This window comes from Lutjanus erythropterus, chromosome 19, assembly GCF_056507025.1.
Source record: "Lutjanus erythropterus isolate fLutEry1 chromosome 19, fLutEry1.hap2, whole genome shotgun sequence".
NCBI lineage: Eukaryota > Metazoa > Chordata > Actinopteri > Lutjaniformes > Lutjanidae > Lutjanus > Lutjanus erythropterus.
Window position 1 is genome coordinate 7864560 of NC_139335.1, and position 71364 is coordinate 7935923.

The 71364-nt window shown below is 40.0% G+C and overlaps 4 protein-coding genes across 5 annotated transcripts in view; all 4 read left to right on the forward strand.

Annotated features, from left to right (window-relative positions):
- The first annotated feature begins 2877 nt into the window (after nt 1-2877).
- On the forward strand, nt 2878-19113 carry itgb3a (integrin beta 3a). Its single transcript, XM_084743952.1, has 15 exons — nt 2878-3154; nt 4539-4624; nt 6130-6334; nt 7689-7941; nt 8104-8266; nt 8488-8649; nt 8800-8895; nt 9006-9095; nt 9201-9335; nt 9943-10372; nt 15786-16008; nt 16656-16756; nt 16996-17115; nt 18359-18525; nt 18633-19113. The coding sequence occupies exons 1-15, from the start codon at nt 3088-3090 to the stop codon at nt 18696-18698; spliced, it is 2364 nt and encodes a 787-aa protein (XP_084600078.1). The 5' UTR covers nt 2878-3087; the 3' UTR covers nt 18699-19113.
- Nucleotides 19114-22894: 3781 nt separating this feature from the next.
- On the forward strand, nt 22895-28989 carry mettl2a (methyltransferase 2A, methylcytidine). The gene is made up of 9 exons (XM_084744966.1): nt 22895-23084; nt 24379-24467; nt 24918-25186; nt 25317-25366; nt 25801-25861; nt 25947-26086; nt 26200-26306; nt 28242-28307; nt 28403-28989. The coding sequence occupies exons 1-9, from the start codon at nt 22933-22935 to the stop codon at nt 28564-28566; spliced, it is 1098 nt and encodes a 365-aa protein (XP_084601092.1). The 5' UTR covers nt 22895-22932; the 3' UTR covers nt 28567-28989.
- A 756-nt stretch (nt 28990-29745) lies between these two features.
- On the forward strand, nt 29746-44773 carry tlk2 (tousled-like kinase 2). 2 transcript variants are annotated; one of them, XM_084743590.1, is made up of 21 exons: nt 29746-30469; nt 31948-32030; nt 33568-33645; nt 33745-33814; nt 33902-33945; nt 34110-34208; nt 35691-35789; nt 36013-36105; nt 36305-36415; nt 36553-36689; nt 37803-37955; nt 38059-38125; nt 38245-38342; nt 38443-38524; nt 39040-39131; nt 39269-39358; nt 39517-39686; nt 40205-40343; nt 42456-42567; nt 43171-43278; nt 43508-44773. In XM_084743590.1, the coding sequence occupies exons 2-21, from the start codon at nt 31950-31952 to the stop codon at nt 43679-43681; spliced, it is 2097 nt and encodes a 698-aa protein (XP_084599716.1). In that variant the 5' UTR covers nt 29746-30469; nt 31948-31949; the 3' UTR covers nt 43682-44773. The 2 variants fall into 2 exon arrangements, with proteins under 2 accessions (XP_084599716.1, XP_084599717.1); XM_084743591.1 differs by lacking the exon at nt 34110-34208.
- Nucleotides 44774-49111: 4338 nt separating this feature from the next.
- Nucleotides 49112-71364, forward strand: part of mrc2 (mannose receptor, C-type 2) — a 38758-nt gene continuing 16505 nt past the window's right edge. Inside the window, exons 1-9 of the mRNA XM_084743824.1 lie at nt 49112-49415; nt 59570-59977; nt 63950-64123; nt 64288-64452; nt 65556-65669; nt 66777-66920; nt 67033-67224; nt 69582-69736; nt 69899-70003. Of these exons, the coding sequence (XP_084599950.1) occupies nt 49289-49415; nt 59570-59977; nt 63950-64123; nt 64288-64452; nt 65556-65669; nt 66777-66920; nt 67033-67224; nt 69582-69736; nt 69899-70003 (1584 nt within the window). The 5' untranslated portion in view covers nt 49112-49288. The remainder of the gene's footprint in view (nt 49416-59569; nt 59978-63949; nt 64124-64287; nt 64453-65555; nt 65670-66776; nt 66921-67032; nt 67225-69581; nt 69737-69898; nt 70004-71364) is intronic.

The following is a 71364-nucleotide window of genomic DNA, read 5'->3' on the forward strand; positions in this document are numbered from 1 at the left end:
GGGGTGCTGAGAGCCTAGAGAATTATACCTGGAACCATCTGTGAAAGGTTTCACCTAGAACCCCCTAAAATAGGTTTGACAGACAACCCTTACTTGCTGTAATGGTTCTACCCTCTCAGGGGGGGGTTCTATCCAGACCTTATCCACCTCCCCATGCGCTCTTTCCATCGCTCATGTGTCCTCAGTTGTATTTCTGTGTATTTATCTATTTATTCTTAGTTTCTCCACACATAATGCTGTCCCCTGAGAGAAAAATGTAAGCTGCAGATCCAGCTGGGTTCAGACAGATCAGATAGCAAAGCATCACAACACAAATACATATTGTCCCTCGTCAGCGACTGCGGGACACATTTCATAAGCCAGCCAACCCTTCACCTGAGAAAATCTCATATCCCCCTACTTGACCCTCCCACTCGCCAGTTAACCCAGCGAAGCAGGAAAGGGTAAGCCGTTTGTGGTTAAACAAACACTGATTTCGTCTGAGCGCGATAGCGTTTTTGATATTGGCTCCCCGCGCCAGCATTCAAAGACTCAGTGAAAGGCTTAAAGGGCTCTGGATAGATCTGTAACACAGGTCAGGACCCTTCCATCCCCCTTTCTTCCTCTAGCTCCCCTCTTCGTTTCTTGTTCAGTCTTAATTGGCTGCCATCTGACCCAGTCTCTGGCTTTTTACTGAGGACAACCAGCGCTGTGCTCTTCCCAAAATACCATTCATCTGTGGGGGTGGTCGCCACAGAAGGCTCAGGCGCCAATAGATCCAAATCAGTCAATAGTGGAGATGGGGTTTGATTGCCCACAGTGTATTACCTGCACCATCCACCCACACTGAGAGCTTAATGCCAGCAGAACAGTTGACTATTATAGCTTTTCTACTTATTTCTCTATTTCTGTCATTTCTTCTAGCTGCAATTCTTGGACACGGGTGGCAGTAACTTAGCAACCAGCCGGAGAATAAGAGCAGGGCACAGGGATAAAGATTCAATAAATGGACAAGTGCAGAGATAAGAAGCATTGTCTGCTTCTACAAGCCCCTCCACACACACGCACACACACACACGCGACCACCGCATGCCTCCCAAAGTTCATTTCTGTAGAGCAATCTTAGCTTTTGTCCCATTTTCTGCCTCATTTTCTTTTTATTTCTTTTTTTTTTTTGCTCTTGTTTTAGAGGATGGCAGATTCCCGTATGCTCCATCATTCAGGGGAATGGGAAGAGGTTTTCTGTGGCAGGCACTTATCAGATTCATGAATTTAGTGAGGAAGATTTTATGTCGCTAGAGAATGCATATTACACAGCAATAGCTTGTGGCAAAGTCAGTCCTTTCAGAACCCCAGAAAATCAAGAGGTGACTGCCGATCACAATCACCTATATGGACTCAATTAGACCTGTAGATCCTTTTATATATTATACTTTCCCACTAGGGGTCCTTCTTCCACAACTCCACAACTTGTTGGTCACTTCAAGTCTTTGAGGTGATTCATTCATTCTGAGCCCAGAGATACTCAGGATTTCATGGCAGGTTTTCCAGTTTTGCTTTACATTACACGCACATTCAGCGCACTTTATGCATTATCTGTTATGCAGCGCTCTTTTACATGCAAATCATTTTATGTTAAACAGGATGTTAATTCACTTTAAACTTTTTTTTATTCTTGGTGACATGATGTCATCAACCGATCATAAACCACAACACATTCACTTCTATACTAATTCTAACCACGTTAGAGTTTTTAATTGGCTCACACTTATAAATGACTGTTAATGTTAATGGTGACTTTTTCCCCACAGCTCACAGTGAAAAAGGAAAAGTTGTTGACAGCAAGAAAAATGTGAGAATTTGTGTGAATGCACTGCTGCAAATGATCTAATGATGATAAAGAAAAAAACATGAATAATATTTTTATTTATTAATTTATATACTATAAATAGTTCATGGTTGTGACATGATGTAAAGAACTAAAACTAATAAAATTGGGGAGAATTTCTCCGTCTCAGGACATCTTCATTTCAAAACATTTTACCTGGCTTCCCTTTTTCCCAGAAGGAAGAAAATAAAGAGGGTAAGATCCTTCTTTATTTTCTTCCCTCTGTTTGCATATCCCTACAAAAATACATATCATTAAAACTCTTTTTACAAATTAACGGCTTATTATGCACCCTCCTCTGTATTTCACCATTATGTAGCAAAGCCATTTATAACAATTTATTTACTTCTTCTTTTGTCAGATGACTTACGTGAAGTCATATGTGAGTGAATGAGCATGGAGTGACACAAGTTACGTAAGTCACGTGACTTTCGTGTTGCGAGTTGCTTCAGCGGCCCGAGTTCCATCACGTGACTTTCATAGTTGTGGTAACCCCACACATGGTATTATCCTAAACCTAACCAAGCAGATTTAGTGCCTAAAACCTAACCAAATATGTCACTTTCACTGTGTTAATCGCATGTTAATAACAACTTTCTGACGGCGTCAGATACAGCAGCCATAGGGCGTCTTCTGCTGTCAGACACCGAGGGACATTATTCGTTATGTGCCAAATTGGGGCGAAAACCTATCTAATTTTTTTTTTAGATAGCTCCCCCTGGTGTTGGAGATAGAACCAGTGTGACAACTTTCCCATGTGACAAAATACCCTGCTCTCCCCTACCTTAATTCCTTGTAAACCAATACCACACAGTTGTAGTGTTGTGAGTAAAAAAACACTGTTGGCATGTTTTAGGATACAGAGTGCTTTGTTCATTTTTTTTTTTTTTTTTTTTTTTTGCCTAACTTACTCTCCATCTCATTGTCAGCTTTTATGAGTTAAAGAAAGACTTAAAAAATGTCCTCTTAATCAAAAACGAAGTAAGGTTTCGCACCCCTACTGATGAAATGTTATCAGAAACTAGTGCCAACATGCCGTGACTGTTGCTGTGCCTGGTATATGACTGGATGGAGAGTTTGGTGCGTGAGGTAAAGCTGTGTGACCCAACATGCGTTTAGTCAAGTCAAGAATGAGGAAAGGCGTTCAAGTTTCGAAGTGAACAAGTCCGCAGGGAACACAGGCGACTCGTTTCTAAAGTCCGCTCCGTTACTCTACAGTCATGGGAACTTTTCTGGACCGTCTGCTGCTCCCGTTTCTCCTTCTGTCGTCGGCGTCAAACGTTTTCGGTAAGATCATTTTTTATTTCATTATTGAGCGACTTTATAAAGTTTCACCTGCGTGTAAGGAGAGCTGGGGGTGTTTCCCCGCGACTTGTTAGGGGGATCTTTTTAAGGTACCAAAAACTTTTTATGTGTTGATGTTCACAGTTATTCAATATATTATTGTTATCAAACTGGACATAAAGATTTACTGTTGGTTGTATCTGTGCTGCTCCGTTGGAGCGTTCGCCTTCTTTCCTTATAAGGGAGTAAAAATAGTTGGGATGTGTTTCCCATGAAACGAGATGAGCTGGGGTCTTCCACAGGAAAAACTTACTTTTATTATCTTGAAATAACAGGAAATATAAGTGCTATCTGGTTTGAATTGTCCTCAATTCCTTAAGAAGCGAAAAATATAAAAGAAAACACCATAACAAACGTTTCTACACCATTAGAATTATTTGGAGTAGCTCAACAAAATCATTTACTGTGAGCTGTTTTTAATTTGAAAGTTGATATGATTTCAGGTACACTAAATTCTAACAAGTTTACTTGAGAAATAGTAAAACTGATTACCTTGGGAAATTAAGTTAAAAAAAAGTAAGTGTATCAAGTTGTGCATTAGTCCCACCAACCTAATAGGAAAAACAAGTTAATATTATAGATTGAAACAAGCATGAGGGCAAAAAGTACTGCAAACTTGGTGTCAGCAAGTCAAATTAAAAGACTACAGTGGTTGAATCAAATTAAGCTAAATCTGTTTCTTCATATATATATATATATATATATATATATATATATATATATATATATATATATATGTATATATGTATATATATATATATATATATATATATATATATATATATATATATATATATGTCAGATTGCTACTTTTACCCAAATTTAACACTTTACAGAGGCAAGTTCAAGTTGGTGTCTGTGCTTCTGTGTGTAACTCCAGGGAGCCACACCCATAGATAATGCCAGATAACAGAAAAGGGTTTGAAATCAGTACAGGCGTTGAATTATGAGGGGCGTAAATCACAAGTTTCATTCATTTTTTTAGACAATAGAATATCTGATAATATCACAGTCTGCCACAATACACTTTTGATTCAATAAGCCTTTGATCGATCCAGAAGGCTTAATGAATATTGATTAGGTCATTATGGCAAAATAAATGTAATAACAGACACAAATACATTCAGTCACATTTATGTCAATTTACAAAAAACAACTAAATTATGATTAGATAATTTTATGACTGAACTTTTCCAGACATATTGTGACACAGACATGACATGGGAATTTCAAAATAAAGGCATATCTTAAAGATGACAGTAATACTTTTTCCTCAGTAAGGAAATATATTTTGTCTTTTACATTTCTGTCTGTGGTATTATGACAGGTTCCAACATCTGCACATCACAAGGAGTAACCACTTGTCAGCAGTGCCTGGCTGTCCACCCGAGCTGTGCCTGGTGCTCTCAGGAGGTAAAAACACCAACACATACACACACAAAGTCTAGTCTAGTCCTTCTTCCCATTCATTACCCAGTGCAGCAAGTTACAACAGAAACCTCATTTCCCAACAGCATTCTTCTTGTTTTCATCTTCTGATGGCTGTTCTTCAACATGCTTAGACACTGTAACCTCTGAAGACAAAAACTGTATCCTCTGAAGATAATGACTAGATAAAAAGAGTGCATTCAGCTATATTAAACTGTATTGAAGCATCTACAGTAATACCATCACAACTGCCAGATACAGCTGAGATTTGCTAAATTTTCAATATTTGTTTGTACAGTGTAAGTTTTCTTATTTAGATGGATGCGACCTTTTTAATAAAGTGTTTTGTGTAGTATAGTCTCAGTTGTCTTTATGCTATTGTAAACGAGTGTCCTGGGTTCACCTAACTGTATAAATGTAATAAGGAAACAACAAAGTTCAAACTTTTCCATTTAGAAGTTATAAGGACAAAAGACAAGAGCCCTTCATTGGGCAGTTGATGAACTGATATAACAGTGTCATGCTTGTTTGTTTGTTTGTTTCTGTTAAAATGATCTGTGTGCATTTCATGTAGAGGCTGTTGATTCACTGTTATGCTCTAATCTCCAGTAAAACTTGATCACACACACAAACACAAAAAACAAGTTACACTCGATGTTGCCTGTTCATATGTCGGATCCTGCATGTTCTTGTGGCGGTTGTGGTTATTTTTCACAAAGTTTATATTTTGGCATAGAGCTGATTAGATCGAATTCCAACAAGTAATCACTACCATGTTCAGTTTCTCAGGTTTCTCACAAACCAATTTTCATGAAAATTTTCATTAAATGAGTTACAGTCAATTTTATAATAACGTCCGTCTCAGTGGACTTTGAACCCTCCAATATGGCGACCGCACAGATAAATAGCGGAGATGACGACGAAGCTAATAAAACAGCCATTTATTCACCTCACATTGTGCTTAATTTTAGTGGATGATAATGTATCAGTTATGGAATTAAAGATTTATCAAAACTTTTTTTATGGATGCCAGTTTTTGATCCACAGCAAAGGTCAGACTGGGTAAACCTTGTTTTTAGCCTAGCAGTTGTTGATGACTTGCAACCCCTATCAGACAGTACGGACCAGAACAGTCATCAAAATGAATTTCTCGAAAATTGTGAGTTACTGGAAGCACAAGAAGTTGGTTTTCATTCAGTCATATATGTGCACAAAAAATATTATGTTGATGGTTCCAGTAGTATATGAGATTAGCTGTAGCTGTAGTAGCTGTAGTAGTTCCAGCCACGTTGGTGACTCACACATGCATGAACACATCCTATTGCATGTTCATAAAAGGAGAATGGGCGTTGGCCTCAGGGCTCCTGTACTTTAGCAATACAGCTTCATCTCATAAATGCAAACCCCAAAAGCTTTTTCTTTAATTGATTTGTTATATGTAATGGCAGTTTATTAACTGGCCTAACATATTATATTTGTGGTTGCTTCAGGAGTTTGGGAAGGGGGGATCCAGCCTGTCCCGCTGCGACCTGAGGCAGAATCTGCTGGATGAGGGGTGCAGTGCTGCAGCTCTGGAGTTTCCCACCAGTTCCCTGACTATTAAGGAGAACACACCACTCAGCGATAAGGCCTCTGGGACGGCTCATGATGTCACTCAGATAAAGCCTCAGAAAGTCCATGTGACATTACGACCAGGTACACTTACACCCAAGCAGGCATCACGAACAACAATGTAAGACCAGATGCTAACAATCATACAAGACCAGACATACGTGTTGGTACACTTAAAGGGAAATTTTGGCATTTTTCATGTGGCCATGCAGTCAGTGTTGATGGTAAATGTTGTCAGTTGAAGTAATAAATTCTTCATTGTATGCTCTTTGGCCAAGAAAACTGAGCTTTCCTGCTCACAGAGCTGTGCATTAGTGCCTACGTGTACCAGGATGTATTGACGAGTTTGTGACTTCCATGCTTGTGCTGCTGTGTTATCAGCATACCTTATAGCTATTACTTTGTTGGCCCAAACATTAGCATTAGATGACAATATACTCACCTTACTATCCCTGGCCATCCAGAAGAGAAGACTAGAAAATCCAAGCTGAAATAGCCTGTAGTTTTTCTGGATGCAGGAACAACAACAGAAGAACTCAGATTTTAATAGTCAATATACTGTGGCATGCACTGAGGAATTTATTGTCTCAATTGTCTACTCACTAGGAGCTGTTATACGCAATCGTACTTTGCTTGATTTTCATGAAGACATTTCACTTCTCATCTGAGGGGTTTCTTCAGTTCTTCCGAGAAAGCCTTCTCTTCTTTTGGCGAAGCCTCTTGGACGAGAGGTGAAGCATCTTTAAGAACCTCGAGCAAAGTCCAGTTGCCTACAAAAACTTCAGGCAGCCTAATGAAACACATGTGATGCTATGTTGCTATGGTGACATATTGTTTACAACAAATGGAATAAAACACATTAAGTAAAATTATTTCATGTGTACTATTTTATGTTGCTATACAATGCTGCTTTCTTTAAATATTTTATTGCAAACTTAAACTTAATGTTAAATTCCCTGCAAAACGTAAGGTCATTAATTTATTTCCAACACAAATAGAAAAAGGAGAACTGCACTTTGTGTATCTCGTCTTCATGTTTGGATATATCAACCTTTCTTGTAACATCTTGGTATAATTTTAAACTCTGGTCATATGATGTTGCAGAAAAAATATTAGCTTCTTGTTGTCCAGATGAGCCATGTTTTTTCCTTGTGTGAGGGAGCTCCTACCATCTACCGCTACCGTCAACAGTATTCTCTGCCAGTCATACCTAGTATTACTGTCCTTCTCTTATCCACTAAAACGATATTTGGTTTGTTGTCTACTGTCTGCTTGAATCTATGAGAGTGCAACATAAGAGACCAGACACAAAGGACCAATACTATAATTGCGCATGCACTTTTTCACTTGAAAGACAGAAACAGTTGGGGACAGTTGATTTAACTCAATCCACCGTGCACTTCTCCATCTCTGTGGCCCTCTTCTCTTTCTCTCCCAGGTGATGCCAAGCGGTTCACTGTGTCTGTGAGACAGGTGGAGGATTACCCAGTGGACCTCTACTATCTGATGGACCTTTCCTTTTCAATGAAGGATGACTTGGCTCGCCTTCGTACCTTGGGCAATGAGCTTGCCGTGACCATGGGCCGTACCACAAGCAACCTACGCATGGGGTTTGGAGCCTTTGTGGACAAGACCACGTCCCCTTACATGTACACTTATCCTCCAGAGGCAGTGGAAAACCCTTGCTACGGGTGGGTGAAGAGGTTGTTGTTGGCGTTGTGTTTGAGGAGAAGGAGCTGAGGTGGAGATTTTCGAACATTTTAGAGGGTAGTTCATTTGTGTTTAAAAACTTAAAATTACATTTCTCCTTCACTGATTTCCTGTTCTCCATTCGCCTATTCAATATATTACAGAATTGGCGAAAAATGCCAGGCTCAATTTGGGTTCAAGCACGTGCTGTCGCTGACGGAGAAGGTAGCTCGCTTCACTGAGGAGGTGGAGAAACAGCAGGTGTCTAGAAATAGAGATGCTCCAGAGGGTGGATTTGATGCTGTCATGCAGGCTGTGGTGTGCAAGGTACATAAATGTAATCACATACAGATATACACACACACGCTCACTGATTTGTATAGACATTATTTCTGTTGTTGAATGGGAACAACTGTAACATGACTCAGTTTCCCTCCAGGGATCAATAAAGTCTTTCTGATTCTGATTTGCAAAACTGAGTGCAATCATACGTACATATGAGTCTTTCCTTTACTCACCATATTTATTTCTGTGTCCATCATCATTAGGACAAGATTGGCTGGCGTTCGGATGCCTCACACCTTTTGGTATTCACGACTGATGCCAAAACTCACATCGCTCTGGATGGACGAATAGCTGGAATCGTCCAGCCTAATGATGGAAAATGTCACCTTGATAATGACAACATTTACAACAAATCTACTGTCCTGGTAAGACATAAATTGAACTAAAATAAGTAATTCACTTTGGATTTGAAATGTCAATCAAGAGAGACTTCTGTCTTGAACAAATACATTGATCTTTGGTCTTTGTGATTGAACCGCTTTCACTGAAAACTATTTGCTTCCTGTGTTTTCCAGGACTATCCCTCCTTGGCACTCATGACGGACAAAATGTCTGAAAACAACATCAATTTAATTTTTGCTGTGACCAGCTATGTAGTGCCGCTCTACAGGGTAAACAAACTGCACTGCTCGTGCCACAGCATGAATTCGCTGAAGTTACTGATGTAAAAAAAACCCCAAACAACTGGGTCATCATCTTGCTCTCTTGTCTGTTTTGCCAGGAGTACAGTCAGCTCATTCCAGGCACAACCGTGGGAACGCTGTCCGATGACTCTGGGAATGTTATTCAGCTCATTGAGGAAGCTTATAAGGTAAGGGACTTCAAGTGGAGCATGTAGATTGATGCAGTCTATTTCATCTGTAAAACAACAAGTGTAACAGTTTAACTGTTTAATCTTTCTGTTTCTGTTGAGCAGAAAATCCGCTCTAAAGTGGAGCTGGAGCTTCTGGATGTCCCAGAAGAGTTGAATCTGTCCTTCAATGCTACCTGCCTAAATGGAGAGGTCATCCCCGGACTAAAGTCCTGCTCTGGCCTCAAAGTTGGAGACACAGTAAGTATCAGTTGAGATGCTGACATGCACGTCTGGAGACTTGTTACAGAATAATTTCAGAAGAAGTGCTTGTTTTATCCTTAACTTAAATCCTATTTTCCTATAATAGAATAAATTAAATAAAGTCCTGGCAGTGTCCTACCCAGACAGTCCACATATCTTAGTTATCGTAACTGGAAGTGTATACTCGATTCTTCAATTGTCCTGTCATGCCTATATCTGTGTTTAAAAGAGACTGCCTGCATCCTTGCTAAGGCTGTCTCACTTCTCTTGCCACTGGCTAAACTAGCGTTCAATAAGGGGCAAAAAAAAGACAGGCAATCAAATTTTGCTTCGATGAGTCAGAGACATTAATCATTTCATGGAGGAGAGGAAACCACAACTTTCTGGGGAGTTTTCTTCCCAATTATTGACTCATGTTTAAGATTTGAACAGATGCAGAACATCAATAAAATTCTAAATTTATCGTCTTGGCAGTCGACATATACCCATTAATTAGTCAGGTAAATTGAAAGCGTTACCAGATGATTTTCGAAGCTTTTACTTAGGTGTTCATGTTGTTCCACATCTTCATCCCTGGTTTCTAAATGCTCTTCTTCCTCTTCAGGTGTCATTCAGCATAGAGGCTGAGCTGCGCGCCTGCCCCAAAGAGAAGAGCCGCACTTTTACCATCAAACCTCGGGGTTTTAAGGATTCACTGGAGGTCACTGTGGATTTTGCCTGCAGTTGCGACTGCGAGGCAAAGGCTGAAGCCAACAGCTCCCTCTGTAGCAACAGCAACGGGACCTACGAGTGCGGCGTGTGTCAGTGTCACCAGGGTCGTCTGGGTCCACGATGCGAGTGTTCAGTGGAGGACTACAGTCCATCCGATGATGTCAACTGTATCCCGAAGCCAGGGAGCCCACTCTGCAGCGGGAGAGGCGACTGCTTGTGCGGACAGTGCTCCTGCCACACAAATGAGTTCGGTCAGGTGTGGGGCAAATACTGCGAATGTGACGACTTCAACTGCCTGCGCTTCAAAGGGGCGCTGTGTTCTAGTGAGTATATATACATCTTTCTGTCATGATCACTGTTAGATCGCTCTGCCAGAACATTTCGCTTAAAAAAGCATGTGGATCTGACAGCAACAAGACACAAAACAGGTTTCTAAAGACTGTGAGCACCACAAACTAAACATCACTTTACTCAATAGAATCAAGTTGTGGCAGGAATCTCAAAACCTCGGCACATAAAATCAAAACTATCTGCATGACTGGGTTTTTACCCATCTGTGATGCAACCCTTGACTTTATGAGAATGTTAGCAGGAAAGATGAAGTTGCTCTTCCCTTCCTTTTCCCTGCACTGATCTGATCTCACTTTGCTGGGCTGAGTTGGAACATACTCTGGATGTTTCCAGCAATTCTTGGTCTGTAAACACACCTTAGTCAGTTTACATAGTGTTCTGATCCTTAGCTTGACAAATCAAGAATCCAAGGTCTTTTCAAAAGCCAATGTGCAGTTTTATAATGGCAGCCTTGGCTTGCTTGTAAAGGGCATGTAAATAATTACTTAATTTAGCTGCTTAACATAAACAGTAATGCTTATAAATGACTTGTCCTCTGTTAGGCCTGTAAACTCGGTGTGAGTACCGAGTTTTATTGTTGTTCTTACCACTCACAGCAGTGCAGCGTGATGCACTATCACTCCCTACTACAAGTCTGCACAGCTCAGTGAACAGTTACTCAATCACAGTGATAAAACTTTAATGGGCTTTGTCATTGGGTAATTTCATGTGACAGCAGTTTGGCTGGGTGAAGACAAATGAGGGGAGCAGAGCAAATAGAAGAATAGGAAACTACTCTTTTATCCTCATATACATTAAGCAAATCAAATGTTAGAAATGCATACCAGCTCTTACATGGGAATAAGATGTTAACATGTTTAACATGTTCTGCTTTTTAAAAAGGCAACTCCACCAATATGGGGAACTACTCAGCCTTTGAATGTTTTTTGTGGCTCTTCTGTGGTGGAGTAAAGATGTGTGAGTGATATCATCAGGGCATCTCCTCTTAGGCTGGGAGATTAATAATGTTTAGCAGAAACCCTGTGTTATAAACAAGGCTCATGGAGTTTGAAAGTCATTTGGTGTGATTAAAAAATTTGCAAGTTACATGATGAGAATTATGTATCATACATTATTATTAAGGAAGCACTTTTAGCAGACTGTAATTTTAAGTCCACAGTCCCATAGTTTTACCATCCAAAACATAGATGTGTGAGAAAATCTAGACACGGCGTTGCTGCTCAGTCTTCCTTCCAGTTTTTCCCAGTGGCCACTCGCTGCAGCTGAGAAATTCCAATGCAGCCCTAAAAGCATTTTCCCCCATAAGCCATCATCATGAAAGAGATGACTGTAGAGCTGTTGACAGGAAACCTCAAACTGAAAAGGTCAATTATGACTTTCTATTATGAATTTTATCATTATGAATGGATGTTTTATATTTGTAAGACTTTCCTAGAGCTGAGAAATTTAAACGTTTGTGATGTCATCATAATGTAAAGTCTATGGGCAGAGGGGGAAGTCACAGGCGGGGCTAGTGGGAGAAACTTTACTGCACATATTCAATGGGCTGCGTACTTCGGAAGTAAACGCAGAAGCTATAAAACTTTATTGGCTGCTCTGTAGTTTACTCCATCCTGCATATTTGATGGCCATCCTAGGAGGCCATGGCCAATATGCCATGGAATAGGCGTGGCCTATTGTAAAAAAGGCACATAAATTTTAGATAGCTTTACAGACTTGCACAATGTTTTTGGAAAGGTTGGTCATGAGCTGAAGACAGCTGATTAACTGTTCATGGCAAATGGTGAAAAGCTGGTGCATAACGAAAAAAGCGCAGAACTTGTAAAATGGATTCACGCAACACAGCACGAAATTCACGACATGAAATTTGCCATTTATCGTAGACTCTTATTGAACTCTTGTTGAACTTGAGTCTTTGATCACAGCAGTTTCTTCTTTCATTAGTGACCTATGACCCACATTAACCACACCCACTTCCTTAACTCATGAATCTTGTCTTGTAGACTGTTGTCGGAGGCATCATTGTCTCAGCAGAGACTTCCTGTTTCAGTGGTGCAAATTAGTCCCACTCCTATATGTTAGCCACGCCCATTTCATAACTCATTAACTGTTTGTGTTAGGCTCTTGTTGGAGTCATCATTGACTAAGCAAGAGTAATTTTTCACAGGAGAAGGTTAGTTGCACATGCCCCTTTTCATAACTCATGAACTGTTTGTCATGGAGCCTTGTAGCAGATATCAGTGGACCTGACAAAATGTTTTTCACTGGTGTGACTTATTCCCATGTTTTATACTTTAGCCCCTGAGGTCAATTGGTCATTTGTGTGAGTGTGTGAACACATGCACACCGGTTGCAGCTATTGCAAATTCACGCTTGTTGTATGCGCCAGGCGGGGAATTCTGTTGCACTGAATAGGTGCCACGTTTGCATTTGGTATCCTGTGTTTAAAACATCCATGATCCAAAACTCTGGACCAGTTTTGGGTGCGTCATGACCTAAACAGAAGATGGAGGGTCATGTCCATGTTGGCAAACTGAAGTTTCCCTGAAATACATAATAAAATATTTATATCAACAAGGAGGAGTCTGGAGTCATTCTCAGGGGAGGTTGTTTTTCTGAGAAATAGGTACTAAGTCTTTCAGAGATGACACCCAGGGCTTGGCCATTCACACACCCACGCACCTACACACACACACACACAGAGCCAAAACTGATGTAAGACAGTCCACAGAGCTCAATTTGGGATCGCTAAGTTGCTGTCTCTCAACAGAGTCATGACGCTATTGTCTTTAAAGAATGAGCGTCCCTCGGCCCCAGCTCAATTGGAGCTACCGCGACCCGGGGCTCCAAAAAAGCTCCATCTCTGTGATATTCCCTGTGGCTGTGTATTTCTTCGGCTGCTGCGGGGCTGTGGGACCAGTGCAGGGCCAGAGAGCAGGAGTCAGCAAGCACAGCCCCAGGGCCCGTAAATACGAGGGAAGAGAGAACAGGAAAGTTTGCATTCCTCTGCTGGCAATTAGCCCAACGTTTTTTTTCTTCCCAGTACGTCTCTACCCCTGCTTGAATCTGTTCCCTCTCTTATTCTAAGAGTGTAATGTTTTGTGTTACTGTTCTGTCTTTTCCCCTGGTTTTGTCCCTTTATCACAGAGGCCATGTAAACCTTCTGTAAAGCCCAGACATGTGATTAATGGGCAGGATTACTGTGCAGTCTCACAGAAAGAGTAGGATGATGTAAACCTTACAGCCCCCTTTCATGTGTGAATCAACTTTTGCATTGCCAAGCCTTTAAGCATTAACCAGTGACAACGTCTGATCCCATCACAGACAATCCTAAAGTGAAGCAGTAGCTGTCAGGGTGTAGACCGGAGAATTGTTTCCTCAAGTTTACAACAGCGGATGATTTGTTTTGAGCAGTGGAATTAGGGGACCTTGGACCCTCTGTGATATTTCATGATCAGTCACTCCCCCAGTCTGACCCAGCTGGGCTGTGACTCACTCACTTTGCTCTTAGTCATCCACTGCCAAATCCTGTTTGCTTTTCCTGCTAAGAGTGCTGGAGTCTCTGGGGCACTGCCTTTGTTTTCGAGGTAGCTTAAAGTGCTGATGTGGGGTGTCTCGCTGTAATCCAGGGAGAAAAGCTCGCCTCCAGATTCTGTCAGCAAATGGTTGCATCACAGTAACATTGTTCCTAGAATGACCTGGCTTTTGTGCTTTCTACCCCTCAGTAGAGTCTGAGGAAGTGTTTGTGTGTGCCTGCCTGTAAGGAGACAGGGAATCATTAGTGTGTAATTTCCCAATAGAAATTTCCTGCCTTTGTCAGAGTAGGGATGATTAAGAGATATGCGTAATGTCCCTTGCTCAGTAAGATTAGATTGAAAAACAATTAGTAATGTGGTACTAGCTTTGTCCTAAATAGGAGATATAAATTATGTGAAGACACACAGAGCCGCACATAAAGCTTACTACTACTCATTATTAAAAGTATGTCATTAAAGTACTACTTGAAATACCATAAATTTATGGCCACCACTGTCAGATGTTAATCAGTTCTGTAAAATTCAGGCTAGTGATTTGTATTTTAATAAACCAATCAAACAACAAATGGAGCACCATTCTCATTTTAGATTTATTCTTAAAAGCAGCAAATAACAAGTACACAAATAACACATTAGTAATACAGTACACCTAATACTAGTAATTACATGGTTGGAGAATCCACAAATGTGCCCACTTGCTCAAGCATGCATACAGGTTCATTTGGGAATTGTGTAATTTGAATTTCGTAATGTTGTTTCCCTCACCCCACCCATGTTACTATGGATTCTGGAAAACATATCTGAACTCGAAGAGTGTGCTCAGTAGATTGCAGATCCCCACCAGGCCACAGATAGTAAAGCACCTACTCTGGGATGCAACCAACAGAGATTTGCAAAGTTCCACCAACATCAGCATGACTTCCACATACATTGTCCTGAGCCAAAACAAGATTTCGAACTGGAGCAGTTTGCCTGCAGCCAAAAATGTGTTTATTAAGGTCACCGTGACGTTGACCTCCCACCACCACAATCTAGTGGTGTTCTTCCTTGAGTCCAAGTGGATGCTTTAACCTAGTTTGAAGAAATTCCCTCCTAGCATTCCTGAGATTATCTCCTTTACAAGAATGATCTCCTTTACAAGAGCACAAAGCAGATGTGCCGGTGGTGCAGTTGGCATTGCTCTCTTACACTAGTGCAGTTGTCTTTTTTGCTACATCTGCAAGATAGCAAATGAACTTGTGCGTGGTCTGTGCAGCCATGGGCTGGAGGTGTAAAAATGGCCAGGCACATTTGCTATCTTGTTGTGTATCTTGCATGGTGCATTGGGGTTGAAACCACTTGTGCCTTAGACCAGCAAAAACCTGGTCAAAGTGCAAAGTCTGCAGCACAGTAGGTCAGTCTGCACAACTGCAGCTGATGGCAACTAGTGTGTTTGGCCGAAGCGCACACACACGTCTTTGTAATCACAAAACACCTTTATTTATGTTCAGATTAGCATAAAATAGAGCCACTGCTGTCAATGGTGTGGAGGCATGAAAAACTTATCATTATTCATTACTAGGAATCACAGAGGTTCTTCAGCATACAGTCATGAATGAACACGAAAAAATAGGCTGATTGGTCCTGTAGTATTAAAGATTAGGTCTGGACAAGATGTAGGTCCATTGGACACACACACACACACACACACACACACACACACACACACACACACAAACACAAGGCATGAATAACTAGTATGAATTAAGATGTAATATATGAATTCTACAAATCAGATGTGAATGTAAAGAATGTATATGTTGAAAGACTATGAAAGCATTAACCACCTCGTCCTTTTTGATTGTTTCAGATCATGGGAAGTGTAGCTGTGGTATTTGCCAGTGCGAAGCAGGCTGGGAAGGAGAAAACTGTAACTGCACCACACGCAAAGACACCTGCATGTCCAGCATCGGCCTGCTGTGCAGTGGCCGGGGTAACTGCGAGTGTGGCGTTTGTCAGTGCACTCAACCTGGTGCCTATGGAGCTACCTGTGAAAAATGCCCAACCTGTCCTGATTCCTGCACTATAAAACAGTAAGTTCCTTACTTCGTGTTTGAGCTAACTAATGAGAGGGAATGGACAAAATAACTAGATCTGGAGCCAGTGTTCAGTTTGTCCATTCTGGGCTTCTGTAGAGACATGGCGGAGCAACATGGTGGACTCCATGGAAGAGGACCCAGATCCCCTGTAGATATAAATGTCATATTCTCAAGTCTCTTAATGGAACAGTTCTTATCTTCAGGTGTTTATACTCTAATGAAAATAAACACATGAGTATAATATTCCATTTCTGCCATATATTGCCAGTTAATCCCCCACAATCTTAGACACTGGACCTTTATCACCTGACCAAACTGAAGTGAAGAACTGACTTGCTCAGAATCTGCAGGGAGTTTGAGATTAACTTGTTGGCTGGTTGCACTCTGCAATGCAAACATTATTCCATCATAGTATTCTAACATTCTAGGACGATAACAAACTGCTCCCCCACACATTTTGAACAAACTTGGGCGTGGTTTCATGCACAGCTGAGAAAGGTCAAACTTATCTCACAGCATAAAAGACACCAGATAACAACACTTCCCTTCGCTTGATTTCAAATTGAGTCATGCACTGCTACTAAAGAACAACAATAATGCACACGTGTGTACTGTATAAAGGTATGGGACTCTGCTTGCAGGCAGTGCGTTGAGTGTCAGCACTTCAAGAGAGGACAGTACATCAAAGACAACAGCTGCAACAGAATCTGCAAAGATGAAATCAGAGTGGTGGAAGAACTGGGTGAGAACTCTCCCATCTTTAGCCTCCTCACTACACACTGTGATCTTAACCTGTTGTGGCAATGCTTACTGTTGTTTTCCTGCTGTAGCTGAAGTAGCTGAAGCCTTGACACATGCATTGTGATACAAAAATATTATGCGCTGATAAATATTACACATTTTTAAAGATAATATATATCATAAAATCACATTTATGCCCTGTTTCTTCTTACTGTTTTCACTATCATCTTTATTCCACAGTTTTCCATGATAAGAATGCAGTGAATTGCTCTTACAAAGATGAGGATGACTGCGTGGAGCACTTCCAGTATTACGAAGATGAAAGTGGCAAATCCATTCTGTTTGTGATAGAAAAGCCAGGTACTGTAAGAGTTGGTGTGCATGCATGAAATGTTTAAACTGAGAACTTAACTTAGTGTGATAATGTAAGTACATTATTTGGTCATCCTGTGTCTGACAGGCTACAGCAACAGGGAAACAGACTGTGCATGCAAAGATGTGTTATTTTGAAAGGAACATTTCAGCCACCAGTCACCCACAGCTACACTCTGCCTCACCACAGAAACCCACATACGTAGTGATGTAACAGATCACTGCGCAAATGAGTGTCTGGCACTGGACCTCAGTGGTTGCTTAACAGAGGTGGTAAAAGTACACACATTATGTACTAAAGTAGAGGTAAAAAAAAAAGACTGGTAAAAGTAGAAGTACTGATTTAACTTCTTTATTCAAGTAAAAATAAAAAGATCAGGCTCTGAGATGTACTCAGAGTATACAAGTAAAAAGTAACCCTCCTAAGGACATATCTACTGGCTGTTTGTGTGGAAAGCTAACTGAACCTCACATTTTCTCCACACCTCAGTCTCGCTCTCTTGTTTGTTTTATCTTCTTACGTAGCTTTTGTCTTGTTACTTTTTTCCATAATTTTCGTCTTGTGCTGTTGTTTTTGTCTTGTTACCTCTTTTCCATCATTTTTGTGTTATGTAGTTTTTTTCTTTTTACTTTTTGTTACAATTTTTGTCTTGTTGTGTCTTTTATGTCATTTTTGTCTTGTCACCTCTTTTCCATAATTTACATCTTCTCACATCTGTTTACGTCATTTTCATCTTGTTACATAATATTCTTCTTGTTACATCTTTTATGTAATTTTCATCTTCATTACTTCTGTTGTGCGTGATATCCACTGATGGATGCTCCAAGGAATCATATTTTCTGTGTTATTGTTCCGTCCGTTGGGGTTTAAATCAGTCTTGGTGTTGGAAAGTGGCGCTCAATGATGAAAAATAAAAATCAGTCAATAATTCCCATCAAATGTATTAAAACTAAAGTAACAAGCTTGTTTTGAAAATGTAAGGAGAAGAAATTACAGGTATTTGTATCAAAATGTAGGGAGTAAAAGTTGTCAGAAACATAAATACTCAAGTATAGTACAGATATCTGAAAACTCTGCTTGAGTACAGAGTATTTGTACTACTTCCCATCTCTGCTGATTAATTTTATGTGTGTGCTACACCGCTCAACAAACATTGTGGAAATGAACCTTGCAAATGAGCTCTCTCTCTCTTTCTCCCTCCCATCTTGTCTCTTGTCTCTCGTCTCTCAGTGTGTCCTGAGGGCGCAGACATCTTGGTGGTGCTCTTGGCGGTGGCCGGAGCCATTCTGCTGCTGGGCCTTGCCGGCCTGCTCATCTGGAAGCTGCTGGTCACCATCCACGACCGCAGAGAGTTCGCCAAGTTTGAGGAGGAGAGAGCCAAAGCCAAATGGGATACGGTGAGAGATAATTCTAATTAAAAAATGAACCCTAGACATTAACAACTTTTCATTCATTCAGGGATCAGTGTGAATTAAATAGCATCACCTGTGTTTTCATTTTCCAGGCTAACAACCCTCTGTACAAAGGAGCCACCTCCACCTTCACCAATGTAGCGTACCGAGGCAACTAACGACTAGATGCAATGAGAAAAACTCAGGGGTTAACGACGGAGATGGAATGTAGTAGCAGAGAAATGGATGAGAAGAAGATCCTTTACACTGTCACGTGACCAGCTGCTGTAGCTGAAAAGTAGTTACTGCTAAACAACATGATGTAATAATTGTACATATTGTAAAAACAATGAAAAGTGTTAATGTAAGTCACAGACGGCTGCTTGATATAAGGCATCCTGTTTTTACAATAACATGTCTCTAGGGTTTTCTAAGTTCTGTACAGTACAGGCCATCGGATATGAGTTCATGAACATAAACAACTACTGTATATTGTCAGTTTACAGTGAAGAAAACTGCTGCTGAAAGTCTGTCTTTTTAGGTTAGATTCTTTAGTATCACTGTGTAGTCGTGTTCACATTTTAAAACAGAAATGGACCTAATGGTAATGGACATTTTTAGGCTCCCTGCATTGTCTTCCACCATGATGCATTATTTACACCGAAATGATGTCATTTGCACTTTCAGAGTGCAGCTGCAGCCAATACGGAAGTTCCCTTCCCACAAAATTGAAAAGAACCATTGCAAATGAATACAGCAAAGTTTATCAGTATACCTAAAAATGATTGATTTTTATTTTTTTTGTTATATTAAAGCTACTACAAGGAGTTTTAACTGGTTATGAGTCTTAATTTAAAACCGGTGCCTGTATTTGACCTACAAAAGTTAACGAGACCATCCATTTATTGTTCGTGCCTGCCTTCAGATAAAAGAAGCCTGTTTACATTTTCCTAAGCAAAGTAAGTAGTACCTCAGCCAGTTAAAGAGGAGCAGGGTGATATTTTTATTTAGATAATTTTGTTTTTGATGCTATATTTTATGGTTTTGGCAGTGGAAACACTACCACTTTTGTCCACAGGGGCTTCCAAAATCAACAAAACATGAAAGATTCTTGTAGTAGCTTTAACAGAGACAATGTGGGACAAGTTATAATTCAGACAGAAAATAAAATATTACAGCATACAAAGCTGAAAGTACTTTCCATTTAAAACACAACACCATACAAAAAATTAAATGGAATACTGTTGCGTAGATTATTGATAAATTATTGAAACACGTCTGAGGACTTTTCAGTTAGCTTTTTTCTAATACAAAAGTGTTTGTAGTAATATGAATGCTGAATGCAGCTCTCTATGGAGTTACAGTTAACTGTTAAAAGGAATAAAACCTTAACCACAGCCTCCAGGCTGACTTGGTTTACAGTGATGTTTGTGGTCTATATTGTTTTCTATAAATAAAACGTGTTTCTTTCTCTGCATCATCAGCTGTTTTTGTTTTTTTGGGGGGGGGGGCTTTGTAAATTTGTAGAAAATGTGATCTGAACTGCCATTGCTGAATTGTAAATTGTTTGATTTATTACAGTTTTCTACTGACCCTGCACTGTGTCACACTGAAATGCCCTGTTCAGATTTGATTGCACATTAATTAATATTGGCTGTAATGCTCTGTAATTGGTACTAACATACGAACTTGCTCTTGCTGTTTTGTAATGTTTTTTAAATGGGAGAAGAGGGTACAATGTGAGGTGTGTTTTATTTGTGCAGCTCTGATCCTCTCTCAGGACACAACCTGCACATGTTTTGTTTTTTTTGCACAGTTTTTAAAGATGCCTGGGGATTCGCTCTAGTTTGTTACACAGAGGAAATGCAAAAATAAAGACACATGAAACCCCACCAACTGTTCTGTGATGTTTGATATTTCAGTTACATTAAAGCTGATTTTAGAAGAGTAAAAAAGCCTAAAAGAAAAGTTATTTGAGATTCATATTTCAGGTCCATAAGTTGTGTAAAATATCTTAAATGGAAAACTGTGTGACACTGCCTGGCATTGCATTTTGGCTGGACATTGTAATAAATATCACTGATGCCCTGTGTGACATTTTTAATTTATATTTTCTTTGATTCACAAACTTCCCGTTTGTATCATCGTAAAGAAGCAACCAAACTCTTACATTCAGTTTAAACAAGTTTACCATGGTGTGGTGTGGGTTTACTAAGAAAATGTCAGTGTGCAGGATTTCCTTTAACGACATTCTGCTAACTTGTCAAGTCATACAATATTTCCTGTTGCATGTGATGGTGATGGTGATTAATCTGATAGGGACTTCTGTTAAAAAAAACAAAAAAACAAAACACGCACTTCCATATACGACATATCTCACACCCCAGCCTAACAGGTGTAAATAGTTTTTATATAATACTACTGTGATCTAATGTTTGATCATTGGTGTGTAGCAGCCTTCTGCAGATCATAATCCTAGAGAGTCATTGTTCTAAATAGTGAGTCTATATGCAGAACCAGGAGGGAGTCTTAGCCTAGTTCAGATGTTGACTTCCTCCTGACTTTAAACTCATCACAACAACCAGGTCGACTAATAATTGTTCATCAGTCTCAACTGCAAGTCTGTTCATGTGCAAATTGTGCACGTCTGTGCAAATTAAAAAAAATCTTACTTCCTGTCAATGAAGATCAACACAGTGCACAAAGCATGAAGTGTATATCAATAAGTCTCCACTTCTCAGCTAAACATATAAGTTTGTGAAGTAGTTGCTGTGGGCCAAAGACTTCCAGAGTGCAAGAGAACGGCTCCTGTTCTAGTTCCACACTAATACATCAGCCTTGCATTTGCAAATCAAATATATGGGAACAAAAATCAATCCATAAATGCAGAATGACATGTTCCAATGTCAATTTCAAATTTAATATTTAACATCTCTGCACAAGTTACATGTAAGAAACTGCTGTTTGTTTGTTAGGACTGGTAAATATGTTAGTGTATATAGACTTCATGAGTTCATTGTTGACCTGTGCAGAAACATCCTCCTCAAACATTTGGCCAGACTGACACCAGTGGATCATTGCAAAGATAATCTAGGCATATGTCTCCCTCTAGTGTATGAACACTCTACTGAACAAACGCTGCAGCTCATTTGTCAAGATGCAGCCTGAAGCAGGCAGTCCAACAGTGGTTCTAAACCTGAGGGGTCACAAGATCATTTCTGGGGGTCCCCAGATGGTTGGGGACAACAAAAAAAATTGTGTAAATCCATATGGAATAAGAGTAAAGGAAGCAGCTGATGCCCCACCCTTACCACCCCCGCTGATTTTGACATTTTCTCCTCTGCCACTTTCCTGTCCATATTGTTTTTGGACACCAGTGTCTTTTCTTGAGATTCAGAATTTTTGTTGTGCAACATCAAGTGAAGTACTGGTGGGTTCAATTTCTAGCCTGTTATGATCTGCTGGAAAACTGGGATATGTATGACTATACTGGCAAACGAATAAGACAAGAAACTCAACATATTTTGTTCCACGTTGTTCATGTATTGTTAATTTGACTAGCAGACTCAGTGACCTAAGACATGTTACAAGCCTAACAAGCATTATAGCCTAATGTATGTAACATTATGTTAACAAACATAACTCCCGTTCTCCAAACAAGTCCAGCGACTGTGATTAGTCCAGGGCTGAGTGTGTATAAATCTCTGACTTAGAAGTTTGTATAAATATTGCTGATTTGTGTCCATTAATAAATTATTTTGTGAAATAAACAGGGTTTTTTTTATTTGGGCCGATTTCAAATAAGATCAACATCATTCATCCATTTCAAATAAAATCAGCCATGACCATTAAGTTGAAGTCATTATTTCACTGAAAAAATATTATTTGATGGCTTTGCTGCTCTGGCATTTGACCTTCAAGCCCTTTCCTTGTTCCTCCCAGGACCACAGTTCCCCTGTATTTCTCCTTATTTCTGACAAATTTTCTCACCTTTTTTTCCTTTTCATTATCACAACCTGTATGATGCATCATATATAATATGAATGACGATGAATATAAGTTCATGCCAGAAATTTACGAAAGATCACACTAAAGGGAAAAAAACCCCTGTATTTTTCCGTCAGAATTAAAATAAAAGTCATCAGACTTAAAATGCTGTTGCAGTGTACTCATTATTGTATTATTTTCATTCCTTAGAAGTCACCAGAATGCAGGAAACAAAGTCTCTGAAACTTAATATTTTGACATCGAAATCCTCCCTATCTTTGATACATAACCATCCTCTCATCTTCTAAATGCCAAAGAGGGTTTAAAGTTTTCTAACAGGAAAAAAGATGTTATTACCTTCAATGTCAAAGTGTCCGATAGTCCCTGAACGCAGCACGGCTCTTCTTCCGTCGCGTCATTCCGAACATGGCGGCGCCCCATGCCGCGGCCGTGGTGGAGGGAGGCAGCGGTGAAACAGGGCTGATTCTGTCAGATTCAGCCACCGGAGACGTGAAGAGACCTCAGTTCGGGACTCGTTTCCTCACAGACCCGCGGCAGGTCTTCCAGCACAACGCCTGGTCGGTAACTTCTTCCGGAAATCCAGACTTGAGAGGGCAGACAGATGTTGGTGTGCATCTCTGTCAGGGCAGAGTCTCCTGTCTGGGACATTATCATTACTTACATGATGACCAGTATATTATTTGAATGGATGGTCGTTTGCGGAATTGATTGTTGCTAATAATGAGCTAAAATAAATTTAATTAGTAGCAGTAACCTGAGACTGATTGATTGCAGGTTTTTGTTTTGACATGGAGTTTATCAAAGGAGAAGTCTCAGTATTTTCATGCAGGATGTTTCAGGATATTTTTTTGGCCTGTTAAATGTAAAATGTTTTGAATTCTTGGACATATAATACCATCTGCTCATGAAACCTGGGATTCAGTAATATTAAAAATTAATTTCTAGTAATATTACTCCTTTAATTTGTCTAAATTAATAATGTACCTGAGGTGTCTTTCTGTTTTCCATCAAAGGTTTTTGGTTATTTGTTTTTTTTTTATATTGTTTGTTTGTTGTGGCAGTTTTTCCTTGTCCAGATTGAGGGTCTAAAGATGACCAGTGTGCTTTGCAGATTGGAAAGACATCTCGGCACATTTGTGATTCGTAATTCTGCACATATACATCATGAAATTAGATTTTACTGAAATATTTTTCAATATTGTTTGAAAACTGCATTTGTTCGTGCAGTTAATTAGATAAAGACTCTACTGATATAAATAAAATGGACAACACAACGCCTCTTCCTCAAACTGTACGAAAATTGGGCCGATCATCCCGATACGAGTGCTGCCATCTTGGGCTTCAGTCCGGCTCATGGCCTATTTATTAAGGAGGAAGGTGTGAGATGTATGACCTATACTGCAGCCAGCCACCAGAGGGCGAGCAAGATGTTTTGGCTTCACTTTTGGGAAGCTCTCATGTTGTCCATATCTATATATATCTCAATGGTTTGCACTCTTGTGGATATTAACATCTAAGATGTGATATGTATCACCATCCTGAGTTTCATTTTGTCTCAGCCCTATCTGAATATCACATGAAATGTAAGATTTAGAGAGATCTATTGGGAAAATATGGCAGAATGGAATGTAATATTCAGAAATATGCTTTTGTTAGTTAACAGGGGTTCTTCTACATGGTTGGAACGGGAGAATGTGGTGAGGGGTAGTCAGTTGGCTGCAATCGGTGACTTCACCTCTAGATGCCACTAAATCCCACCCACTGGACGACTGGATGTTTATGCATGTCAGGATTGTCAAGTGTTTATGTTCTGCTCTTCATCACATCACTTGACAATTCTGTTGTCAACAGGGACAATGTGGAGTGGACGGAAGAACAAGAAGCGTCTGCTAAGAAGAAGGTCTTAGAGAACAGTCAGCCGCTGCCTTCAGAGAAACAAGGTGCGTTGTTGTTGTTGTCAAGAATCATATACACACTAACATCACAGTATGACTGGCATCAAGGATCAGAACACAGAACTCAGTCTAATCAGGACAGTCTCTGCCAATGTTGTGTATGCATTCATTTAGTTTTATGTGATTTAATAGGTGTGAAAAGATACAGAAATTGGCCTTGTCGTTGTTGATGAATGTTTATATTTGTGGTGGGCACAAACTGGCTCATAAACTTGTGGCCATAATTAATTTTTGACAGTAGTTTTTAATAATTGGCCTCAAGCAAACACTAAAATGACATGGGATGACTTCCTCTTTAGTCAAATTGACCGTAACCAATTTTATGTTTCTTATGTATAGTGTTGTCTTATTAAACTTTTCTGTGGTGATTCGTAACTGTGGTTAGATCACGTTTTCAACTCTGGTTTAACTGAATTACCTTTTTTTTTTTTACAGAGGAATACGACACCCGGGCAAATGAGTACTGGAACGATTTTTACACCATTCATGAGAATCGTTTCTTCAAGGACCGTCACTGGCTCTTCACAGAGTTCCCAGAGTTGGCCCCACAGTGCAGCCTGAACCATGAGTCACATCCCGAGGTCTCTGGGACAGACGATGGTCAGCAGGATAGTCTGGATGAACAACAAAGAAGGAAAGTTGCAGCTCTGTCTCACACTGATGGAGACATCCCTGGCTCCTCTGCCACATATCGCATTCTGGAGGTGAGACATTCATTTTAAAGCAAGTTAGCTAAACTTTAAAGGATAAATCTTTACTGTAGTTTACTTTAGGTGCGAGTGCAAATTGGAGTAAACAAAATAAACGCTATATAAACTCTTGCTTATCTGACAGGTTGGCTGTGGTGTGGGAAATACAGTTTTTCCAATATTGAAGACCAACAAGTAAGTGCAGTCAAAGTATTTACATGTAATTTAGAGCTGCAACCATTATTGTTTATCGCCAACTATTAACTAATCGATCAAATAGATTGAGTAATTTTTTAAGAAATAAAAGTCAAATTTCTCTGTTTCCAGCTTCTTAAATGTGAATATGTTCTGTTTTCTTTACTCCTTTATGACAGTAAATTTAATATGTGGGTTGTGGGCAAAACAAGACATTTGAGGACATCATCTTTTTGGAAAACACTGACTGACATTTTTCACCTTTTTATTGACCTAACAAATAATTCTTCAAGAAAATGATTGACAGATTATTTCACAATAAAAATAATCATTAGTTGCAGCCCTCATGTCATTTCAAGCTGTGTTCGACTGTTATTGTTCTCTGCTTTTGTCTTCCGGAGAGCATTTAATAACCGCAGCCTTGCATTTTGCAGCGACCCGGGACTCTTTGTTTACTGCTGTGATTTCTCCAGCACTGCTGTGGAGTTAGTCAAGGTGAGATGATGATGTGGTGATAGATGTGTTCATCTCGAGGGCTGTGGGCTAACTTGATGAATTAACATTGCCTCCTTGTCATCAGACTAATCCAGAATATGACCCTGGGCGCTGCTTCGCCTTTGTTCATGACTTGAGTGATGTGGAAGCCAATTACCCCGTCCCCGATGGAACCCTTGATGTTATAGTGCTAATCTTTGTGTTATCAGCTTTGCATCCCAACAAGTAAGAGCGTCTCTCTCTCTGTTTCTTCTTCTTCTTCTTTTTTCTTTGGTTTTCACTCAGTGTGTGAGTCATGAATATAGCACTGTTTGTCTTAAAGTTTCACCCTGTCTCAGGATGCAGGCATCCATCAGTAGATTAGCACGGCTGCTGAAGCCCGGAGGAGTTATGCTGCTGAGGGACTATGGACGCTACGATATGGCACAGCTTCGCTTCAAGAAAGGTTAGTCAGTGAGGCTTCAGTCCAAACAGCTGTTCTGACTGTCCAGCTTTGGAAAGTCCATTATTCATGGCCTGTTCCTAGTGTTGATCCTTGAATTTGTTTCACTTACGTCTGCCTTAAGTATTCTGCTCTGTCATATGTTAAAGAATATTAAAAACCCAGTTCCAAAAAAGTTGAGATTTTGTCTAAAACATAAATAAAAATAGAGTGCAGTGATTTGCAAAAACCTTTAACTATATTCAATTGAATACAGTACACATGTTCAAATTAATGTTCAAACTGATTAACTTCATTGTTTTGTGTAAATATACACTCATTCTGAATTTGATGCCTGCAACATCTTCCAAAAGAAAGCTGGGACAGGGACATGTTGACCACTGTGATATGTCTCCTTTTCTTATAACAATGCTTAGTAAGTGTTTGTCACCAGTTTTGAAAGTGAAATTCTTTCTTTCTTATTCTTGCTTGAAATGGTGCTCAACAGTCTGGGGTCTCTTTTGTCATATTTTCCTATTTTGTGCTTCATAATGCACCACACATTTTCAACGGGAGACAGGTCTGGACTGCAGGTCAGTCTAACGTGCAAAATGTGTCTTGTCATTGTCTTGCTGAAATAAGCAGGGGTGTCTTTGAGAAAGACAACGTCTGGATGGCACCATATGTTGCTCCAAAGTCAGGCATTAACACACCTCCATACAATCACAGATGCTGGCTTTTGAACTGCATGCCGGTAACAATCTGGATCGTCCTTTTCCTCTTTAGCCCAGAAGTCATGTCGCTCATGATTTCCAAAAACAATCTGAAATGTGGACTTGTCAGACCACAGCACGCTTTACCATTTTGCATCAGTCCATGTCAGATGAGCTCTTGCTCAGACAAGTTCACAGTGTTTCTGGATGTTTTGGAAAAATGGCTTTTGCTTTGCTCAACTTGCATTTGTAGCTGCAGCAGCAAATTGTATTTACTGACAATGGTTTTCCAAAGTGGTTCTTAGCCCATGTAGAATCCTTTATACATTTATGTGGGGTTTTAATGCAGTTTTTAATGGTGTGCTGCCTGACAGCTCAAAGGTCACAGCATTCAGTATTGGTTTTTGACCCTTGTCCTTTTGACTGAACTAACCTGTTTACCTTTTGAATGTTCCAAACAGGTGAGTATTTTGAGCATTCCACCCTAACTTTTCCGTTCTCTTATTGCCTCTGTCCCAACTTTTTGAGATGTGTTGCAGGGATCAAATTCAGAATCGGTGCATATTCACAAAAAACAATAAAGTTTATCAACTTGAAAATTAAATACATTTTCTTTGTACTGCATTCAGTTATATACAAGTTGTAAAAGATTTGCAGATCATTTTATTCTGTGTTTATTTATATTTTATGACGCCTCAACTTTTTGGAATTGGGGTCATATAACCCATACTGAGCGGACCAGTGTGTAGGATTCAGTGGCATCTAGCGGTGAGTTTGTATGTTGCAAACACCTCACGTCATCTTCCCCTTTCAAGAGTGTAAGATAACCTAAAGTGGCCACAACCTACAGTGGTTTGCTCCTTCTGGGCTACTGTAGAAACATGGCAGTGCAACATGGCAGCCTCAGTGGACGAGGACCTGCACCCTCTGTAGATATAAACATCTCATTCTAAGTTAACAAAAACATGACAATTCTTATTATCAGGTGATTATACACTAATGAAAACATAATTATTAATATTATATTAAATATCTGTCATATTCTGCCAATAAATCTCTGTACATTTTACCCACTGGACCTTTTTCAGATAGTCACATTAAGTCCAACTACACAAGACCTGTCAGACTTAGGGTCTACTTTATTTCTAATGCAGATCAAAAAGGCAGTACATTAATGAAAAGTGTTTTTTAAGTTTGTGATTTGTTGTAGAGTAATATGCATGTTGTATTTATTTACTTCTTTTAGGAAGGTGTCTGTCTGAAAACTTTTATGTCCGAGGTGATGGAACAAGAGTATATTTCTTTACTCAAGGTAAAAATAAAAACTTATTAGAAAGTAAAGATTTGTTGGGATTATCGTGTTCTTTAATTATAATGAAAATATTTTGGTGCTTCTTTTTATTTCAGATGAGCTCCATGAGATGTTCACTGAGGCGGGGCTTGAGAAAGTGCAGAACATGGTGGACAGACGGCTACAAGTGAATAGAGGCAAACAGCTCACCATGTACAGGGTGTGGATCCAGTGCAAGTACCGCAAGGCTCCACTTCAGCCATGTGAGACGCAGAGCTGAGACACGGGAAGACAACCCGTCTGGCTTGACCTTCAACCACGACTGAAACTGGGAGCTCAAATCCAGGCGGTGCTGGCTTTTTTTTCCGAGGATGTATGGAACTGAGAAGCTCTATTGTGATTGTGATAAAGGGGACGCAACTGGATAGTTAGGCTGTAAAGCCCCTCTACTATCTCAGCTGCCATGATGTTGATGGACTTGTTTTATGACTAGTGTCCCTGATGTTGTTACAGTCCTCGCAACTAGAGCGACAGTTTTGATGAGTTCAGTAATCTGAGAAAGGGCTGGTTGTCACTGTGTAAATGTTTCTATTCTGCCAGATGCTGTTTTTAATGAGCTGATGTTTTGAAATTAATGGCATGATTTTTAATATAACTTCATGACATTTTTCTACATGCAAAATGAATAAAAATCTAAACTGTACTCCTGTTATTTACTTTGTTTTTTCAAAGCTGCATTCAAAACTGTAAAAAAAAAAAAAAGGAATCACTTACATCATGATACTGATCCTCATAAGGTTGTAAAAATTAAGGTGACTTTGAGAGCTTCAACGGTTAATTGATTGACTATTAAACAAATCGCCAGCTATTTTGTTCATTGATTGACTTCTGTTTTCAGCTTCTCAAATCTAAATATTTTCTGGTTTATTTACTCTGTTCTGACAGTAAACTGAATATTTTTGGATAGTTGACAAAAGGCATTAGAGGACATCAGCTTGGGCTTTGGGAAACTGAAGCTGAAACTCAACATTTTTCACCATTTTCTGACATGTTATGGACTATTAGATTAATAATATTAGTAATCAACAGATAAACTGATAATGAAAATAATTGTTAGTTGCAGCTCTTGATATGCAAGTGCTCATTAGGACTCTTTTTTTCTGACATTTTTGTCTGGTATTGAAAGAGATACTGAGTATCACTTTTTGATACTAGTATTGTATCCAAGTTTAATATTCTGGTATTGTGACAACCCTAGGTCCTTATACTACTTGTTTTCCATTACAATCTCCTTAATGAGCAAACCCTCATTTATGCTTGAATGGTTACTTTGGAAAAAACATAATTAATTTGGTGATTGATTGACATTATATAAGTACAGTATGTGGGTGTGAACATTATGGTAATGGCCACTTTCTGATAAGTGATCATTTTGGTGGTTGCGTGGGTGGGCGCTGTTAAATTGTATTGTGTACAGAGGGGATTTGCCATTGGTCCAGACAAGAGATTTGGGGCAGGCGTGGACTGAACGAAGGTGAAAATACTTGAACAATCTCACGAGAAAATATGAGATTTTACTGATTATTGTTTACATTGCAAAAACATGAGAACCGAACCGAATCGATCCGGATTCAACTGAAACGCTTGCAACAGCACGACTTCCGAAACAGATTGGTGGTGGTTTGTCCCCTGCGGCGAGGAAGGCGACTGGAGCCGAACTTTGTTTTGATCGAGCTGAAAGCCAGGACCCGAAATTCATCTCACCAGCGGGGGCAGAAAAAGATAGGGGTAACTAACGCTAGCTTAAAGGCAGACAGCGTTTAGTTAAACCTGGTGGAAAAACGCAGAATCTCGAGGGTCGCCATTGTGTGGAGCGAGATACCCGACACAGGCACGGTGTGGTCCTTGGAGAGATGGATGTGATGGGGATCCCCGCCTAAGGAGTACAGCGAGGCGGGTTTGGGATACCCGGAGTCGTCGAGGCCTCCGTGGGAATCCTCCGTCGTCTGCAGTGAGCCACAGCCAACGCTCCTGCGTCCTGATCGGTAACATTCAGCACGCGAGAGACGCGGCTGTTGATGCGGCCTAGCCTGGGAGGGTCTGCCGAGCACCGGGGAAACAACGGGGACGCTTTCAGGGTTAACAACAGGCCCTTCGGAGGACCGAGAAAATATTGACGTGCAGTAAGTATCCCGTTAGGTTGTCGAACAAAAGAGTAAATGTGGACGGCTGTCTAGTTTCAGTGAGTGCGGGCGTCGTGGCACCTGACAACACAGAAGAGACAAGATGCTTCTTTTTGACAGACGAGTCAACGTTAGCATGCTGGCTAACTATCGCTAGCGAGTGTTTCTCTAAAATAATCCACTACTGTGCACAGTAGTTGTGATGATCTCAGTCGCTATCTTATCAGACAACTGTGATTGAGCCAACATTAATAACATTTGCCTTATTTAGGTACGTTACTTGACTAAATCAGATGTGATGTTTCTAGCTAATGTTAACCATAAGGTTAGCTCTTGGATTGCAATGCTAACTAGCGTTAAGTGATAGCTTGTTAGCTCATTTCTCTAATCTCGACTACCATTCACTAATGGATGTCTCAAATCTTTATTTTGGTAATTACTAGGGCTGCACAGTTCATCGCAATATTATCGAAATCGTAATATGGCCATATGCAGTATCTAAATCCCAGAACCAGAACTAATTTCTTTGAAAGGGGAGAAGTGTGTGAGAAAACAGCATTACAATGAAGCCCTCTTGTACTGCAGAGAGGTCTTGACCTAAAATTCTTGTTTTCCAGATGAAAGAATACATATTTGTTTGGTATAGACCCCAACAAATAGCACACCAACAGGATATCAGGGTTATGCCTCAGTAAAAATTAAAATTGTAGTGCAAAAATGATCATTCCCACTACTTGTATCACATATTTCAATTGTAGTTTCAGTAAAAAATCATCTCAAAATTACTTTTTAACCATATCATACAGTTGTAGTCATTATGTTGTCTGAGCCAGCAAACTCCATCTTCAGTTACACAAGGATTATAATGAGTATAATGTATCCCTAAATTGACAGGAATGTTTCTGCTTACGCTTATCATTTAATGTAAGTAAGCTATAGATAACAGATATACATAGAAGTCAGTGTTGGGTGTGTAACTTAAATGTTAACCTTTGCACAAGCTAGCTGGCTGGGCACTTATTGTCTGTAGTGGCCTTTTCCATTGCTGTGAGTATACTTGGCAGTCCCTCCATTAGTGACCTTTCATAACTCCAGCGCCATGCAGCTTAGGCCTATAATGCCAGGTTGTTATCACATGATGCTATAATTTTTCTAGACAATGACTCCACACATCTGGCCTACATCTTAGATGCATACTTAATATTCCTAATTTTCAGCCATATTGTGCATTTTAGTACCGCATATGTTTATCTTGAGTACTCAAGTTGCATGGCTGTTGCTTGCTGAACACACATGACAGTGGAAAACATTATTGTCAGGCTTATTGATGACTCACAACAGGAATTTTCCACATCCATATAGCTAAAAACAGCCATGACTCATCACAACCAATGCTTTTGAAACAGTGATCCGTCACTCCCACTTGAATATACCAGACCCCACAACGCTTTCCTTAATCTGTGCTCTTGTCTCTGCAGCCATGATGGAAGAACTGCATAGCCTGGACCCCCGGCGGCAGGAGCTGTTGGAGGCTCGCTTCACTGGGGTCGGCGTGGCTAAGGTTTGTGTTACAGCAAATGCCGCTGAGGTGGAGCATGAGGGCTCTCTCCTGTCAAAGTGCTTATAATCACAGATTTCTTGATTACACATTTTTGCAAATCTCTTCCCTTCTTTGTCTCACTCCGCCTCAGTATCATTCTGCCATTTGGCCTGGACAAGCTTGGCCCCACTCCTTTTCTTTGTCTGTCTCGGGAGAAGGTTGAGCTATGTCTGTGTTTTTTGGCTGGTGTGATATGGCATCTCTCCCTGGCTCATGATGTAGTGGCTGTATATGCAAGTGGCGATGCCTGCCAAAAAGGCCACAGACAGGACCGGGGTGGTAGGGGGAGGAGGAGGAGTGAAGTCAGAGGAGGAATGCAGAAGTAGTTCTTGACCAGGTGTGAGCGGAGGCAGCATTTAGCCTTCCGCCCTCTCGCTTGCTACACGGATGGAGCTGTCTTTGTGGAAGGTGATCTTGGAACAGTTAGGGAGCGAGAGTCAGCGCCAGGAGTGGGCCCTGTGCCAGCCATAGGCAGAGCTGAGCCCAGAGCATGGCATGGCTGCTGCCGCAGAGAAAATGGCGGCTCTCGGTAAGGCATTATGCCACAGCCACCCTGTATGACAAGAGATGCAATGTGTGTAGGGGGGAGTGAGAGGAAAGTGTGTCAACAAATGGCTCTGAAGAAATATGGGTTGGTGGTCTAAAAGCCCTTCAATGTCACAGAGCAGCTTTGAGTTTTTATTCTTGACCTTGAACAGCCCTGTGGCACTGCTGCTCTCTCTGCCATCAGTGAGGTGTGTGGGTTTTTTTTTAAGGAAATTTGTTATCCTTTGAGGACAAAGGGCTATGACACCTTTAGTAATTGAACAGAGAGGGCCCACTAAAATTGTTGGAAAGTGCATTTTCTTTTGAACAAGTCTGATCAAACAACAAAGATGTCTTGGGGAGGTGAGGTGGTGGTGGTGGGGGTGCAGGGGTAGCAAAAACAAGCTGTCATTCTTAGATCAAGGAAAACATCTTTCCCTGGCTTCCTCCAGAGAGAGAAGAAAGGAACGGTTAAGACCGGTGATCAGGAGAAAAATGGATGACATTATCTAAAGGTGACAGACAGAGGGAGGAATACTTCCTCAGCAGCATGCCTAATGTTCAGCCATTTTAGGGGGGTTCAGCGAGAGAGCTCTAGTGTGCTCTGAATGACTAAGTATCTCTCCCTGATTGGACAGTGCCTGCTGAATTCTGATGTGATTCATTTGACTGACAGGCATCACCTAGGGAACCGGCAATGGGACTGATGCAGGTCTAGATTCAGTGGGAAGTTACTGGTGACGGGATTTAGCCAAACCTCTGCATTCTTACCCTTAGTTTCTCACCTATTTTACTCTGTTTTCTAACTCTCTTGTGTGCTCCTTCTTACATGTGCATGCATACACAACAAGTGCATGTGCACACATTTTGAAAATATAATTTTCCACTTGCATATCTCTCGTATCCTTTATGCATCTTTGTATTTAATTGCCCCTTGTGCTTTATTTTTATCTATTTTACCTCATTTAAACAGGGCTCGGGTCAGAACCAAAATGAGTCATCCAATCAGAGTCTATGCAGTGTGGGCTCGCTCAGTGACAAGGAGCTAGAGGTCAGTCTCTGTCACATATTAAGAGGATTTTTTTATGACAACTATCTCTCTGTCTTACTGCATTATACATGTGTATTATTTATGCTACTTTCCTAACAGACTCCTGAGAAAAAAGCAAATGACCAGAGAGTGAGAAAACGGAAAGCAGACCATTTTGACAGCAGCCAAGGTAAGACTGTCCCACTGTTGTGATCCCGTCATCATGAATCCCCACGTCGGCCTCTGTCTGAACACCCTGCCTCTCTCTCTCTTCTAGGCAAAGCAGGAGCAAGGGGACATAAAATTAGCGATTATTTTGAGGTGAGTGATTGAAAATTGTACTGAGTGTGTATCCAACAGAGCTCATGTCCTTTACAAATGCTTCAGTATTTGATAACTTTTCATACTTTCTAACCCCTTTTTTGGCCATCTTGGTCTTTCCATTGAACTACTTTCCTCTTCTTCTCTCTTTACGTGTCTGTCAGTTTGCGGGAGGTAGCGGTCCTGGTACCAGCCCTGCCAGGGGAATTCCACCAGTGGTCCGCTCTTCCCCACAACACTCCCTCTCCAACCCCCCTGTCATGGTGAGCATGTTTGCTCGATGGCCTGTCTTGTCCTTTTTTATCTTTCAGCACTCTTTACTGCCATTCTCTCCTACACGCTTGTTATTAACATCAGTAGTTTGTTTACAGGTGGTAAGAATCTGATGTGGTCTGTAAAGTTTGGACCTAACTGTGTGGTGATGCTTGGTCACAAAGTGTGTTGAAATCTACAAACCCCAGTTCCAAAAAAAGTTGAGACACACAAAGAAAAACAGAACACAATGATTTACAAATCCTTTTCGACTTGTATTCAATTGAATACAGTACAAAGACAGGATATTTAAAGTTGCTGTCAGTGAACACGGTTCATTGCTGCATCTTCAAATGCAAGTGAAGACTCTACTTTGCAAAATGAAAGATATGTATCAACATCATCCAAAAATGCTGCCCACTTCTTTGGGCCTGAGCTCATCTGAGATGGACTGATGGAAAGTGGAAAAGTAAACTGTGGTCTGATGAGTCCACAGTTCAGATTGTTTTTGGAAACCGTAGACTTTATGTCAACCATCCAGACTGTTGTAAGTGCAAAGTTAAAAAAGCCACTATCTGAGATGGTATGGGGGTGTGTTAGTGCCCGTGGCATCATGGGTAACTTGCACACCTGTCAAGGCCCCGTTGATGCAAAAAGGTTTTGGAGCAACATGTGCTGCCATCCAGACATCTTGTACAGGGATGTCCCTGCTTATTTCAGCAAGACAATGCCAACACACATTCTGCATGTGTTAGAACAACGTGGCTTCGTGATGAGAATTCAGGTACTAGAGTGATCTGTCTGCAGTCCAGACCTGTCTCCCACTGAGAGTGTGTGGTGCATTATGAAGCACAAAATATGACAACAGAGACCCCGGACTGCTGAGCATCTGAAGTTGGATATGAAGCAAGAATGGGAAAGAATTTCGCTTTCAAAACTTCAACAATTAGTGTCCTTAGTTCCCAAACGAGAAGAAAATATGATGTAGCACAGAGATAAACAGCTTCATGTACACATAGTGCAAATGACTGAAGGGTTCAGATGAACCTGTTGCACACACTTTTTGGCGTTTAACTCTTTTTTTTTTGTGAACTGGAAGCCTAATGTCTAACACTTGTGATCATCCATTTTACTGCCTACAGTTTTTGGTCCTCATTTTTGTGCAAAGTTGTTTTGTCAGGTCTCATGTTTTATCATGACTGACAGCAGCAGGTCTCACAATCTTTAATGTGATGAAACTCGCACATTAAAGGTAGAGATCAGTTGGATTTGTTTGAGCTGTTTCTTAAACGCACCAGAAAGATGGTTGATTGTTGACATGCTTTTTCGGGGTTGGTAAAGCATCCAAGCACAGCAAACCAATCAGAGAACAAGGAAATACATACAGAGGGCTGGGTCTCTGTCTCTGATTATGCTTATGAGTCTATACAGTTTTTAAGGAACCTCTCTGTATGTGTGAAATTTTGATTGGATGAATATTTTCTGCTTCACAGGTGCAGCAGGGAAGCCCCTCTTCTGTAAGCTCCAACACAGAGCACTCGTCATGTTCACTGAAGCCTACTGCTCTTCACTTGCTGCACAAAGCAACACAGGTACTTGATTTGCAACCAGGCCCGACTGGCCATTTATCTGATTGTGATCATTATATTATACATTACTCTTATTATAAGGCAGCTGCTACATAATTGGCATATAAACCAATAAATTACAAGAATCATCAGCAACTGGATAAGTTTGTTGTACTACATTTTCACTGATACAGAATGATCCACCATTAACATAAACACTGTTTTTTGTGCTCACTGTACCCTGTAGTCTGACCTTACTATAGAGAAACTAACAGCAATGGAGAACAACAAGAACTCTGACCTGGAGAAGAAGGAGGGCCGAATAGACGATTTGCTGCGGGTACTAATCTCATTACATTTCATCCCTGCTACTTTGCCTGCCACTTTCAATGGTTTTGAGAATATCATCTTCTCTATTTTTCACTCAAGGCATGTTAGTGCTGACACATTCCTTCTGTCTGTACACGTATAAACAAATTAAAGATTTGATATTTTTTTTACCTGACCTTTTTCCTACTTGTTTGTCTGTTCTGTTCCAGGCAAACTGTGATCTTAGGAGACAGATTGATGAACAGCAGAGGATGCTGGAACGATACAAGGAACGCTTAAATAAGTGTGTGACCATGTCCAAAAAGCTGCTGATTGAAAAAGTAAGACTTATTTTCAGCTATTAATTTTCTGAAGTCATTAGGGTTTTTGACGTGGGCTAGTTGCAGAAGCTCCAATTTAAGCCGCATGGAATCACCAGCACTGGTTTGATACCTGTATTTCTCTGCCCTTCCTCCAGTCCAAACAGGAGAAGATGGCGTGCCGGGACAAGAGCATGCAGGACAGGCTTCGACTGGGTCACTTCACCACAGTGAGACATGGAGCGTCTTTCACTGAGCAGTGGACGGACGGATACGCCTTCCAAAATCTTATCAAGTGAGGACTTTGATGTTTTAATTTCAAGCTTCTCCTTTCATATGTTATTAACTAGGAGTGTAAATCACTTTCACATTTCATCACAATAGGATATTATATCAGATCTCTGGACAACAATACCATATTTGCTGGTATCACAATATCATATGCCCATTTAACACATTCAGTTACATTTATGTCAACTCACAAGAAGCAACTACATTATAATTTGGCAATTTTGTGACTGAACTCTTCTAGACATTGATGACACAGACGTGCCATGGAAATTTCCAAATAAAGGTTTATCTTCGAGATGATTATATAGAGTGATATTGTGTTTGCATCAATCATATTTGATTGGATATTGAATTCTATCGACCCACATAGATTCTAGATTAGAATCGCACGAGCTAGGAAGAACAGCACATTCCACTATAGGAATGTGAATGATTAATCATAAATTACTGATTGGTGTTAAGAAGTTAACTGATTTAAATGCTTGATTTATTAGTCTGGAAATGGCAGTAATCGTACCTCAGTTTTCATCGTTTTGTCTGTCAGAGACATTTGTTGAATAAAGAATATATGTATATGTATATGAAGTCATTTGTATTATATACATATGTGTATGGTGGGTGTTAAGCCCTGTCTGTAAATGATTTAACATTTATTTATTAAGCACATATTAAAAACATTAACAAACAATATAAATAACAAGAATTTGCAAGGGAGGTCAAAGCCTGCAGGTATATAGTTAAATACTGGGGCAAATCAGTCCAAATATTTTAGATTCAAAACCTAAAGTTGGTTTTATACCATAGGTCTCACACAGATAGGAAGTAATAGAAGAAAAAGTGATACAGTCAGGAAAAAACAACAACAGAAAAAAAACCCTCCCACACAAGTAAGAAAAATATATCCACCCAAATAATCATACTAAGATCAACAAATATCTTAAAAAAAACATAAACCTTAACTGATGCAAGTTCTATGATTTTCTAAAAAAAAGCATATTTTCCATAGAAGAGTGAAAGGCAACATCTGAACCGGCCAGAAGGCGTGCAGTGGCTCGTGCACAAACTGATAAATGCATCTTGTCTATAAGTCATTGCAATGTGTGTCGTCTGTTTTCAGACAACAAGAAAGGATCAATTCCCAGCGAGAAGACATTGAAAGACAGAGGAAGCTGCTGGCCAAACGCAAGCCACCCTCCATGGCCCAGACTCCGCCTCCAAGCCTGGAGCAAAACAAACGCAAAAGCAAAACCAATGGAACAGAAAGTGAAACGTACGATGCTTTTGTTTGTTGCTCATCTTCTCTTGTATAGCAGCTGTTTTTGGCCTGCACGCAATATCAAAGTCACACTGAGGTTGTTTCTGCTTCCTTGCAGGTTATCACAGGCAGAGTACCACGAGCAAGAGGAAATCTTTAAGCTAAGACTAGGCCATCTTAAGAAGGTAATAACTGATGTATTTTTGGTCAAGTTTGACGTGACGACATGCTTGTTGCGATCTCTTATTATTTTGTTGTTTTGTTAATTGCAAAGGTCTTGATGTTATTTTGTTGTCCTTTGCAGGAGGAGGCAGAGATCCAGGCAGAGCTGGAGAGGTTGGAGCGAGTGCGAAACCTGCACATTCGCGAGCTGAAAAGGATCCACAATGAGGATAATTCTCAGTACGCTCTCCTCTTATTTGGTCCTTTCCAAGTTAGTCTTCTGATGTGAGCCTCTGCTCTGTTTAATTACACAACTTGAATTGTTTCTCACCCCATACAGATTCAAAGATCACCCTACGCTAAATGACCGATACCTGCTACTCCATTTACTTGGAAGGGGAGGTTTCAGTGAAGTTTACAAGGTGAGAAAACCTTAACCTTTCCCTGTAAGGTCAGAACTACTTTTTTATAATAGTCTATATAATAATAAAGACATTTTATTTTCACATAAACTCAAAGATATATGCAGGATTTGGTGCAGTCATGTATAAGTATCAGTTTTCTGCTGCTTAAAGAGCCTTTTATAGATTTTTAAACTTTGTGGTCATTTTTGAGGCCAGAGATGTGGCTTTACACTGTCGAAAACTACCTTACTTATACTCTAATTGCTTAAAGTGACTGCAGTGGCTCTGCTGTGCATACTTTGGAAAATATTTGAGGACATGTGTTTCATTACATTACACTCAGCTGACATCATCAACATTTCGAAGTAAATGATGGTGCCAGAATGTGAGAGTCGTTCCAAGAATCTGCTGTCATCACTGTAAAAAATGATGAATGAACACAGCTTTTTAATATGAAGCAAGAGTCTCAATGCAGCTGAAACAAAGTGATGCCAAATGCAGTTCCTAACTAACAGGAGACATTTATTTTCCAGGCCTTTGACTTAACAGAGCAAAGGTATGTTGCGGTCAAAATCCACCAGTTAAACAAGAACTGGAGGGATGAGAAGAAGGAAAATTATCACAAGTGAGTGCTGGGCAATTTTTACACAATACTGCTGTATATTTACTGTGGATGTTATGTTCATCATTCATTAACCCATCAGATTCACTGTGTGAAATATACATGTTGAAAACGAATGGTGTAAATGTTCTTTGTTTCAGACATGCATGCAGAGAATATAGAATCCATAAAGAGCTGGACCACCCACGAATAGTTAAACTCTACGACTACTTTTCGCTCGACACTGACTCGTAAGTCATTCCCTTTTAAACAAATGTGTGTGTGTGTGTGTGTGTGTTCATTATGAGCCAGATTTCAATGTGTAGAGCCTTAACTTTGTCTTGATTTGATGGACCAAATCCTGAGGTTGAGGTAAAAATTAAATGCCTCTCCGTTGTTTTTGGCGCAGGTTCTGCACAGTCCTGGAGTACTGCGAGGGCAATGACTTGGACTTCTACCTGAAGCAGCACAAGCTTATGTCAGAGAAAGAGGGCCGCTCCATCATCATGCAGATCGTTAACGCCCTCAAGTACCTCAATGAGATCAGACCGCCCATTATCCACTACGACCTTAAACCTGGTTGGTCTCCACACTACAATGACTCTGAAGAGCCTGCATGATCTTGTTTCAGATTTCAGTTCTACTTAATATTGAATTATCAGTAAAATTGTCATAGTTAACCACTTAAAATGCTTTAGCAGCTATAGTTTCGGTTTTTGATGTTGCAAATAACGATGTTGCGTGCATCTTGCGCTCCTGCAGTGTTCCTGCAGCCTGCCTGAGCTTGGAGTCTGGGGAGGAGGGGGTGGGGGGAAACAACTCACTTCAGCCATAGATTGTATATTAAATAGGATTTCAACCTATTTAAGATGGGACTGTGGTACCTTTGCACGTGCAATAGCTACGTATTGCTCCTTTCTGATTAATTTGAGCATGTTTAGTTTGCACACAGAAAAACAGACAATAATTGTTCATTCAACAGCACTGAAGCCTCCAAAGTATAATTGTCATTTTTGACTGAAAATGTGATCATAAATCTTAGCCATGCAGACATTTTTTTTTTCCATCCCTATAAATCCTTTCCTCTTTCCACTCAGGTAACATCCTCTTGGTGAACGGCACTGCCTGCGGGGAGATTAAGATCACAGACTTTGGCCTGTCGAAGATCATGGATGATGACAGCTACAACTCAGTGGACGGGATGGAGCTGACGTCACAGGGAGCAGGGACATACTGGTAAGATTTACACAGGAAGATGACACACTGCTGCAGGGGTGTCATCAACTATGATATAATAAATTTCACTGTTTATTTTTTACCGCTGAGCCTTGATCCTCAGGAAATCAGTGCTTAAATATTCCTTCGTCCCGGAGTGGTTTTTACACAAATGGTGCACAAAGAAGGAAAAGTTGTCATTTTGCAGCATGGTTGTATTTTATGCTACAAAAAGGAAAAACAAAATGTCAGAATCTAAAGTCCAATGTTTGTTTCAGAATCAGAAGCTAAAACACCTCAAGCTTGATGAAACTTTTATTGAAGCATCGTGTGTGTGAGAAAATCCATCCAGGGATAAATACAGCAAAACCTGTGATGCAGTATAATCAGATGTATTGAATAACCTAGCCCTTTTTACATGGTTTCCTTTCCTTCCTAACTGAAAGCTTTCAGCCACACGACACACTGTCAAACTAACATTTAATGTCTAAATTATCTGTCCTATATCTGTAAACACAAGTTAGTGAATGCCCTTTGAATCACTGGGAAAATGCTGTAGCTGTGACTTTTACACCAGGCACATAGGGCAGCGTTCTATATGGTTACTGTGTCTGACAGCACACTGGATCGACTCTAGTTTGCCAGAAGCAGCACTCCAGGCTAAACAGTTTCATGGCTGTCACACACAGGAGATTCACTGCTGCAGAAATGGAAGCGATGATAAACGCATGGTAGAGCAGAGTGTGGGTCATTCCGCAAGATAATGCAAGTTGCATTTATTAAGTTGTTAACAAATAGGTAGATATTAAACAGAAAAAAATATGTGGTTGTTGTCAGTGGTTACAGATGCATAATGATGTGGGACTGATAACAAATGATATCAACAAAATATCAAAGAATACTACGTACCTCAGTTTTCTCAATAGATTTCAGTGTCACAGTTTTACTCGACATACAGTTTTCAACATGTTCAGTAAGTTTTTTGGTCTCTGTCTTGATACTGATTATGCATGAGTGAAACAACACTGACTGTACTGTACTAGTTAATTCAAAGTGCGGTTGTAGCTACAAGACTAAAAGGTCTTTGTGTCATGTCTTGTTTTACTCTAAGTGGTTGCAGTATTACTCAGGTATGTCTTGGTAGGTTATATAGGTGTTCAAAGCCCCACCTTCCAGTTTGGTTGATCAGGAACTGATGCTCCACCTGCATAAAATTTAGGAGCACCAGGGGTGGGATTCTCTCGGTACCTTCCGATTCACAGGGCTACAAAGCGATGATAAAATGATTATCTATGCATTAAAATTTTAAGAGTGTAAGCCAGGGGCTGCTGGTTGGATTGTATCCATCTGCAGCTGCTCAGCCATCCTCAAAACTCAAACATGAAAGAATAGAAAAGGGGTACAATCTTCAATCTCCTGCTCCAGTTCCCCTGAAATACGGTATTCACAATACACTTCACATTTGTCTCTTAAACACATTTTTTAGGCACTAAATGCTTGCAAGTGCTGCCTTTTGAGAGGATGAAGTACATCTCCTTCACAGGATAATGCAAGCATGTGCGTGCTGTAGACTGTCTGGGTGATACATTGCCCTCACAGCTGAGTTCTACCTTTTTTTTTACTTGTCAGCATCACATTTTGATATTTATGAATCGATTCAAAATCGTCCATGCATCTAAAAATCGAGTATTTCACCCACCCGTAAAGAAAATTTCTGCTGAGGGAGATGCCTACCTGATCTGTGAGATATCTGTGAGACGTTAATTAAAAAAATGTTGAAAATATAAAATGTACCACTAAGCTTTGGCTCCACTACCCAGCAATTAGTTAGTCCAGTCGATAAATTCCTTTTAAATTCAATATTTAATTATTCAGAGAGCAAATAACAGACAGAATTAACTTCTGCCATGCTGCTGGATGTACAAATGCACTAAATTCTTACTGATGACCACCTAGTGCACAGAGTTCACTAAAATAACTGTAATGTGAATTCACATGTGGGGACAGAGCTGAGATCATGATGGAAAAAGATATTCTTATACAAATCTTAAGGCTATAAAATGCATATTGAAGCTAATCGGTATAATTTCATCTGTTGAAACCGTTTTAACATGACTCCTCTTCTCTCCGTAGGTACCTGCCTCCAGAGTGCTTTGTGGTTGGGAAGGAACCACCCAAAATCTCCAACAAGGTGGATGTGTGGTCTGTAGGAGTGATTTTCTACCAGTGTTTGTATGGCCGCAAGGTAGGAAACTCTCTGACAAAAAATGTTCTAACAAGACATTTGAGCTATTATTGAGTTTTGAAATTGTGTTTGTGTTGCATAAAAGTTATATATTAACACTTGCTAATAGAAAACAGCTGTATCATCTTTCAATATTATAAGTAAATTTGATTTTTCAACAAAGGACGATGAAGTGACATGGATGTGACATGGATGTTAGGATGGACAGTGTATTGAACACGAACACACTTTAATTCTTCTTATTCACTTTTGATTCATGTGTTGCTGTGTGTTAATAATGGGGCTGTGCATTGGCAAGAATCAGGTGGTGTGATGTGTATCATGCTACGATATATTGCCATTGTATTTAATTGTAGGGAAATCGTATAAATAACACACCACCATATGCATAAAATCTGAATTTTAGTTTACTTTTATATGCAGTCAGAACAGTGAAGCGAATCAAATCAATGTGAGGGTTTACACACACAGCACAAAATGAACCACTGCCATGCATCTTGCTTGTAAATTATTCATTAAAAAAATTACAATACGGTGTAAAAATTGTGATGCTCAATTGCACAGATAATTTCTTACACACTAACACTTCTCTTTGCTCTCTAGCCATTTGGCCACAACCAGTCCCAGCAGGACATCCTGCAGGAGAACACCATACTGAAGGCAACAGATGTGCAGTTTCCTCCTAAGCCAGTAGTCACACCTGAAGCTAAGGTACTGGACACTCCCTCCTCATTTTGTCTATCTAATGTTTGTCGATGGATTTCCCTGTACTCCCACAGTACTCTCCATGTATTATCTTGTAACTACTGTTCACACACACAGTTTATAGGAGGGGATCTTTAGATGTATGTATTTATTTTTTAAGAAAACATTGTGTAGGCTGATATCTGTGCTTAAGATTGTTATTTTAACTCTCTGCTCTCTTTCATTCTCCCTCCAGGCCTTTATAAGGCGTTGTCTAGTCTACCGTAAGGAGGACCGCATCGATGTGCACCAGCTGGCCAGTGACCCCTTCCTCATGCCCCACATCCGCAAGTCGGTGGCCTCCTCGGGCACCTCGGGCATGGCCGTGGCCTCCACATCCAGCTCCTCCAACAGCAGCGCCTCAAACTGAGCCCACGCCCCTTAACTGACTGACCGAACCATTTGAAAGAGTGGGGTGGGGGCGACGCCGTACTGTGTCCCCCCTCCCAACAGCATCCTACCTTGCCATGAAGAACCCAAGAGAAACTGGTCAGACGACGGCAAGGGGTGGATGAGAAGTCATGGACGGGCTGGGAAGGGAGGCCCTCACGTCGCCCTTCATCCCTCTCATGTCCTCCCACCCCAGCCTACCTGTCCTCCTTTTTCAAAAGGGTGGCATTGTTCTGGGGGTCAAAGCCCTGGACGACTCACACAGCAAGGGGCGCGGTTTGGCACTGTGTTGGTGAAAAGTGGGGTTCAGTGTTTGGGATTTTCTTTTCTGCTTAAAAAAGAGAAAATTAAAAGAAGTATAGAACTGCTTCAGCTTGGCCAGATGGAACGGACTGCAGAAGGCCTCATACCCATACGCACTCACACATACACCCATGCATGAGCCATTCTGGTCGGAGGTAGTCTGAGCTCCCCAAGCTCAAGCGTTTTGTTTGTTCTCATCTCCCTGAACCTTACTGAGAGAACCAGTCTGGCCTGTTTATTGTATTGAACCCTAAATATCTATGGCACTATGTCATCCCAACCCGCTGTTCTGGAATCCTCTGCCCCGCTTAAATTCCAGACCCAGATAGTTTGTGACGAGGAGGGACAGAAGCTACTAGCCCCCCCGTATCCCTTCCCTTCTCCTCGTCAAACTCCTGTGACCAAAGCTTATAACTTCCAGCTGGTGGCAGTGTTCCACCTCAGTTTTTATAATGAATGGTTTTAGAGTCGTGTTACTTGATATGGAGTGGAAGCTGGTGAGAAACGACCCCTTTTACATTTTTTTAAAAAACTTTTCAATTTAACCAGTTTTATGGAGAAAACTGTTGTGTTTTTCAAGTTGCCTTTAATTAGAACTGTTATTGTTTTGATTGACCCCCTACCATAAACACACATATTTATTTAGGTATGTTTGAATTTATTTTTGGCCAATAAAATGCAAGGGACTGGTCTACCCAGTACTGTTGGGGGGAGATTGGGCCTTAGCAGAGAGTTGCATAAACCATTAAATACTATTGGTTAAAATGTGTCTGGGCTTCTGTCTGACTGCTGGGTTTACCATCACTGCTTTCTTTGAAGAGAAAACTTCTATTTACAGCACAGCTGATGATGTATTCTTGAGCATTGCATCTGTATTTGGGTTTTGTTTTTCACTTTTCAGAGTAAAAATGGCTTTACAGACCGTAAATCGGCCTCACCTAGCAAATAATGAGTTGTATTCTCTGATAAGGGATTAAATGGAACAAACAACTCATTATTTGCTAGAAAACAAGACTATAAACTTAAACTGCAATGCCACATTGGCAGTTCTGATCTAGTAGGAGCAGACTTAACTAATTAATACAATGTTATTGTAGTACATCAGCCAAATTAGAAAAGCATCACAGCGAATGCGGTCTCTCTTTCATAACACCATTACAGGGCTGGAGTTGCCATGCTCCTGTCAGGATGTGAAGAACAACAGAGAATTAGCTTTTCCCCTACAATCAGTGTTTTAATTACCATTTAATAACTTTTTAATAACATTTTTTTTAAAGTGATTACTCGTAAAATTGTTGTATAAAGTTGTTCCAACTAGTTTTTCCACATTATTTAAAAACATTTAAGTAGTAGATAAGTTGTTCCAGATTTTCTTCAGTAGTTGTTTTAAATTTACACAAAATGTTGGGTTTACATTACACACAGTTAAGTTGATATGATTACCAGTATTATTAAGTTCACACAACTCATCAAAATAATGTAATGGCATGTTAAATATTTGACACAATCAGAAATTCTGGCATTCATTTGAAACTATATTATAGGCCACAAATTGAATATAATGTTCCAACATACACAGCCAACGTTGATTCTTCTCTGTAAAGACATGAAGTAGTTCTCACTTGACACGTTCTGTACTTGATTATGGAACTGGATACATCAGCTTTTGGCAGCCGGATCCATCCATCCATCTTCTGCCACATATCTGGGGCAGGGTTGCAGTGACATCAGCAAACTCTTGTTTGTTTATTTTACCCTTACATAATTCTTATTCATTCAACTTAGTTCAACTCTATATTTGGTCCCGCTGCACAGTTTGAGGACCACTGCCCTCTCTGGAGTGAACGTGGCATCCTTGCGGAAGAAACTCATTTTTTGGCAGCTTATATCAGTAATCTCATTTGCTTGGTCACTGCCCAAAATTCGTGACCATAGGTGAGAGCTGGAACATTGATTGACTGGTAAACCAAGTGCTTTGCTTTCCGGCTCAGCTCCCTCTTTACCAGTCTTGTATAACGCCTGCATTACTCCTGACGCTGCACCAAACTGCCTGTCGCTTCAGTTTCCCTTCACTCCAGAACAACACCCCAAGATACTTGAACTCCTTCGGCTGAGGCAGCTAATCACTCGCAACCTGGAGGAAGCAATCCACCATTTCCCAGCAGAGGACCATGGCCACAGACTTGGTATTGACTCTCATTCTGTCCTCTTCACATCCTCTTCACCCTGCAAACTGCTCCAGCGAGTGCTGAAGGTCACAGTCTGATGAAGCCAAAAGAACCATCTGCAAAGAGCAGAGAGGGAACTCTGATGTCCTCAATCAAACGCTCGAGACCCATGAAAATCACAAACAGAATTGGTGACAAGGGATGACTCTGGCGAAGCCCAACACATGCTGACAGTGTGTTTGACTTCCTGCCAGGAATATGGACACAGCTCTCACTCTAGTTAATATGAGGGCGAGTTGGCTCATAGCAGTGGCCTCTGTACCCCATAGTACCCCTGGAGACATGGTTGTAAGCCTTCTCCAAGTCCACAAAACACGTGTAGACTGGTTAAGCAAACTCCTTCGACCTCTCCAGTAACCCTGTAAAGTAATGAGCTGGTCCACTGTTCAGGATGGAATCGGCTTTGCTCCTCCTGGATCTGAGTTTCAGCTGTGTTGCAGCACCGAGAAGTGTCAGCCGAGCAGCTCCAGTCAGCTGGCTCCACAATGTCCCACTGAGATTCCACGTCTCCGACCTCCTTCAGGATGCATGACAGATTCTTCTGGAAGTGGGAGTTTGGGTTTACAAGGTTTGTCTCCCCTAGTCTGATCCAAATCACCACCAGGTGGTGATCAGTTAACAGCTCTACTTCTCTCTTCACCCACGTTGAAAAAAGCCACACAGCCGCAGATCTGATGATGCAAACACAAAGCTGACCATCAATCTTTGGCCTAAGGAGTTCTAGTACCAAGTACACTTATGAATCACCCTGTCCTCAAGCATTGTGTTTGTTTTGACCAACCCAAGACTAACACAGAAGTCCATAAACAAAGCTTAACTCAGGTTCAGATTGGACAGGATGTTCCTTTCAAATACCCTTGTCTAGATTTCTCCATCTTTGTCCCTATAGGCAATATCCTTCCCAGGACCCCACCCAGAGACTCCTAGAAGGTCGAATTCTCCAAACTGCTGCTCAGCCTATGGGCACATATGGTGATTGCTCTGGAAAACACAGTGACACTCAGCTGGGGACTCATGAGTAGCTCACCTTGGACATGCCTGCAAAAGGAGAGCGTCCAGCCCATCTCCAGGAGTTTGGTTCCAGACCCAGAGCTACACGTAGAGGTGAGCTCAAGTATACCTCCTGCACCAGCTGCACAAGCTGTGCTTCCTTCCTTGACAGAAAGCTGATGTTCCGCGTCTCTAAAAAGAATGTGCAATGTCAGCGGTCAGCATGACGGTGTCAAGTATGCTTTTTTTGTTTCACAATTTATGTATGGGATGCTTATCAAGAAAACCGGGGTGAAAAGTAACTAAGTACAAATACTTTTTTTTTACTGCACTTCATTCAGAGGGCTACTTTTTGGTTTAATACTTTATACTATACTATACTCAGAGACTATTGAATCAATACTTCCTCTTTTAACAGTCTTTTTTTTTTTTACACCTGTACTTTTACTTCAGTAAAGAATGTATGTATTTTTGCCTCGGCTGGAAAAAGCTTTAGAAACCACAATTTACATGAAACTAAATCATATCTCTGCCAAGCTCCAAGTCTCCTCTGGACTATTTAAGGAAGCCATTAAAATGAGCAATAATAAGATTACTACGAAGGCACTGACCACTACAAAGACTTTCCTGAAATATTACAGGAGTATTATGGGATTGTTAAAGTCAGAGTAATGCGCTCTACCATGTCAGGACTCATATTTTTCAGACATACCACCTCTGAGGCTTTTTGTAATACTTGGCTCAGATATGATATGAATGTAAGAGGATTTAATGTGTGTTGTTCATATTGAAAATACACTATAATATTCAAGAGGACGGGGTTTTCTGGAGGAAAAAACATGTTTACTGAAGAACATCACCAATGCTTTATAATTGTGAACTTAGGCTGAATAACACATAGGCTAAATCAGAGATTCTCTTCTTTTTTCTCAACCCTCACCTTTGTTACTTGGAATGATTTGACATAAACCATTTTGTTTTACACTTCTGCTTAGTTATGTAAAAGAACAACATCAGAGAAATGTATCAGAAATATATTAGACATGTATTAAAAATATTTGCACCATGTCAACACAGAGGCCTCATATCATGTCATATTTTGGTCACCTGTCCATTTAAATGAAGCCATACTGGAGATACTCCTCATTTTATATCCATAGTTTTCTCTTTTTTTTGTTTTTCATCAACTTTCTTGTTTTATTTGTTGCAGTAGTTGCATAAAATATGTCCATGTTATGATCTATGACTGACCACCTTGACAATGGAGTTCTAAGAATTTGTTCCTAACTACTTGAGTAGCTTAAATTAACCTGGTGAAAAATTAAAAGTAGGCTACATACAGAAGAAAACAGTTTTCAGCATTTAAAAATACTCATCAAAGGTCCCGCCTTTCACTGGACAGATAACCAACCAAATTTGAGGATAATGTGGTGGGACTTGGGGTGGCCAATCAGATTTCAGGGGTCCCAGCGCCCCTCTATTCCCTGTCTTAGAAAAGCACCTTACCCTTTTGTAAAGCAAATAAATAAATACATTTATTTTATATCATGATCATTTAAAGGAATGAATCAGACCTCCTGGCAGAGTGCCATGGACTCCTGGGGGTCCCTGGACCACTATTTGAGAACGACGGGGTTAGATACACCAAAATGTGTCCAAATCTGAAGTGTAAAATCTAATGAATTTTTTTTGTGCCAAAGAGGCTGAAGCCTTTTTCTCAGATTTATGAATAGCCTACTTTTGTGAAATAATAATTATTCTATTGTGTTGATGTTTTTTATTGGACTACTGGGGGTCCCCGGACCTCATGTTGGAAACCAAACAGTCTCTCCCTCACACACACACACACACACACACACACACACGCACACATTGTTGACGCGGCTCCATTCATTTCAGTCTCATCTGACTGAGAGGCAGACGGAGCTCTAGCGGTCAAACTCAACAAATCTGCATCATCCGTCCTCAGTAAAGTAGAGCACTGGGGCAGTTCTGCTGCTCCGGCTTCACTTTTTTTTCTCGTCTTTTTTTTTTTTGCAGCGTGTGTGTGTGTTGTAGTTGTGAGCATGCAAGGCAACGGTCGTCACCGAAACAAGGAATTAAGGAGGACATGGACGAGTCGGCAACTTATATTTTACAAATGCACTTTATATTTATTCATCTTTAGTCTGGAACTGAAGAGCAGCGTTACGGGTGAGGAAAAAAAAATCTCAACTTTTGCGTTATTTCATTCATGTAAAAGTGGAAAAAAACCGGGCGGACACTTCGCCTACTGTGCATGCTTTTGTTTTGATAACGACTTCCAGTGAGAAAAAAGCACGAGAAAGCAGCTGATGACGGATATTTTCTGCGTATTCTGGATTTGGTGCGTTGGTATGCCACGAACCAAAAGTCCGAGCAGTGAGTGGAACCAGATGTGGAGAAAAACTGGGGGGGAGGAGGAGGGAAGGGGCTGCTGGCTTACTGTCTCTATTGTGATTTCTATTGATGCATTTAGTTTATTTAAAGCTGCAAAGCAACACTCTTTTTTCCTTTCTCTTTTTGTTCTATTTTTATACCGGATGGGTTTTTTAGGCTACATTGTAAAACAGAATTGGAGAGACGCTTCATTTGGCACCCTGCGGGCAAATGTGACCTTTACATCCTGTTACAGGCTGCAATTAACACATCCAGTCCAGTCCTGAGCAGCTCCTACAACATTACATGTTGTGGGATGCCATGGAGGGTAAACCCACCTAAACTGTTTGTTACAGAGTGAATAATACAGCTCTACTTGTTTTATAACATAAGATCCAGTATTTGTTTTGGGACCACATCATCATTTTTCCAGTATTTTTGCTTTTCAACAGGAAATCTGAGTTCCCCAATTTGACTAACGTCAGTGACTTTTCTGTTCTGTTGCACAGAGGGTGATGAGATGATGAAGTAGAGTGCAACAGGAGTTAAAAGCCGCATGATCTCTCTTTTTTTGGCACATTAAAGGAAATAAAGAGCAAGATTATATACTAGGGCTGCAACTAACAATCATTTTCATCATTGATTAGTCAATTGATTATTTTATCAAGTAATCGATGTGTTGTTTGGTCTGTAAAATGTCAGAATATGGTGAAAAATAACAGTCAGTCTTCTCCAGAGTCTAAGACAACAGCCTCAAATGTTTGTTTTGTCCACAACCGAAAGATATTCAGTTTACTGTCTGAAATGAGAAAAGAAAGCAGGAAAAAAAAATCACATTTAAGAAGTTGGAATCTGAGAATTTTGACTTTTTCCCCCAAAAACTATTAAAATAGTTGGCAGTTAATTGAATAAATATATTCAATATATATATAATAAATATTACAAACATATGATGACCTGGGCAATATAGATGAAATCAAGTGTCATACTTTTTGACCAAATATCTCAATATCTATATTGCAACAATACTGAAGGGGTACGAGACATTCCAGGTTCAACTCCTGGACAAATCCCCAGACATGTTACAGCCGCCATAAACAAACAAAGTCTCCACTGGAGACCGAAACATTTAAAGGATGTCAGTTTAACCAACAAGCTTCACTCCATATAACAGTGACTACCGGTGCTTTCACAGAATATTAACACAATGAGATTTTTGATTAATAATCATCATTAATGTGGATGTAATGACTAAGTGGTAAAGGGAAATAACAGAACAGCAATAGAACAGCTAGAACAGTCTGATGCGTTCAGAAAATGACATAACTGTACTGCAGCCTTTAAAACCAGGAGAAGACAACACTTATGCCATATCTTGATATCCATAATCTAAAATGATATGGTCTCATATCACAGTATCAATATAATATTGATATATTGCCCAGCCCTAACAAGTAATGTAACTGTAGGTACTGTAAACTCTGGGTGAACTAGGCTGTCATCTCTGCTTATCAGAACACACAGCCTGCAGAAAATGACTAACCACACATATTCTGATCATTTTCAGTTAATTAATTAGATTTTTTACAAAACATGGTTTAATGTTATTAAACTCAGGACATTATAGTCCTTCCAAAGATGTTAATTTATTTCTTTTTGTTTGATTTTGAAGATTAAAACACTGAGATTATGTGGATTTACACTCCCTCGCTTCACATTATTATCCCTAAGAATATAGGCCTAATGCTAGACACACATCCTCAATAATCTGGAGCTCTTTTTGCGAGGCTTAGTTTCTTAATTTTAAAATGACTTGCACCCATCTGCCATCAAATTCCCCTGTTGCCAAAGTTGGGAATCCCTTGTCAATCATTTTGGACTGAATGGATGAGCGACAGAGGGATATAAGGGGAAAATAATCACTGTTGATTTTGCCTTATGAAAAGTTGTCTCTTTGGATTTCTTATCTGAATTGTTTTGCAATACCCAGCTACCAGAGTTTAACACTGAAAATATCTGATATCTAATCAGGAACAGATCAGCATGTCATGAACTTTCATGGCTTTAGAAATGCTTGTCCCGTGCTGTGCTGTGTGTTGTCACCACAAATAGAAATTAGAAGAAGAAGAAAAAGTGGGAGTGATGATACTAGATGTTTTAAAGGAAATTAAGATATTTTCCCTGATTAATGACTGGCAGAACTGCAACACTCCACAGTTTATTTGGGCAAGTTCTGACTAACATGGTCCCAACATGATGTGGGATTTCCTCATTATTTTCCCATTCACTGTCTATGGAGACAGCTCCAGCTCTGCGTGTGGAGGTCTCTTGTGCCAAGCTCAGGCAAAGTTGTTCATGACCTCACACAAAATGCCAGTCAAAATTACTTCTCCTTTAAAGGAAAAATTCAGCATTTTTCATGTGGGCGTCCATGTGGGTGTGACAGCAGTGGCTCGGGCTGTCTGAAGGGCAGAGGTGAAAGAAGTAAAAAAGAGCACAGCACAGCTTTGATCGTGGTGCAGTGTAAAATTTTGAAAAAAAACTGTCCATATGGGAAACGAGAACAGGAACAACAACCACCAGGGACAACACAGAAACTAACATCACCAAAACATAGCATTAAGTGACCAAAAAACAACCAAAAAAAATAATCTAGCAGGGCACCTATCAAGAGGCAGAGACTAAAAATACAAGCTAAATCAGTCTTCTTTCCTCAAATCCAGTGATGTCACTGGATGTAAGGAAGAACAACAGATTTTGCAGCAGGAGAACTCAGCTTTCCTCAGTTAAGCTTTCTGAAGAATTTTTGCCAAATTTTCCCTTTAACTACATGTTTTGTATTTCTCTTATCTAACATAACAGTTAAACCTAAACCAGGGTTCAGCTGTAATGCTTTATATTTTTAATTGCACGGTCAGAAAGTCCACGGGTCTTTAAATATCTTGTTTTGTTGGTCCAAAACCTAAAGACGGTCAGTTTAATATGAAAATAAACAAAGAAAAGTGGGAAATCTTCTCTTTTGCGAGGCTGAAAACGGCATTATCTGCAAGTTTTACATGAAAAATTACTTTAACCATTAATCAATTATCAAAATAGTTTAATACCTTAATTCTTTTTTGCCATTTGCAAAGCTGTGCAAGTGAGTTGCAAGATTTACTTGCTTGACATGACCTTGTATTTGCCCAAGGCAGTCTTTATTGTTGAGCCCTGCTAAACTGCGATAAGTCATTATCCTCATTGTACTGTGCATAAGTGTGGCAGTGATGGAAAGCTTTGACAGCGTGCACATCCTCAGTCTCACACTGCTCTTGAAATTGACGTGATTTGCAGCATCATGGATTTTCCCCGTTAGCTCTGTCTCTGAGTGTGGCTGCAAAATGCAAATACGCTCCCCTCCCTGCTCTCCCGTGCTTCTCTGATGAGGTAAAACCTGTCCACAGTTTTGGATCCTTCAGAGGCCAGACCACCATAAAACACCAAAGAAACAAACACAACGCAGCAGGCTGGAATTTCCTGTCTGTTTGTTGGTTGCCGTTTTATCACAGTGACCAGTGAAGGCCTGTTTTCGTAATCTCGAACATCTGTCAAAATAAAGACAGGTTATGGGAGAAAGTATTTTGCTCAGACTGCAATCTAGATGTTTAGATTAAGTCAAAGTGTACTGCAAAAAAACAAAAGACTGGAAAAACACTCCTCTTAATGAGTCACACCAGAAAGTGTGAGGGATCAAGAACTTTGCTGAACTCATAATGTCTCAAGCCAAGAATTGCTATTGATTAGCCACCCACGTCTCAAAGTATTGTCCTCAAACCTGGTCCAACAGATGACCGTATTGAGGGGGTGGAGGTTCTGGGAATATCTGCCTCAGTTGGCGAGCGCTGCTGCCTGCTCTTGGCCGTGGGTTTCAGCCTCTCTCTCTTCAGTGGGGAAACTGTCTTCGGCGTTGAAAAAAGGGGTGACAGGGCAAAGAAGAGGATGAGATCACAGCAGGAGAGCTGTTGTGGCTTAGCGTTCACAGGGCTCAGTGGCTTAAAGTTAATCTGGAATTCTGCACTCTCTCTGATTGCCCGCGAGTTTTCTCACATCAAACATCCAGTTGTGTCCCCTCCAGACTGGAATTAAAAACTTCTTTTTGAATTTGCAGCTCGCTGTCTGGAGCTTCAGCTTCAGGTTGTCGAGCGGTTCAAAAAGCTTTTTTCCAGGAACGTCTCACATTGTCATTGTGAGCTCATATTCACATAGTGAAGTGAATTCAACACTCAAAATAATGCTGGTTTTCACTGGGCTGGTGCTGGTGTGAAAATCTTCCCACAGGCACCGTTGGAGCTGCCTCTGTGGTCTATTTTTAAAAATGGTTTAATTCACATTGTGAGGATGACAAAATGGCATTAGACTGATTTATTGGCATGTATGTCTCGCCTCGTTAAAACAACTCAGTGTTGTGTAAGTCCAGCCATTCTCTAAGTATCCTCAGGGTTTTTACTTGCAATGAGAAGTGTTACTAAACCCTGAGCTAAGATTATAGTGTATCAACATTTTATTGTCTGTTGTGGTAGACGTCACACTATAATTGCGGAGTGGAGATGAATTACAACACAGAACTGAGAGCAAGTCTGTCAGAGGGGCATTTACATGAGCGATCCTGAGGGCAAAATATTTTGTTCAGTTTTTAGAGCTCAAACAACCAATTAATTTATTAATTTATTAATTTATTAATTAATGTTTTAAGTGACTACCTGCTGGGTTTCCCTAAAACATAACATATTTTGTGTGTTTTCCATAACTGATAGATGAAAACAACAATCGACTAATTATTAAGAATTAATAAGATACAAAACACACATTTATTTCAGTTTTTTACATTTACATTTTTGTTCTCTTCTCTTTTTTGTTCTCCTTTTTTTTCTCAATTTAAATGCAAGTTTTCTTACTCAACTACGTCAGACAAAACAGTGGCAAATAAGACACGAGAACTGTGATTTCTAGACTATTGATTAGTTATCGATCAATATATTTTTAGTCTGTTAAATTCTTAGCGGCAATTACTTGATTAATCATTAATCATTAACATCTGTAGTAATTTTTGTAGTTTCCACGATTATAGAACTAAATAGATCAGCGAATGGATAAAACCATTTAAATAAGTTAAATTAGGCTTTGGGAAATTGTGATGGACATTTTTCACAATCTTCCTGCATTTTACAGAGCAAACGATTAATCAGTAGATTAATAAATGACAAAAATCAGTGATATTTTTCCCTTTTAATACTAAACTTGCTGAATACAACAGTGACTTTTCTTCGAAAACAAGTCTTAGCTTGCATTGCAGGGTTTAATGCAAAACACGATTTTGTATAATTTTTAGAGCTGAAAGGTTCTCTCGATCATTGATTAATTCTCTAATCAAGCTATTTTGGTAACTGATTAATCGTTCAAGTTATTTTTCAGGCAAAAAATCTAAGTTTAAAAGTTCTGTCTCCCCTAATGTGAATATTAGTTTCTATTATCATTGAATGAAATATATAGCTATGTAGATTGGTGAAGAGATAAAAAGAGTGCTTTAAAGCTACTACAAGGAGTTTTTAACTGGTTATGAATTAGTCTCAATTTATGACTGATGTTTCTATATGGCCTACTTAAGTTAATGAGACCATTAGCAGGAAGACTGGCTATTTCTTAATTTCTTAATCTTTCTTCATGGCTGCCACCAGGTTAGAGTCTCCTTAAAATCCGATGAAATGAGCCAGTGTTGTTTAAAGGACCAGTATGCAACATTTAGTGGCATATAGCTCAACTTGCCTCACTCTCACCTTCAAAGCATGTAGGAGGACCTATGGTTGCCGTGCAGCTCACAAAAAAAACGCTGCATCTCAAGCCAGTGTTTGGTTTGTCTTAGGGTTACTGTAAAAATATGGTGATTCAACATGGTGGCGTCCATGGGAGATATAAATGGCCCATTCTAAGGTAACCAAAACACACATAAAACATACGCTAGCTGCTGAAAACATACTTACGACTATTATATTCCATTTCTGCCACATTGTGCCAGTAGATCTTTCTAAATCTTAATTTTTAAGCAAAAATAATACAAGAATTCATCAGTTCTGTGTTGACAAATGTGAATATTTGGTGGGTTTCTTTGTTTCCATGAACATAGGATTAAATATTTAGATATGCAGATAGGTGAATGGATGGAATGAGCACTTTGAATAAAGCAGACTGAGCTTTGGGAAATTGTGATGGACATTTTCTAGAATTTTATGGTGCTTTGTAGGCCGAACGATTTATCATTTCATCAAGAAAATAATCAGCAGATTAAGATCTGACTGAAGTCAGTAATGTTTTTCCCTTTTAAACTCAATGGATACAGCAGACAGTGACTTTCCACAGAAACAGGTCTTTGCTGGCATTTCTTTGACATTGGATCCAGCTCCGGATTATGTTGCATTAATAGGAGTGACTAGAATAACAGCTTCATGGAAAGATAGTCTCGTCCCAAAAGCAACGGAGATGTTTTGTGTTATTTGGAGCAGCATTTGGACACAGTGCAACTTTAAGTTTATGCTACTTTTTTTGGTTTCATGAGAAGATTTAAAGAGACGATTCAATCCAAAGTCAAAAAACATATTTTTCCTCCATGTAGATTGTTTTAGTGTGAGTCGCTGAGTTTTGGAGATATCGGCCGTAGAAATGTTTGTCTTCTCTCTTATATAATTGGGCTAAAACTTGTAATACCCAAAGAGCCAAGAAAGACATTTGAAGAATTCAACAACGTCTCTTTCCAGAAAATCATGACTGGATTACTCAAGATAATCCACAGATCTTGTTGTGAGCAGTTTCATGTAGGAAGTAGAGATGTTCTTGGTGACTAATATCTTTGTTAATTAAACAAAAATTTTAATTAAGGCTCGTCGACTACTTTAAAGGCAAGAAAACACTCAGAAAACAGTTTAAAATTGAGCAAAGTTAATTAATTGATAATGGTAAACATTGTCCGAAAATGTGTTTAAGAGCCATTTGAAGACACTGATCTAATTCTTCAGTAACCACAGCATATCGTAAATGACGCTAAAATGTGTTGCACCGTGCAGTATACTTAAAGATATGACAATAACTCACTAAATGATACAACTTTTCAGATCGAGCAGGATCGCAGCGTCTGACAGCTGCCATCTTGCCATATAGAGTGGCCAAGATTAGCAGTGTGTTAGCATGTTAGCAGCCTGCTCTCCCTGCAGGTTAATGTCCACATGCTACATTGAGTATGAATGTGGTTATGCATTGATCCAGTTGAGTATGCCACTTTATTCTGACACAACCTACACACATCCTGATCTTCATTTTCTGGATCATAATACTGTTAAACAGCACTGTTTACGAGATGTCATCTGTCCCAGTTTGCTGATAACAACATCTAGACCATCCAGGCATTAGCAAGGGGAGAGCAGGGCTGCCATCTGATGGGCCCGCAGCACCGGCTTAGTGGCAGGCAGAAAGGAAACAATTAACCCTCGGCTAGTAGCACTACCAAGGGCAGCAATGTTTAACCAACTAAAAGACGAAATGCACACTTCCCTAGAAAGAACTATTTTAAAGAAAGTAGTTCCTACATGAAACTGCTCACAACAAGATCTGTGGATTATCCTCAGTAACCAGGTCATGATTCGTGGAAAGAGATGTTGCTGTTGAGTTTTACAAATGTATTTTTTGTTGTTGTTGTTGCTTTGAGCAGCACAGGCACATACCATTTAGTCCCATTATATTGGAGACATCTCTGTTGCTTATATCTCCAAAACTCTGCAGCTCACACCAAAATTGTTTAGATGGATAAATAGCACTACAGGCCAGAGGAAAAATATATATTTTTGATTTTTTCCATGAACTGTCTTTTTAATGGGTTTTGTGTCACTTTCCCTGATTTGCATCACTCATGATTAAAGCAGCGAATTGGCAGTAAACAAGCCTAACAGCTGGGTGTTACTGTAAGATGGATGGCTTTATAAAAAGAGCAGGGCGGTGATTATATCTGATTGCACCGTACAGATCATTTTATGCTGAACCAGTCTGCCACTGCGCCCTGTCACTGTGTTTGCTACCGACCGAGTGAACTAACACCACTTCTGAGAAACGCAGCCACAAGCATGAGTGCAAGAAGAGGGGCGTGTCAGCAGTCCTCTCCAGATTACAGGGGTTTTTATGGAGCCCTTGATGAGACTCTATTGTCTCTGTGTCTATAAAAGCAGAACAGGAGCTTTGGAGTGTTTCAGAGGAGAGGTAGGAAACGAGGGATTGAGCAGACTTAAGTATCCGCTCAGGATAGTTGAGTTTCTCAACCAAATGCCCAGTGATCTTTTCCCACCTACCCCACTTCCTGGCCTCTCACAGGAGCCCGCCGAGTAGGAATGCTGTGGGTCTCACTTTTTCTCTCAGGTCTGCATGAGAGAAGGGGTTTATGTGGACTTTTGAGGATTTCTTTTTAGGTAATTTTTAACAGGACCTTAATTTAGAGTCACTCCTACACTCTTTCTTTGTCCTCCTTTCTTCCACCTTCACATAACCACACACCATTATATTCACAGTACTGGCTTATAGGTTTCCAGTTTCTAAATCCTAAAAGAAAAAGCAGAAAAGAAAAAAAAGCAACGAAGCAAAAAACCACATTTGTTTTTTTTGAGAAAGGTTGTTGGGTTTTGTTCCTGAAATTCACGTCACGGAGGCTGGCGTCCAGCCACTGCTCTGGATGTGTTCAGTTTAACACTTCTTTGGTAACTTTTAAGTTTCTGTTCACATTTTATTTATTTCTGAGAACTTTGTATCGGGGTGCAAGAAAATCTAGACACGCTTGAGTATCGTGATGTTTTGTGATATTGTTGATTTTCAAAAACAATGTATCGCAATTTTTTGATGCATGCAAAGATTTGTGGCAGTAATTCATTTTGTCTGGAGTTTAAACCCCCAACTGCTAGATAGCAATTTTGTTTTAAACTCAGAGTTTATGCATATGTTGGTGTGATTTTTATACTGTGACAGTTTCCTAAAATCTCTTTACATTTTGTTCTGAAAAAATAGCTCCTTTTATTTTATTTTATTTTTTATAGGAAACCCTTCACAGCAACCCATTAAATGTTTTTGTCCTGCTTCTTGCCAGTACACAGGCATACTTTCTGTGGCATAAGTATATATATATTTATATATGCATATTAGAAAACAGCAAAGCTGTGTGGGTAACACCTTGCAGGCAATTATAGCTCCTCAGAGAATCACTATGAAGTAATGCCAATAAAGGCACCAGTGTATAGCAGTGAGAAGTCTCACTGGAAAACAGCTGCCCATTTCACCCCAATTTCACCAAATTAATCAAATTCTGACATGTAAAAACATTCACTTATTTGAGCCAACTGTATTAGCGTCACCCTACAGATTCTTATGTAAAGATCCTTGTGTATTTATACCCCCGAACCACCAACCGCTGCTTTCTCCAAAGTCAAATCCAACAGGAATAGACACCATAAAATGCAGTGAACAAAGTGGGAGGTAATTCCAGGTCAAACTTCGGGAACTGGGTGAAGGAGACCTGGGGCATGTTGAAATACTTCAACTGTGTTTGCTAACCTTGCATTAAAAACATGTGCAACCACTTTTCCCAGTTTACTGCATGACATTTCTGCAATTACCTCCCGCTGAGAGCTCTGTCATATAATGCATGTGTACAGGATTTTTGGGGTTATAACAGGATGTTTGGTGGATTAACAACAAGTGTGGAGTGTATTATGCAAGGAAATCATCACACAAACGCAACTCAGACTTGTTCTAACCCAGCAGCACTGCATCCATCAATGGAGATATTGATCAGCCACTGACCTGTTCTCTTGCCACATTAGCTGTTACCACGGAATCCTGTTTTCATCAGCATTATTGACTGATGCCACTGTTTCCCTCTCTCTGCACAGCGCCGCTGGACTCTGACGAGTTTGCTTTCTTCCATGAGGGCGCCCAGGGGTGCCTGGGAGTGCGGGATCACTCCCTCATCCTGTCGTCCTCCTGCGAGGAAGCCAGCCAGCGCTGGAAGTGGGTGACCCGGGGTCGCCTGTTCAACCTGGGCTCCTCGCTGTGCCTGGGCATGACCACTGGTAACCTCACCTCCAAGGACAGGTCTCCTCTGGGTGTGTACACCTGTGACCGCGAGCCCCCCCGAGTGCGCTGGACCTGGAACTGCGGCCAGGTGTTGGACAACCTCAACAACTACCTTCCCTCGCCCTCAGTTTGGAACTCCTCCGCCTCAACCTCCTCCTCTTCTTCATCGCTCAAATGGACGCTGCACGGTGGTGTGCAGGACCTGTGCTCTAAAACATATCGTGGTAAGCACGCTTGTTGTCAAAGTTCAGATTAACATACCAATGGTGGTCAGTATTTATCTGTTTAACGCAAAATATCTAAGAAAAGCATTTTAGTGAATAACAGAACTTCCAGATTCCCTTTAAAATAACTTGGACAACTTCTTATGGCAGTGACAGCCATGGCTGGAGGCATTATGGGTTGTCCATCCATCCATATCTCAAGAATGCTGTGAGGCAATTTCTTCAAATTTGGTAGAAATGTTCACTCGGACTCAAGGGTGAACTGACCAACTTTTCAAGATCAAAGGTCAAAGGTCAAGGTCATTGTGACCTCAACTGTCTCCCATTCTTGTGGGTGTGATATTTGAGGAACACCTTGAGGGAATTTCTTTAAATTTGGTACCACTTGGACTCATCGATGAACTGATGAAGTTTGACGGTCAAAGGTCGCTGTGACCTTTCGTTCACCCCATTCTCATGTAGGCAATATGTCAAGAACATCTTGAGGGAATTTCTTGAATATCTGCTTTTATATAAATATAAATATCCATATTTGGTGGTCAAAGGTCAAAGGTCGCTGTGAACTCACAAAACACGTTTTTGGCCATAACCCAAGATTTTATATGCTAACCTACTCACACAAATGTCTAATAGGATGAAAAGGTGATGACATTTTATACTGAAAGGTCAAAGGTCAATTTCATGGTGACATCACTATGTTCAGCTCTCTCCGTCTTCTGTAGTCCTCTGTAAATATAGTCTCTAAGTGAAGACAGCGTGTTTCTCACTGGAAATTATTCACTGGAATCATCAATATAGTCATAACTTTGATTTAGCAAAAAAAGGAAAAACACACTTAATACCTTTTATTAAATTTCTCCAACGTAATTCTACTTTTCTTAACTCATTATGAGTTGATTGCACAGTTTAATGGTTTTAGAATAATGACTGCATCAGTGTTTAAATTGGTTCCCAATAATACTCACTTTCATCGGTCTCCACTGTGCACACTTTTTCCCAGGATGCTTCTTTATTATCTCCAAAGTAGCGCTGATCATTTCTTCTTGGAGTTAGGCTCTGAGAAGAGAGCCGGTGTCGTATCAAAGCGTATTCTCCCTCAGATAGTGTTTCCCGCAGCAGTGCCATCTACAGGTGAGGGGTAGTTCATGGTTCGATGCAGATTAAAGGGACAGTTCAACCCAATATAAAAGATACATATTTTCCTCTTACCTGTAGGGCTGTTCAACCTTCCAGACTGTTTGGGTGTGAGTTGCAGAGTTTTCGAGATATCAGTGTAAGTGATGTCTGCCATCTTGAATTTAATGCAACTAAATGGCTCGGCTTGTGGTGCTCAAAAAATACGTTTGAAAAACTCAACAGCAGTTTATTTATTTATTTGAAAACTCTGCAACTCAGCACCAAAGCAATCTAGATGGATGAATAGCACTACAGGTAAGAAGAAAAACATGTATTTTGATTTTTGGGGTGAAATGTCCTTTTTAAGGTAAGAGGGAACACATATGGATGTGGAAACAGACTTTGACAGAGGACCTGTTGTCTTTGCTGCAACAATAATACCACATGGAAACATTAGGGAGCTGAAAAGTTGTCTGTTTCCACTTTAATTCTCGGAATAGACATACAGTAAATAGACAAAAAATACATTCAAGTTACACAACCTGCTTAGCTAAGCAAGTCTGCATCTTTTAATTGAAATGTAAAGATCATAAGGACAATAAAATCTTAAATAAAAAAGTAACAATACTAACAAATAAATAAAATATGTACCAAAACCTGGTGAACTCCCACCAAAATAAGAAATAAGATCACAAATATTACACCCACTCGATGAGTCTGCCAGTCATTCTCAGTGAAACGGACTGAAGGCCTGTCTTTGTTTCCTCAGCTGTTGTGATACAGTGACCCAGTGAGCGGCTCCTTCACTGAATGTTGTGATGCCTCCGTGGGGCAGATAGGCTTACCGTTGTGAATACCACAGCTGTATCTGATCAAATGGATATAGCAAAACATTGCTTTTAGGGAATCTTTGAGGACAAGTGGCTGTCTGCCAGTCCGAAAAGCCAACGAAAACATTGCTGGTGTTTGTAAACTCCAGTAAACACACAGCGTTGTCCCTGCCCTGCAGTATATTTGTATTTATATATAGTTTTCAGCCCAGATTAAATCTAACCATGGTGGTTCACAGCTAAGCCTCATTTCCGCTGTCAGTGCCATTCTTACCAATATCAAATGTCACAGTTGTTCATTGTCAAACTATACTGCGAGGCTCAGTCAGCCGTACGACTCTATAGTTAACAAGCTCTGCTTGACTGCAATTAAAACCAGATCTGCCATAAACGTAAGACCAGAAAATCTCCCTTTACTTTCTTCTTTATCCTTCCTCTCGTAAGTCTCTTTAACTTTTTTGTGGCGAGGGAATCGGGTGCATTGACATTTTTAGCTTTCAAGTGCCGATCTTCACAAGTTTCTTTGTGAAGTCAACTCGCTGCTGGAGAGGAATGCCTCTGACATTAGTCAGACGAGAAGCAACTCCGCTGCAGCCAGCCAGCCAGCCAGCGGTGGAGCAGAAAGGGAAGGTAGTGAGGGAGCCTCAGAAATCTTTCCTCCCTCGTTTAACATGTCTGCCCTACTTTCCATTGGCCTAACTTGTTTTGGTAACACTACATATCCAGCCTTTCTGCCTCTCTCTCTGTTACTCTTTTCTTCCCACCGTACTATACTGCTGAAATGTAGAAACTAGAACAGCAACTTCAGGGTATTTTGTCAAACTGCATATACAGATTGTTAGTTAAATCATAAAATGACCAACGAAAGAATCACTGTGTGTTAATGAGTCATAACAAATCATTAATGGACTTTTAGAAGGAGTAGATGTTTTTAACGGTTAAATTGAGCAATATCTTAATGGAGTCTTGCAGGCAGTAAGGCAGGCGGTCGCTGAACTCAAACGTCTGGCCTGTGGTGCTTTTTATCCATCTAATTTTGGTGTGAGTTGCAGAGTTTGGAAGGTATTGGTCATTAGAGATGTCTGCCGCCTCTTGAATATAATGGGACTAAATGGCACTTCAGGAAGAGGGAGAGGAATTATATGCACATCATGTAGGTGCAAAGCTATCAGAAAGAGTTTCAAAGAGAAAGGTAACACCTGCACACTTAGTCCATGCCTCAAAAAGTTTCACTGCCAGCATTTCGATTACGTTTGAATCTTCATCAGGTCAGAATGTGACTAATTCTGACCTGATGACCATTATGACTAAATACCACCTGGCTTGTGAGGCTCTGATCATCAAAAAAATACATGTGAAAAATTCAACACCTGCAGTTTCATGCAGGAACTATTTAATTTCTATGGATCTGCATGAACACAAAACCGCTCACAACAAGGTCTGTGGATTATCTTGAGTAACTAGGTCATGATTTCTGGAACGAGACACTTGTGTTGACTTTTTCAAATGGATTTTTTGACGCTTTGAGCACCACAAGCCGAGTGCTATTTAGTCATAATGTGTGCAGGTGTTACCTTTTTCTTTGAAACTGTCTCTGATAGCTTTGCACCTACGTGACGTGCGTATAATTCCTCTCCTTCTACCTGAAGAGCTGTTTATTCCCATTAAACTGGAGAGAAGTCAGACATCTCCACGACCGATATCTCCAAAACTCTGCAGTCACAACAAAACTCTTTAAAATATTTTTTCTAAATTCAGATTCTGCTTCCATATAAAGTTCATGATAAAAGATACTTCCTAATAACCAATTTTTATTTGTTTTCTTTTCCTTCTGCTGACCACTAATTGACTTTACTGTTTTGACTGTAACATCATCCTCTGTTTTGACCATGTGTTTGATTATACAAGTCGCTGAGAAAACAGATAAAATATTTCAATTCAGCGCAGTTCACAGCCATAACGTTGGGCTGTCTCTGCTCCTGCTGCATGCAGGGATTTTGAAGTCTCTCCTCTCTTTGTTTCCCAGAGATCTACACAATCCAGGGGAACTCTCATGGCCGCCCCTGCTATCTGCCCTTCCTGTATGATGGCCAGTGGTTCCACAGCTGCACCAGTATCGGGCGTGAGGACGGTCACCTCTGGTGTGCCACCACGTACGACTACGGCAAGGACGAGCGTTGGGGGTTCTGTCCTGTCAAGAGTGAGTTATCACTTCAGGACTTTTTTTCTTCAACTGGTAAAATTGCCAGAAACTGAGCAAACTACACCACAATTTCCTCTCACCCAACTGTCCAGTATACTGTAATTTCCCCCTTCTATACCTCCTGGTGTAACAAACTTCTTATCTCCCTCCCTCACTGTCAGGCAGTGGCTGTGAGACTTTCTGGGATACTGACCCGCTGACAGACAGCTGTTACCAGTTTAACTTCCAGGCTACGCTGTCATGGAGCGAGGCTCGGATCAGTTGCCAGCAGCAGGGGGCAGACCTGCTAAGCATCACCAAGCTGCATGAGCAGACCTACATCAACGGTAATGTCAGTGTGCACACATGTGCATTTGTGTGCAGAGGCATCCGCTCATGTTGTAGCTATTGTGTGAAATATACGTTGATATTTCAGAACAACTACACATTATACACAATATGGACTTTTTTCAGCCAATACTGATAAGTGGTAATTACCTGCTTTTCATGGCTGATACTGATACAATAACCAATATTTTTACATTAATGTATTTTTAAAAAGAAGTTCATATAACCTATATTTTTTTTAAATTTCTAACTGATATCACTCAACAAAAAAAAAAAATTCTGACAGTTCAAGTGTTCAGTTATTTTTTTCTTGTAAAGTTCACCTAAAAACTTAACAAATAAACTTTGGCTTTTAAAGAGCATTTTGCCTGAGATATTTATTAGTTAATATACGGCAATACTAATATAGACCGATATACCTCGATAGGCAAATGTTGGCCAGTAATTTATTGGCCTTGATTCTTTTTGTGCATCTCTATTTTGAATCAAACTCAAACTTGATAAGTTTGGAAATAAACTAAAAAACTTTTCTTGAGATAATTTACTTTTCTTATTTAGTTTTTACTCCACTACTAAGAATAATTTGGAATTTTAGGATTTTCTGTTTTCTTTTTTTGGACCTGTGGGCGTCCAATTTCACCTTTTTTGCAGTGACGATAATCACCTTGATTGATCTCCTATAATATAATTCAAATTTCTAATATCAGTATCCCCGTATGACCTGCCTGAGACAGCCACAAAAAAGCCTCAAATATAAATATTTTTATTTGAAACTAATTTTATTTTTATATTTTGATATTGATTTGATTTCATGTCATATTTCACATTTATATTCATCATTGCCAGCCAACTTTGGTGATTGAGGGCAATGAAATGATTTGCTGTACAGAATAATTTGTACTCCTAATTTGCTGAGCACATTTACTCTCCCAACCAGGAGAATTGATTTTTCGGATGTTGTGACCCCGTTGCTAATATTGTGCTGCTCTTACATAACAATCCTGTTGACTGTTAGGATTAAGTGAAGCACAGTATTAACTGTGCAGATTTTCTCTTGTTATATTTTAAATGATTTTAGATGTGTGTTGTCCTGCTCTTTCAGGTTTACTGACAGGTTACAGTGCTGCTTTGTGGATCGGCCTCAACGACCTGGATATCCATGGAGGCTGGCAGTGGTCCGACTCTTCACCACTCAAATATCTCAACTGGGAGACAGGTTAGACCGTAAAAACAACCATCCTTTTTTTTTGAGCTTGAAGTATCTGTGATCTTTTTTTAAACACTTTCCCCACAGAAGGCTGAATGTGCAGCTCGCTCATTTTTAGCAACACACTACTTTGAGTTCAAACACACACGGCCACATTCCACTGCAACCACAGTCTTTCAGTGTTGACCACTGGGGCGTTTGGGAGTTAAGTGCCTTAAATAAAGGCAACTTGGTATTAATAATGTTCTGATGTTTCTTAAAGGTGCAATACGGAATTTGTTGAATTCATACTCAAAATTAATCTGTGGCATATCACCAGATATTGCTAATAATTGCTAACTGTAGCTGCGATTAGCTCGTTAGCTCAGTTAGCAGAGCTCAGAGCATCGGGGTAGTGTTGATGTTTAAGTGCTAGCACAGGAGCTACAGACCTGAAGTTGCCGCCCTCAATGTAGAAACAATAAGGGACACCTAGCAGCCTCAGACCTGGGGACTTCAGTCAAGACTGGGGTCCTCGCCTATGAGATTCTGAGTGATACATAATTTTCCTGTATTCTAGTTTTATGCACCAGTGTCTGCTTTTTATGCATCATTTTCCTCTCTGCTGCTCTCAACATGATTATAAAAGAAATAGTCAATAAGAGAACCTAGAGAACGGTTTAATTACATCTATTAATGTATTAACGCAGTTAGAATAGAGTGTGCACAACAATATGGGATAGTTTTTTTCAGTAAGGGACAGTGCATTTTTTTTTGTGATACAGGACAATCATGCATTATACTTGACAGCCCGCTGAGAGGAAGTTTTCATGTCTGCGGGTATAGTCAGCAGAGAAAGCCACCAAGGAATACTGCAGGGAGCTGCAGGGAGTTTTATTTTGATTCTGTTGAGTTTGATTTAAGTGTTTTACGATGAGTTAACGAGGCAAATAAGCTCATCTTGCATTCAGAAGCTGTACAGTTGTATTTTTCTGTTTCTTCACAAGCTAGCTAAGCTGTTGAAAGTAGTGAACTCACCGCTTGCACACATCTCTTCTTATGAGCACAAGCTGTTTATGTGGTGTGACAAACTCAGAACACACATTGTTGCATTACACAAACTTTAATCTCTTTCAGACCAGCCAAACCATGCCGAGGAGGAGAACTGCGCTGTGATCAGAACCGAGTCATCGGGTCGCTGGCAAAACCGTGATTGTACTGTTGCCTTGCCATATGTCTGCAAGAAGAGGCCCAACGCCACCCTGGACCCCTTCACTACCGGTCAGCGTTCAGCCAGTTGAATGAGTCCATTAAAGTGAAATGCAGCAGTTCCAGCCCAGCCTCAGCACCAAAGTGCAGAATTTGATGGGTTTTTATCTTTTTGCTCCCACAGACTCGTGGGCAGACGATGAGAAATATGAGTGCGATGTGGGCTGGCAGGCCTTCCAGGCTGGCTGCTACAAGCTGACATCGGAGAAGACTGACTGGGATACAGCTCAGAAAACCTGTCAGAAGATGGAGGCCAACCTGGTCAGCATCCACACCCTACCTGAGCTAGAGTTCATCATAAACAACCTGAGGAAAGGTGATTTGTAGGGCTGCAACCAATGATGATTTTCATTGTCGATCAATCTGTTGATTACTCTCTCTATTAAGCGATTAGTTGTTTGGTCTATAAAATATCAGAAAGTGGCAAAATATGTAAATCAGTGTTTCCCAAATACCAAGATGGGGCCCTTAAATAGCTTGCAACAACCCAAAGATATTTAGTTTAGATTATCAAAGAGTGATTTGTTCATTTTGTATTGTTCTACGCCTTTCCTCTGAACAGCATTGCTGTCAAATCAGAGTTCAGTGTCTATACCTCGGTGTACCTGCTAGTAGTTGGCTTTAAGGAACACGATAAACATTTAGAAAGGTATTCTGTGTCAGGGGAAATCAGGGCTTTAGATATCTCTCTGTGTAAATGTAGAAGAAGAAAAAAACAAGGACAAAAAGAAGGAAGAGGAGTGCGTGTAACTAATGTTGAAGTGCAGTGGGTTCACAAAGAGTTCACACTCAAATCTCTCTCTAAATTCTATTCTTCGGTTTCCATTTTAAGCACAGGGGAGAAAAATGCACCGATGCTTCAGTTATGCCTTCCTCCAGTGTGCAATCTGAAGAAACAAAAAGAATTTAAAAAAAGCTAAAATATTAACTCTGTTCAGTGGTATTCAAAGGCTGTTTTCCTACATTTTATGCCCACATCCAGAGAAAGCTCAAATGTTGTGGAAACCAGGCAGCTCATTTCTGTCACTGAGCTGAAAAACAGCACATGGAGGCAGGAATCAAATTTTTAGGTCATGGATTTGCTCCAGTGTAGTTATTGAACTTCATGGAAAAGTTTGACAGTTTCATATTAGAGCCATAGTTGGAACAATAATCCTGGGTACCAAACTTTCATACTTTCATACAGACAAAATAGCTTCAATATTATCTAGTATCAAAAATGCCATTTGATTTTATACCATGTTTTGAGTTATTTATATTTTTTATATAGTCTGATACTTTACAGATATTCCATACGTTTCTTTATTTTAATAAGACAGTTTTCACAGATGCTCACAGGTCTGTGAACGGCTGCTTCCTTTACAGTGAGTAACTATAATGTGAAATGTACTTTTATTTTTGTTAAAAATGGATTTGGTATCAAAAAAAAGTATCATGCAGGAATCAGTATCAAAACCAACAAATCAGTCAGAGAGGGGAAAAAGTGCACATGTTCTGTTCTCCAGTAGAAGTACGGATACTTGTGTCAAAAAAGACTAAAAGTAGAAGTACTGATTCAACTTCTTTACTCAAGTAAAAGAGAAAAAGTACAGGCTCTGAAATGTACTTAAAGTATAAAAGTAAAAAGAAGCCCTCTGAAGGACATTTCTTAACTGAACCTCTGCTTTACTTCATAGTCAAAGCTCCCTCTATGTCTGTTTTATCTGTTTGTCTTGTTGCATCATTTTCATCTTGTTATGTTATTTTTGCGTTGTTTTGTCTTTATCGTTGTTTTCATCTTGTTACATCTTGTTACACCTTAGGTTGTTTTCGGGTTGTTACGTCGCTTTTGTCTTGCTTTTATATCATTTTCATCTTGTTACTTAATAGACATTATGTTGCCTCTTTTATGTAATTTTTGTCTTGTTACATCTTTTGGTCATTTTTGTTTTTCTTCACCTTGTTACATATTTTACGCCGCTTTCTCCTTGTTACGTCTTTTAGTTATTTTTGTTTTGTCACGTGGTTTTCACATTAATATGTCACACAATACAGCATTTTTGGTTTGTTACATCTTTTATATCACTTTCATTTTGTTACTCCATACTTGGCTTGTTGCATCTTTTTTTGTAAATATTTTTGGGGGGCATTTTTACGCCTTTATTTAGATGAGACAGCTGAAGACATGACGGAAAAGGGCATGTTGTTTTGTGGCATCTTCTGTATCATACTCATCTTGTTGCATCTTTTATGTTATTTTTGCCTTGTTACATATTGTTATATTGCTTTTGTTGTGTTACATCGCTTTCATCTTGTCATGTGTTTTAGTCATCTCTGTCTTGTTATATAGTGTTTGTCTTGTTGTCTTGTTACGTTGTTTTCATCTACTTTTGTCTTTTTGTGTTGCCAGAACAAAATTCAATCCCCTCAAATGCATTAAAAGTAATGTACCAAGCCTGCTTTGAAAATGTAAGGAATGGAAAGTACAGATATTTGTGTTAAAATGTAGGGAATAAAAGTAAAAAGTTGTCAGAAAAAGAAATACTTAAGTAAAGTGCAGAGACCTGAAAAATCAACTTAAGTACAGTAATGAAGTATTTGTACTTAGTTAGTTTCAATCTCTGATGTCAGTGCTGGAAAATTTGAACGAAACCCAGCAGCCATAACTAACTATCCATCTGTGTCTTCTGCCAGACATTGACCAGCTGTGGATAGGGCTCCATGACACTGATATGCAAATGGACTTCCAATGGACTGACCACACGCCCGTCATCTTCACCTACTGGCACCCTTTTGAACCCAACAACTTCCGCAACACTCAAGAAGATTGCGTCTCCATCTGGGGAGCTGTGAGTGACCCCCTGCCCTGCACCCTCACGCTGACCCCCCAGAGTCTGGGGCCTTGATCACCTCAAAGTGATGGACTCTCACTGCCAGCGAGTCTCCTCCGTTTGTATATACTGAACAGCTGTGTTCTCTCTCTCTTGTTTGTGTCTTGCTTGCATGTGCAGGAGGGCCGCTGGGACGACAGCCCTTGTAATCTGACTCTGCCCTCCATCTGTAAGAAACTGGGAACAAAGAGTGATGGGAAACCACAGCACCAAGACTGCAAACAAGTATTACTCTAATTTTTTCTCTTTGTTTTTAGTGCTATATGTTTCATTTTCTTCTTGACATTTATGCTTTAGATTACCTTTTTTCCCATTCTGAACTAGATATGAACTTTTGATTTATTGTCTTCTGTATAACTCTCAGTTTTATTCCATGAAGATTAATTTGATCTAAGTTTAGTTCTACTCAGAGTTTTGGTTTGAAATGAGTAAATCCAGACTTAAAATTGCACAATTAAAGGCTAATCTTTAGCTCACTAAATCCATCTTTATTTATTTAAACTGAAATGAAACAGAGGTGCTGTCAGGACCTAGTAAGTCAAAAAGAGGGGGTGAACCAGCAAACTTTCAGCTGCTCTGTATTCCTTAACAAAATGTTACATTAGCCAGCAAAATTTTTTCTAGCTATCTCAAGGGTTAGAATTAGGTTTACATTTAAATTTGTTAATTCAATGCTAGTTTTAAAGTGCAAGGATTAAAAATGAATCATTGATGGTGCAACACAGCCAAAACTCAGATCTCCTGCAGCATTTTATTCCAGCTGCAGACAGTAGTGTTGCTGGTGTCATAATTATTATTCTAAATAATCCAGCCCTTGTTTCACCTTTGCCCCCTTTTCTCAAAGCTCCCCTCCATTTCTCACTCTTCCACCGGTCCATTAGTCCGCCCCCAGTCTGTAACTGTAATATAAATTACTGCCTGGGAAGTTTACCAGGCACCCCAGACAAACTAAACCCGACACACACACACTCTTCCCTTGGCTTAACACATCCTGTACTTTTCCACTGGCCCCAAAAAAACACAACAAAGCACAAAATAGAGAGGTGAAGTCCCTCCCCTTCTGTTGGACCACCATGGGACCTTACGGATAGGAACAGTCGTCAGTGGCGAGAGACAAGTCTATTGTTTTGATCTCAGTGGAAATATGTTATTAATTACACATATAATGCCTGTCAATTAAAAAGATTGTTATGTGTGTGGCAACAAACAAAAATGCAGACCAGAACTGAGCTGGGGCAATTCAAAGCCATGGTAAAGATGATTTAACAAGTCGAGAAAGTCGCCGTTTGTTTTACAGGGGTAGAAAAAAAAAAAAATTAAGTTGTAAAAGAAATACTTTAATACAAATACTTGTAATTGTGTATTTGAAATACTTACCTTGCTGAATAGGTCATGTTTTCTCAAATAAGACAGTTTTAGGTTTAAACTGTAAAAAACTGAACAACCATCAGTCTCTGCTCTCATCCTTCAGATAACTAGATGTTTCACGTAGTGTTAATATTAAAACATACAAAATGGTTTAAACTGACATTAAATTGGTGTGTTGATATAGAGTTTACACATTACAGGAAATATATCCTCTATGC

Coding starts and splice junctions, on each gene's coding strand:
- itgb3a (XM_084743952.1), top strand. CDS start 3,088: ATGGGAACTTTTCTGGACCGTCTGCTGCTCCCGTTTCTCCTTCTGTCG. Junction 7,942..8,103: donor GTGGAAAACCCTTGCTACGG/GTGGGTGAAGAG, acceptor AATATATTACAG/AATTGGCGAAAAATGCCAGG. Junction 17,116..18,358: donor GTTTGTGATAGAAAAGCCAG/GTACTGTAAGAG, acceptor CTCGTCTCTCAG/TGTGTCCTGAGGGCGCAGAC.
- mettl2a (XM_084744966.1), top strand. CDS start 22,933: ATGGCGGCGCCCCATGCCGCGGCCGTGGTGGAGGGAGGCAGCGGTGAA. Junction 24,468..24,917: donor GCTGCCTTCAGAGAAACAAG/GTGCGTTGTTGT, acceptor TTTTTTTTACAG/AGGAATACGACACCCGGGCA. Junction 28,308..28,402: donor AGTATATTTCTTTACTCAAG/GTAAAAATAAAA, acceptor TTTTTATTTCAG/ATGAGCTCCATGAGATGTTC.
- tlk2 (XM_084743590.1), top strand. CDS start 31,950: ATGATGGAAGAACTGCATAGCCTGGACCCCCGGCGGCAGGAGCTGTTG. Junction 38,343..38,442: donor CACAATGAGGATAATTCTCA/GTACGCTCTCCT, acceptor CACCCCATACAG/ATTCAAAGATCACCCTACGC. Junction 43,279..43,507: donor TAGTCACACCTGAAGCTAAG/GTACTGGACACT, acceptor TTCTCCCTCCAG/GCCTTTATAAGGCGTTGTCT.